The 72089-nt window shown below is 41.2% G+C and overlaps 1 protein-coding gene across 2 annotated transcripts; it reads left to right on the top strand.

Annotated features, from left to right (window-relative positions):
- The first annotated feature begins 30433 nt into the window (after positions 1–30433).
- On the top strand, positions 30434–67464 carry CCNYL1 (cyclin Y like 1). Of its 2 annotated transcripts, XM_080798502.1 has the most exons (10): positions 30434–30765; positions 41824–41898; positions 43584–43618; positions 48781–48881; positions 51967–52002; positions 54550–54601; positions 56232–56351; positions 59992–60158; positions 63849–64011; positions 65487–67464. In XM_080798502.1, exons 1-10 carry the CDS (start codon positions 30540–30542, stop codon positions 65601–65603), a joined length of 1092 nt encoding a protein of 363 aa, XP_080654628.1. In that variant the 5' UTR covers positions 30434–30539; the 3' UTR covers positions 65604–67464. The 2 variants fall into 2 exon arrangements, with proteins under 2 accessions (XP_080654628.1, XP_080654629.1); XM_080798503.1 differs by lacking the exons at positions 48781–48881; positions 54550–54601 and having other exon boundaries at positions 30523–30765; positions 65487–67460.
- Positions 67465–72089: the final 4625 nt, after the last annotated feature.

The following is a 72089-nucleotide window of genomic DNA, read 5'->3' as shown; positions in this document are numbered from 1 at the left end:
ACTGTTAAACACAGTCACAAAAACAGCACTGTAACTATAAACACAGAAAACATTTTTTATTGCTAGAAAAGCAAAGTTACAACTGGTAAAGATTCTTTGTAATGTTGTTTAAAACCTGAGAAATCTATAGTTTTGGTTGTTTTCCCAAGCTGAAAGGACTTCTTCCCCCACCCCCAGCCCTTAAATCTTGGATTTAACTTTTCTTGGTCGAAGGCCCAATGCACCAACAGTGGTGAGTCAGAAGGGATGCCTGAAATAGTTCACAAACAAGTTATCTGTGTTCGTGTCTTATCTTTCTTGGATGGCCAGGACTGTCTCTTATTCATCTATTTATTCCACAAAAGCCCAGCCAAGTTCCTATATTAAATGTTTGCTGAATTATATTAAAAAGGTTTCAACTCATCTGTCAAAACTGTGATACAACAAATAGCATTTTGTGATGTGTATGTTGATGTGAACTTAAGGTTTGTAGCTAGAATCATAAGGCCAGAAGTAACCCAGAAATTTCCTTATCCCTTTCCTCGACTGGAAGTATTGCCCAATGAATGCTATCAGCTGCTGATGAAAAATCTCTGGGGAAGATATTTTTCTCAAAATATGAAACACAAAGTAAAAACATTTCCTTATAGAAAGTGATCATCATTATCTAGAAAAAAACTGAATTACACATGAAATAGTGATATCCATCTTTCAGGGGTGAGACAGACTACTAGATGCAGGATCACTAAGCCCCCTCTCCAAAACTCTTTAAAAAATTAAAAAATAGGTTGGCCAGTAAATAATATCCTAGCAATGTGCAAAACTAAGGAAAGCCACACATTTTGAAGAATGTCATCCTGCCGTAGATTGAGGGGATTCTAGGAGTCTTGTCACTTCTCTCTTCTCCCCTACCCTCCACAGTCCTTGGTGGCCTCCAGAGCACTTCTTAGAGCTGCTACAAGTACCTCTGCCATAGCTTCTGTTGGTGTGGGTATCCAGTCCAGAGAGCGTAAGAGGTTGGGTAGGAAGGGTTGAGGCAAAATTGTTACCAAAGTTTGTCATTGACACCAACCAAAAGAGAAGAAAGGTATGCCCTAGGTATGTTTTGGCAAGGGGTGACTTGGTGTTGCTCCAAACTAAAGAAACAGAGGAGATTCTGAGAACCCTTCCTCTCTGGAGCTCCTAGACATTCTTCATCCGTTCGTTATCACCATGTATCTCCCGTCAACCACTCTCCAGTGCTGGATTGGAAAGTAGCCTAAGATATGATTCTTAAAAATAGATTGGTGGTTGCCAGGGGCTGGGGGTTAGGGGGATGGGGAGATGCTCATCAGAGAATACAAATTTCCAGTCATAAAATTAGTAAATTCTGGGGATCTAATGTGTGACATAGTGATTATAGTTAATACTGTATTGTGTACTTGAAAATTGATAAAGAGCAGATCTTAAATATTCTCCCTTAAATATTCTCATATACACACACACTGATGATAAGTATGGGAGGTGATGGATGTGTTAATTAACCTTTTTATGATGATCATTCTGAAATATATACCTATATCATATTATACCATTGTTCACCTTAAACTAATACCATGTTATATGTCAATTATATCTCAATAAACCTGGGGAAAAAAAGACATGGGTCTCAATGTGTTTATGGGTCGGCTGATGGAGATTCATTTAATCATTCAACATTTTTGCAGCACCTATGAGCCACAAATATATGACAGAAGACAGAGGGTTTGCCAAAGGAATTGTGCAGCTACTCCATGCAGTGGGATTTAGAAAATGATACTCATACGTTGGGTGGCCTGGGAAGGCGTTGACGAAGCATTCATGATTAGATGGGACTCATGGAATGGGTAGAACTTGGACTGGAAGAGAGAGAGGTAGTGATGGCTGGAAGTGAGAAGGCGTGAGTAGGAGATCCAAGAGAACTCAAGCTAGAAAGGGAGATCTGGGCCTGTTTGGGGAACACATGGAGGTTTGGAAATGTGGGAGGGAAGGTAAAGTGTGGGAGGCAGAATGATGTCCCCCCAAAAGATGTCCACGTTCTAGTCCCCGATTCTGTGAATATGAAACCTTAAATGGCAGATGGAGCTTCACATATGTGAGAAGGTTGAGGATCTTGAGATGGAGAGATTTTCCTGGATTATAAGGATGGACCCAATGCAATCACAAGAGTCCTTATATACAAGAGGGAGGCAAGAGGGTCAAAGAAGATGTGACCGTGAAAGCAGTGCTGGGAGGGGTGGGAGGCAAGGAAATGGATTATTTCCTAGAGCCTCCAAAAGGAACACAGCCCTGCCAACCTTGTCAGATCACTTTCCTTTCCAAATGTTCAAATCTGAATTTACTTTTCTTTAAGAAAATCTGTATAATGACTTTAAAAGGAGATGTCTCTTTGCTCTGTAGATCTCTTGTGCCATGTTAAACTCATCATTAAGACCAAATTTATACCCTGAAAGGGTGCATTTTTTGCTATGTGAATTATATCTCAACTTAAAAACAAATTCAGGGGCGCCTGGGTGGCTCAGTGGGTTAAAGCCTCTGCCTTCAGCTCAGGTCATGATCTCAGGGTCCAGGGATCAAGCCCCACATTGGGCTCTCTGCTCAGAGGGGAGCCTGCTTCCTCCTCCTCCTCTCTCTCTCTCTCTGCCTGCCTTTCTGCCTACTTGTAATCTCTGCCTGTCAAATAAATAAATAAAATATTTTTTAAAAATTCAGGCTCTTTAGTTAAGATCCCTGGAAGGAATTAAAGTAAATGTTAAATTTTACCCTAAAATCAAGACTAAAGTCACTGTTTAAACAAAGATTATGTTTTATACAGCATGTCAAATGAAAATTATGCCTACTCTGTGACAATTACCCTGGAAAATCCCTTGAATTGCCCAGGGTATAGTAATAGTCAGAATTAGTATATTCTTTACCATTGCTTAAATCCAGCACAGCCAGCCTTTCTTCCAGGAGTCTGTCACTGTTTCTATTGTCAAGCAACAGATGAAGTTGTTGGCTTGCATGTCAGGCCTAGGCTGTGTGAAAAATGCAATTTGAATGTGCATTCTTGACTTGTCAGAAATTACAGCAGTGCCTGGGTGGTTCAGTGGGTTAAGCCTCTGCCTTCGGCTCAGGTCATGATCTCAGGGTCCTGGGATCCAGCCCCAAGTCAGGCTCTCTGCTCGGCAGGGAGCCTGCTTCTCCCTCTCTCTCTGCCTGCCTCTCTGCCTACTTGTGATTTCTCTCTCTGTTGAATAAATGAATAAAATCTTAAAAAAAAGAAAAGAAAAGAAAGTAAAGCCATACATGATGCAATTTCATTGTATTGTTAAGTTCTATATACCTCAGATTCTTTCATCTAGTCACTGTCCTCACTTCTGTTCAGCTTATGATTAAATTCAACTGTCTAGCCCTAGCGAACCTTACCATTCTTTCTACACATCATGGGTGCCCCTGCAAAAAAACAGGAGCTGTAGTCCTTCCAAATAGGTACACATAGTCTTAACATGTTCATATTTTTCTCTTTTTTTATTTTTAAAATACCTTTTTTTAAAAAGATCTCATTTATTTGAGAGAGAGAACACATGTGTGAGTACGGGAGGGGAAGTAGAAGGGGGAGAGGATCTCAAGCAGACTCCACGCTGAGCCAGGAGCCCAATGTAGGGCTTGATCTCACAGCCCTGAGATCATGATCTGAGCCGAAACCAAGAGTCGAACACTTAACCAACTGAGCTACTCAGGCACCCCTCATGTATTATTTCTTTCTAACCCTTTTTTAAAAATTTAAAAAAAAATTTTTTTAAGATTTTATTCATTTATTTGACACAGAGAGAGATCACAAGTAGGCAGAGAGGCAGGCAGAGAGAGAGGAGGAAGGAGGCTCCCTGCTAAGCAGAGAGCCTGACTCAGGGCTCGATCCCAGGGCCCTGGGATCATGACCTGAGCCTGAGCCGAAGGCAGAAGCTTTAACCCACGGAGCGACCCAGGCGCCCCTAACCCTTTTTTTTTTTTTTTTTAAAGAGAGAGAGTTTGAGTGGGGGTTAGGGAGGGCAGAACAGGGGAGGTGTGGGGCAGAGAGAGGGCAAGAGAGAGAATCCTAAGCAGGCTCCATGCCCACTGCAGAGCCCAACACAGGGCTGGATCTCACAACCCTGAGATCATGACCTGAGCCAAAAATCAATCAGACACTTAACCAAATAAGCCACCCACATGCCCCTCTTTTTTTCTATTTTTTAAACACAGTTGAGATCAGCCTGTATAAATTGTCACACGTTTTCACTTTTCTGGTATTATAAATAATGCTGCAGTGGACGTATATGAACGTAATTGTTGACCTGTCCAACCGTACTTTTTCACTTTTGAAATTTTGCAATAACAATAGATTTAAACAGTTATAGGAAAGTTGGAAGTGCAGCTCAAAGAATTTTATTTTCCCTAATCATTTGAGAGTATGTTATCAGCCTGATACTACATCACCCCTAAATATTTGTTTCCCTGAGAACGCTCTCCTACATGACCCTAAAATAACAACCCAAACCTAGAAAGTCACACTAATATACCACTACCGCTTAATAACACTTAGTGCTCATTCAACACTGCCCAAAGCTGCCAGTGCTGCCGTGAGAGCAGAAGCATCCAATTCAGAATCAGGTCTTACCTTGGGTGATACCTGCATCTCTTTAGCGGCTACACACTGGAACATTGGCTCAGCCTTTTCTCAATCTCCTGGACTCGATAGTCTAGAAGACTACAGCCCGTTATTTTGTAGAATGACCCTCAGTTTGGGTTTGATTGATGTTTCCTCATGATTAAACTCAAGTTTACCTTGGATTTTTGGCAAGAAGAACCCAGGAGTGAGGCTGAGTTCTCGTTGGATCCCCCCAGGTGGTGCATGATTTAACTTTGTCTCGTTACTGTTGACGTCCACTAGGATCATTTCATTAAGTAGTTTCCACCAGGCTGCCTCACTGTAAAACTACTCTTTTCCCCTTTGTAGGTGGGAAATATTTTGTGGGATTGTCCTTTAAAAGTATACGAAGATCCCATTTCTTATTAAACTTTCCATTTGTTTATTCATCCTTGTACCTTGGTGTGGATTTGTAGATTCTTGTTGTATTCATTGGGTTATAATCCACTGATATTATCATTCATGCTCAAATGGTCCTTGATTTGGGGGCACCTGGGTGGCTCAGTGGGTTAAAGCCTCTGACTTTGGCTCGGGTCATGATCCCAGGGTTCTGGGATCAAGTTCCCGCATCGGGCTCTCTGCTCAGCAGGGAGCCTGCTTCCTCCTCCCTCTCTCTCTGCCTGCCTCTCTGCCTACTTGGGATCTCTGTCTGTCAAATAAATAAATAAAATCTTATAAAAAAAATTGTCCTTGATTTGGCAGTTGGGGAGCCCGTTCAGCTGGCTTTTGTGTCCTTTGGCATATCCCCTTTATTCTTTGAGTTTATCTTTTTGTTTTCTGGTATAGCAAAATATTGTAGGCGTTCCTTGTACCGTCCTTGTGCCAACCCTGGGATCAACTGTTTCTCCAAGGAAATCTGACCCCCTTTAGTGGGAAATGGTATTTAAATGCCAAGATCCGGGCACAAGATGTACTCTTTGTTATTGGCATATCACTGGCCAATAGACAGCACAAACACACAAACACACACATGCAGACATTTACATCTAGAATTATTTCTATCCTCATCTATAAAACCATCAGTTAACCCTGATCCACCTAATTCCAATTCAATGTCTTTTCATACTGTTCTCCTATAGGAAAAACCAGGCTTGCATGATCTTTAAAATATTTGCTTATTTGATCAGTTCCCTATATGTTACTGTCCTGGGTTGAATGGTAGGTACCCCCCCCCCAAAAAAAAAGATTTGTTCACATCCTAAGCCCTGGAGACTGTGGATATGACTTATTTGGAAAACGGGGCTCTGCAGATGAGATCATGTTGGATTATGAGTAAGCCCTAAATCCAATGACCACTGTCTTTATAAAAGACACGCACATGGGAAGACACACAGGGAGAAGAGGGGAAGGCTACCTAGAGACAGAGGCAGAGACTGGAGTACTGCAGCCGTAAGCCTAGAGATGCCGGTAATGGACCGAAGCTGGAAGAGGCAAGGAGGGATAATCCCCTAGAGGCTTCGGAGGTAGCCCCGCCCTGCAGACATCTCGTTTTCAGAATTCTGTCCTTCGCATTTGGGAGAGAATAGATTTCTCTCCTTTCAAGCTACCAGATATGTGGTCCTATGTTACAGCAGCCCTAGGAAACTCACAGTCCCTCTGCTGCCCCATCTCCCAGGCCACGGCTCTCCTTTCTTGGCTTCGGCTCCAAGCCCCCCATTTTGGGCCACTTCCCACCTCCCTCGTGGATGCCCTCTTCACCCCCCACTTGAACTAACACACCCCACTCCAGACCACCTTCTGTGTTGATGTCCTCCACACAATGTGGCCAGATAAAATACAGGATTGTCCAGTTAAATTTGAATTTCAGATAAACTACAAATAATTCATACAAGATTTGAGACACATTTATACTAACAAAATATGCATTGTTTATCTGAAATTCAAACTTAACTGGGTGTCATGTTTTGCTTTGCTAGCTTTCTTTTTCTTTCTTTTTTTTTCCCCCCCCTAAATCTGGTAACCCTATCTCCTCACCCTACTCAGGCCAGGACCTTCACCCCTGATCTCCCAGGCCACATCTCCCTGGGCAGGCTCTACACTCCAGGGCGGCTCTGACATTTGCACCAGGCTGCCCCCCTGGTGGGCTACCCGTTCTCTCTGCTCCGACTCTAATACCCCACACTGGACCACTGCAGCTCCCCCCGCAACCTCCTACCACCACAGACACATACCTTGTTTTGCTCCACTTCATGGCTTCGAGACTGAATTATTTAGGAAGAGAAGAGAAAGGAAGGAAGAGAAATAGAAGAAGAGTGATTATTCTTTTAAGTGTGGCTTCCATTCTCCCTAGAGTAGATTTTTACGTGAGGAAATGACCCATATTAGAGTTCTCCAGAGAAACAGAACCAATAGGGTACAATGTGTGTGTATGTGTGTGTGTGTCATAATATATATACATTGTATGTGCATGTATCATAGTGTATACATTGTAGGAATTGTAGGAATTACAGCAATTGGCTCATGTGACTATGGAGGTTAAGAAGTCCCACGATCTGACCTCTGCAAGCCGGAGAATCAGGAAAACCAGTGGTATAATTCAGTCTGTCTAAAGTGTGTGCGGTGGGTAGCGGTGGGCCTAGTGTAAGTCCTGCAGTCCAAAGGCCCAAGAACCAAGAGCTCTGATGTCCAAGGGAAGGTGGACATCCCAGCTCGAGAAGAGAAGGCCAAGAACTTGTCTTTCTTTCACCTTTTTCTGTTCCATTCAGTCCCTTAGCAGATTGGATGCTGCCCACCCACCCCAGTGAGGGTGAGTCTCCTTTACCCAGTCTACTGAATCAGATACTAATCTCTTCCAGAGACGCCCTTGTGGACAACACCCATAAATAATACTTTACCAGCTACCTGGGCATTCCTTAGCCCAGTCATGTCGACACATAAAATTAACTGTCACGTGGCCCGTGTGGGAAATCGATGGCCCTTTGTCAGCCATTAAGTAGAAAATGAATTGTGTTTTTGAGGATTACCTGAGGATAGTGAGATTTTGAAAAGTGCAAATGCTGGGAGAAATATCATTCGAAGGGACTTCGGTGTCTTCTCTTTTGACCTCCTCCCCATTTTTCCGCTTCTATCTTTGTTACTGCCTCTCATGTTTCAACCTTGTGTCTACTCGGGATTTTTATGAGTTTTCGGAATAAGGACCCACGAGCCCCAACTTAGAATTTCCCACCTATCCCCAAAAGTCATTGTCTCAGCTTCAACCAATCCTTTGATTGAAAGAGAATAAAGGGGGTGGGGGAATATTTAAAACCAGATCCAGTATATCCACTAAATATTGCAAAGAAACCAATAATCAATAATCCCTCTCAGAGTGATTTTCCTGCCAGGTTCAGTTGCTCTCCTCTGGGATCATCGGAGGAGCCCAGACCATCTCTCCAACATCCACACTAGCCATCCCTCGGCGCCATGACCTTGCAGATCTGCGTTTTTCGTGTGCTCTTGGCCCATGCTGCATCACCGTCCTGTGCCCGGGGCATGGGCCAAAGCTGGAGGCCTGGCCCCTCTCTTCTCTGCTCACTCTCTGTCACCGGCACAGCTCCGTTCCTCTTTGTACCATAGACTTGTTGCTCATGGCCCCTTCCCGCTCCACTCCCTGCTGTTTCCTGCTCGTCACCCATGGAACTGTGACCCTGGGCGGGTCCTTCTCTTCAGGCTGAAGCCATGTGAAGAGCCTTCCCCGGGCTCTAAATTATCTACTTAGCCCTTTTGACTCGTCCATATAACTTTTACAAAATTATAGGGCCAAAATCAAACCTCAAGCAGTGTTTGGGGCTGAAATAACAAGCAAATCAGAAACTCTAATTTAGGGAAGCAGCTCCATTTCCTACGTGCTCTCTAGTTATGTTTTTTAATTTACAGTCCAGCCAATCACCACCATAAATTAAAAGGCTGTGGTTCAAGCACCCATTTCTGATCCAATATATCACAAATGCAAGTCAGCCAGTCAAGGCTTAATATGCTCGTTTCCGTGTTTATAGCCATAGGAAGCAATAAATGACAAGGGCTATCGTGCAATAAAGCTGTTACCACACTGTGAGAAAACCCCCATCTATTAGTAGCTACACCGTAGCTACGCCAGCCTCATAAATTCAGATGCCTTTTCTGTGTCGAAATAGTTTTCCATCACAAGCGAGGTACCCAGTAATGTTTGTCTTTCCGAAGATTTGTCACAGTCATTTCTACCATTCCTGCATGAATCACGCTGGTTCATCTGTTATGACTTAGAACATTGTGGCCAATGGTCCACGGAAGCCAAAGTGACAAATGCACAGTTGGCTCATGTGAAAACCCCTGTGGACTCATTTCAGGAATAACAGGGGGAAGATTTATGGTGGTAGGGCAGTGATATCTGTGGGAATTTTAGCCGTGGTGGAGCTGGGACACGGAGCAATCAGGAGAAGGTTAGATCCACCGACTGAGCTAAGAGAAAGTCTGGAGAGAAGCACTGAGTGGAAATCATGGTTGCAAAGGAAAACTTGCTGCAGATGAAGGCTTCAGGTCAGGGCTGACTCGGATGCCCCAGGTTTGCCGGGGCAACACCTGGGGTCCTTCAGCACTGAGCAGCTTCTGCCGTGAAGTGTGTAGTAATGAGCCAATGAGGTGACAGGTGACAAAAATAGCTTACAAAAATCTTGGTAATGTTTTACCCAGCAAGAAACAAATTTCATGTCTTTTTTTTTTTTAATCATTACCCTTTCTTTAGGTGTCACATATTTGAGTAAAACTCATTTTATTGATGTAGATAAAAATCAGAGCCTCTTGATCAGTTATCCCTGGGTTGTGCTTGTCTATCCCCGGTATTCTCCCCACCCCCACCCTGAGTTTTCCTCCACCAATAAGGAGGACATAGGTGCAAATGCCCGCGATCTCAGGAGTGACAGTGACCACTGTCATGGAGCAGAAGCAGAAGGTGAGGGATGCCCTGTTGAGGTAGGTTTCACTTTCCTTCTGTCGGGCTCTTTGCCTCAGCTCAGGACTGGACTCACCGTGAGAGAGGAAGCCCAGTTCAGTTCCCTCTTATGGTAACTGGGCAGCCACAGCCACATACTTTATGAAATATGTTTCATCTGGGTGAAGCCACACATTGGAATTAATCATAAGAAAAATTGTGGGAAAGATGCAGAAGGTAAATTTAGTTTCCTGCTTGTTGTGATGAAGCATGGTATTTGCTTTTTAAGAATTAATTTGATACTGGTTTGGTGTTGAAGGTGTCTTTTGATGACGTGAAGAGGGTGGTGAATAGAGTTCAGAGAAGATTCTTAGCCTCGATACACATAAAGCATGACCTTCTTAGAGCATTTCTACCCAGCGAAGAATTTAAGGAAATGAAGATCATGCTATTATACATCAAAGAGCCTTTATTTTTTTAGTTAATTTATTTTAAGTAATCTCTCCATCCAACGTGGGCCTCGTACTCATGACCCTATGATTAAGAGTCGCACGCTCTACCAACTGAGCCAGCCAGGTGCCCTGAGCCTTGAGTTTATTTTAAAAGATGAAAAATTGGGAAAACTTAAATGGTCTAACTTGTTGTTAATGATTAGTCTCTTGTGACTCTCTTCAAAGCGGACAGCAACACAGCAGGTGTGCTAATAATGCAGTCTGAGGCACTCTTCTCTTGAACACTGCTTGAGGACTCAAAATTTAGCGGAGGCAGCTCTTCCCACTCCAAGCCACAGGATTCCCGAATAAAATGCAATAACCTTAAAAATGTATAGATAGTTTTTGAAAGGAAACGCCTAGGTGACCGAACAAAAGATGGAACGCAAAACGAGAGCAACAGGTGTGTGAGATGAGGACAAAGTCCCAGGGCCGCTGTACCCAGACATAGGTCCTAACAGCCATGGGCTGGCATTACGAAGACAGAGGCTGTGACCAAGGGCTCACACCAGGTAGGAAGCTGGAATCAAGGGAGAGCTGACCCCTCTGTGAAAAAAACGTTACCCACACAGTACCCAGGGCCCATAGGAAGTTTACGCCTCCGCCACTTTGTGTGTAAGACGTGGAAACCCCATGCAAAGATCTAAGATCTGAATTTATACTGTCCACATGGGATGAGACTCCCAACCCTAGAGGTTAGAATAAAAATGGGCCCTGAGGGGCGCCTGGGTGGCTCAGTGGGTTAAGCCTCTGCCTTCGGCTCAGGTCATGATCTCAGGCTCCTGGGATCGAGCCCCGCATCAGTCTCTCTGCTCAGTGGGGAGCCTGCTTCTCCCTCTCTCTCTGCCTGTCTCTCTGCCTACTTGTGATCTCTCTCTCTCTGTCAAATAAATAAATAAAATCTTTAAAAAAAAAAAAATGATGCCATCCCTGAAAGGGTTGGAGTCCCAGAGAGCCATGGCTGAAGCCAATGCAAACTCTCTCTTTGAGGGCACTTTTATAACTCAAGGCCCATGGAACATTTAAAGAAACAATGCACCTCGCTAAAAATATGCTCACAATGAAAAATTACAGACCGCATGAGGAAAGGATCCAACAGGAGGGACTCAGGAGATAGTAAGTGGGAGAATGAGCACCCCAAGAACTTGAGATAATAGAATGATACAATAAAACAATCCAGAGATTGTAAAATAAGAAAACAGAGGAAGAGTTGGCATGGTTGGTTGTTCGCAAAAGAAAGATGTTAGAATACGACAGCACACATATTCCCATAAGTCACCAATTCATAATGAAACTGAAACCAAAATATTTGAAGGTAAGCTCAAAATTTTTTGATCACTCTACTTGGGAATAGATTACCTACAGGGATTATGGAAACTCGATTATGTGATTCTCAGAAGATTATAGTTAAAACTCCCCAGTGGGCTTAGCTTATATCATAAATGTAGAGAGTTTTCACTGATTTTTGAGCTGCTGTATGAATAAATTTTGTCCATAGGAATGTCTTCTAGTTTTTAATTTTTTTGTAATTATCAAAATAATACATCTTCATTATTTGAGAAACATTGTGAAATATGAAAAAGCAGAAATAAAGAGTCTCACTACCCTGAAACACTGTTCACATTTTAGCATATTCCTTTCCAGTTTTGCTCCCATTCAGTGTACCCTTATGGAGCTCAACTTATACTGAAATAAAATTGTTATTCCTTTTATTTTGTAAATTCTACATTATGTCATAGGCATTTTTCCATGTTCTAAAACATGTTATTAGTGTAGTTTACATGGTTGCATAACATTTTCTTATGGATAGAGGTGCCTGGGTGGCTCAGTCAGTTAAGCATCCATCTCTTGGTTTCTGCTCGGGTCATGATCTCAGGGTTGTGAGATCGAGTCCTGTGTCAGGCTCTGTACTCAGCGTGGAGACTGCTTGAGATTCTCTCTCTGCCCCTCTCCCTGCTTGCTGTCTCTTTCTCTGTCAAATAAATAAGATATTTTTTAAAAATTTCCTCATGGATATGCCATTTGTTTCATAATTCTCTTATAATTATTTATTTACATTGCCTCCGTGTTTTCATTGTTCTAACTCTGCGATAAATATCAGTGCAGAGATTTGGCTTATAGGACTGACTATGTCCTGAGGCTATATCTATGTTCTTAAACCAAGGGACAATTTGGAGCACCTGGCTGGCTCAGTTGGAAGAGCACACAACACTTGATCTCAGGGTTGTAAGTTCAAGTCCCATGTTGGGTATAGAGATAATTTTTTCAAAAGGGGGAGGTACAAGCCTTGATGTTTTACAATTTACGTTTTCAAATGTGTTTTATTTCACTTCAATAAAATTCATTAAGTACCTGCTATGTGCCATATAACCTTTCTGTATACACCTATTGTTGTGTGTTTCTTTTTCTTTTGATTGTCAGAATCATCATATGCCCTGTAGAAAATCTGACATGCATTTATGAATGCTTGTGTGTTTCTGTGTGTATGTGTGTGTGTGTGTCCAAAAAGGCAAGAGTAGGAAAAAGGAAGCATGAGCAAATTCAGCTACCTTCTATGTTCAGCTTTTAGGATCCAAGATAGCAAAGAGAAAACTCTAGAAGAATTTTTGTGGGACACTTAAAAATTTTACAAAACAAATTTCCTGATTAGATGGAAAGGTGAGTGTTGCTTTAATCTATTTGAGCCTTAGAATAGGCCTGCATTGGGGCGCCGGGATGGCTCAGTGGGTTAAAGCCTCTGCCTTCAGTTCAGGTCATGATCCCAGGCTCCTGGGATCAAGTCCCACATCGGGCTCTCTGCTCAGCAGGGACCCTGCTTCCCTCTCTCTCTCTCTGCCTGCCTCTCTGCCTACTTGTGATCTCTGTCAAATAAATAAATAAATAGAATAGGCCTGCATTAAATCAGCAATGTGTGTCACATGACCCCCTTCCCAGACTTTCTTCCTATTATAATACTAGGATTTGATGACAACTTTTGTAGCTGCTTTCAAAAACTATGTTATCTTTACAAAATGTCTATTCAACCAAAACATAACACCTCTCAGGACCAAGTTTGCAAACTCCAGCACTTTATGACCTATCTCCAATAGGAGAAACAACACTAACCCTTGGCAAATGAACCAAATTTACTCCAGAGCAATAATCTCCCAGAAAGCCTTAATTAAATAATACTAATAAATGGAACCCATTTCAGATAAGCCAACAACTGATTCTGTCTTGGGCACATGAGTAGATATACTGTTTTGTTTGTCTGTCCAGGTTCTGCAATAGCAGAGAAAGAATTTAAATTCACAATGCTAAAATCTAGAAATAAGGGAAAGGGTTGTGGATAAAGCAGAGGAGAAACAAGGAAAGGAAATTTCTGTTGTTGTGTTCTTTGCTGCAGTGCTTGGTTCTTCCAGTACAGAGCTATGGGGGTGATGGGGTGGTGGGTATGGTTACGCACTTGCATATGGAATAATCCCAGGGGCCACCATTCACAGTGAGCCCCAGCTGAGGCCTCAAGAACTGTAAGTCAATTTGTGATTATGTAAATGTCTATACATATATGTAAACTACAATAAACTGAGATAACTTCAGAAAGAAGAAATGAGGGGCGCCTGGGTGGCTCAGTCAGTTAAGCATCTGCCTTTGGCTCAGGTCATGGTCCCAGGGTGCTGAGATCAAGCCCCACATCGGGCTCCCTACTCACTGGGGAGCCTGTTTCTCTCTCCTCCCTTCCCCTGCTTGTGTTCCCTCTCTCTGTGTCAAATAAATAAATAAAATCTTTAAGAAAAAAAAAAAAAGAAAGAAGAAACGACATGGATGATCGTGTGAAAAGACTCATTGCTGAAGAGAAAAGAAAAGGGATAGCGGTGTATATACGGTTCGGGAAGATGCAACATCTCTTTTTCAGGAGAGAGATCGTTGGCGCAGTGCACACATCTGGGCTGGCACCATTGCCAAATTTTTGAAAGGTTGTTTTCAAAAGCTGAGGCTAAGAATGTATATCAAGAAGTAATTTAAGAAAATAGAAGTGACTGCAGCTTAGCACTTAAGTAAGCCGCCAAACAATGTTCGATGGTCAGGAAGAGGAAACTCAGAATGAGTAACAGGACAGCTCCAGGCCGGTTTTCACTCTGCGGAAACGGTTTCTCTGCCGCTTCCTACGGCTGGCCTGTCACTTGGCCCTTTCCAACTACTGGCCTACACCAATGACTTAAAAACATATGGAGTTGTGACCCGTGAGGATGGATTCTGACCCTCTGTCGTCCAACCTGGGCAAGCCCGTAACAAGTCGGACTTGCCACCAGGCTGTTGGTTTCTGGAGACGGCAGCCCCGCATGCTCACCCTGGAAGGGGCAGGGTGACACGAGGAGAGGGTGTCGTCATCCAGTTCTCCGCTCCTGTGTGTCTAACGGACAGCATGCTATGTTTATGCAGTGTTTCTTCTACTTCAGGACCTGATTAATTGGGTTCCCACTAGGTGCTTACTTTTCCCTTGGAGTCACCATTCACCTTTAGAAACCATACCAACTTTTTCTGTGCAATACAGTGGAAAGAGAAGGAGCTTGGGAGTCAGGCCAGACCAGGCTTTGAACCCTGAAGCAAATGGCCCGTGCCTGACTTTTCTCATCTGAAAAATGGGAATACAATGAGCTCCTCCAGGAACAATAATGACCACATGAAGATCATTTGATACAGAGCCTGGCACCTAAAAGGCTCAAAGAAAATGTAATTCGTGTTGAGCAGCTGTTTAGTAAGGAAGAGGTAAAACTTGGAGCCTGAGTTAAGGGTTCGTCATGTGACTTCCAGCTTTGCGGCCTTTGGCAGGAAGCTTCAACTCTGTGCCTTAGTCATCTCATCCCTAAAATGGGAAGAATGAGAGCACCTGCTTTGTGGAGAGTCATGAGGAATGAATGAGTTAATATCTGTACAGCACCTGGCACATCATAAGTTCTCAATAAAAATCTCAGCCATTCACTAGAATAAGAATTAACAAATTACTTTTCCTAGCCCATGAGATTGTTGGGAGGCTTATATAAAATAACCCATGGGAGTGCTTAACTAGCAAACCTTTAGCTCATATTAAGTACTCGATTAGGGTTACTTACTACGTTGGTGATTATTACTACTACTATTATTGGTATCTCACCATATTGTATAGTTCTGCAATAGAAGGCAAACTTCTGCATTTCTAACAACAACGATGTGTTACAGAGTAATTAATTAGACTCTGTCATGAGTTGGTAAAAACAGCATTTTCACATGTGGAATTGAAAAGTCTTGCAATCATAGAACTAAAGAAAATACAAAATTTATTAGCCTTTATGGAAATGTCTCATTTTACTACTTTCCAAGTCCCTATAACACAGATTTTCTGAGTTTTCAATGTTTTGCCATCTGAGTTAAAGATATATTTTTTTTCCTTCAACGTAATTTGAGTCAGTCCCCTGGTATTTAGCTAAATTGAACTCCGGTATTTTGGAACAGTGTTTGTTGACACAAATATATTTGGCATCACTGGGGAACCTAAAACTACATACAGCCAGTGTCATGATCCCTCAAACTCAAGATGACAGCAATATCATGAAATACAATCGTTGCTAAAAGGTTTTATGCTGTTATTTCTCTCCTGAACACAGAGGCACATTCGTGTCTGGGATAGCAATGGCAGTTACAAAGATCAAACTATAATTTTATGAACATTCTTCACAGAGTACACGAGGTACTTTGCCATTTTGCTCCAGCAAAGAAGAATGAGAATCTGGTAATACACAGCAAAACCTGTGTAACTTTCCACTCACCTTACCTGATTTTGAGATGACCACGTACGGTGAAAATCAGCTGCCTTTGCTCTCACTTTACCTCCAGAGGCTTATCTGATTCTCCCTCCACCTGGAGGATGTGGATTCACACTTGAGGTTTTGTTTTGGTCTTGCTTAGATATTTCTAGTCTAGAAAATTCCCTGACAGCTCAGTGAAATGAAAAATCTAAGAATTCAGAAACTGGCTGGCCTGGGCAGAACATTTGCGACTCTGGATCTTCTGCAACAACACTATATTTTTCTAAGTAAAGAAGTAACATGAGGAGGCCCGTCTGGTGAATGACCAGACTTTGTCACCTTGCCTCGGTTTCAGGTTTTCATACGGCCTTTCAGAGGTCAAGAGAGGCTCAGGCCACTTCCATATTAAAGCAAACCAAACCGACACAAAACAAAAGGAAGAAGAAAAAGAAATGCCAAAATTTCTTTTGTGGTGTCTTTTAAATGTATCTAAGAAGTAAACAATTTCAACCCACATGTACCCACCCCACACACATTCAGTTCAATGCAGTTATGTTATTCCCAAGATGATTAATTATTAGAGCATTTATTAAAACTACTGTTTCATCATTCACGACAGATATGGCCCAGTAATGAGACACAGAGTTAAGTTGGGAGGAAATCATCTTCCTTCTTCAAATCCACCTATGCTTCTCTGTACATATAGGTATAACCTGGAGGCACTGAGGTCCTTTGTGACCGTGAGGACCCCAGCCAGTGACCTCCTGGTGTTCCCCTTCTTAAGCCTAGGGTGTTTGCACTTGGCACTATCCAGCTGCCTGTCTTTATAACATCAGCTGTCATCTATGGTCAGGTGAACAGATCAGCCCAAGAGTCTGGGCTGAACCGGGACCCTTACTAATGGCATCCATTTGTTGTTGTTGTTGTTGTTTTTTTTTCCAGTTCTGTGTGTTTATTGCACTGGAGAAAGAGAATCAGACTGATCTCTTAGTTTCATGAAGCAAGTAATAGTCAAAACGCAGCCTAGAACAGATTAAGTATAGGTTGATAGAGGCAGTTGGCCTTGGGAGGAAGACAGTACTGACCTTCAGCAGGAGGCAAATGTATGCACATCGTTGACGGAAGCTACTGATGAGGGCTCCTGCCAAGACAGAAAACCCTTCAGGAGCCTAAGAAGAGTCTGGAAGCTAACAAAAGCTTCCTTGGAGGGGTGCACAGGTCGAAGTTCGGTCCAACCCTGAGCTAGTTACTGCCCCTGTGGCCATTACGTCTGATTCGACAGAAGGCATGAGGCTTCAAATTGGGCAGAGTGGCCATGACTTCAGTCCCCTGACTGACCGACAGACATTATCTACTTCCCTGAAATTTCACTTGCAGATCTGGGATTAAGACTTCATTTCTCCATTCCCTAGAGGAAGCCAGGCCTGAGGGGATGGGAGGCAGAGAGGGGGAGAGAAGAGTTAAGATGGAATTCTCGCCGATGGCAGTTGGTACCGGTGAGCTAGGAAGGCTTAAGTTGGGGCTGAGGGAGCTCGAGGATTGGGAACCTGGGTGTAAGCTCCAGAAAGAGGGAAAAGAGATAAGCGAGAGGAAGGGTTAACACCTTAACAGGGCGAAAGAGAGGTCTCGGTGAATGACCCTGTGGAAAAGGACTCATGGAAAAAAGTCTGAGGCTGGTCTAAAATGATGGTTCATCCAGTTTATCAGAGGGCGGATGGGATGGCCCAGTGGGATGGTGGAGGAACAGCGAGGGCTTAGGACTCGGGGCCAGTGTCCCTGAAGCCCCTCCCCCTGCCTCTCCCTGCAAACCTTTACCAGGCCCTGCTACATAATTTCACTGATTGATAAGAGGGTTACACACTTTCTGATACATCTAGACTGGGCTCCTCACAGAGCCAAGGCCCTTCGTTAAAATATGTCAGGTCCAGGGGTTTTCCAGCGGTTTCCCATTTCCCAGAATACACTCTGAAGTCCCTTGTGAGGCCGGCAGGCTGCTTTAGGACCTAGTGGTACCTGCTTCCTCCTCTACCCTTATCTCCTTCCATTCTCCCCTCAGCGACCCTTCCAGAATACCCGGCTCCCTTGCTTTCCTCTAATGCGAAGCAAGCAAACTCCACTCTAGGGCCCTGGCACTCACCATTCCCTGGATCCTGCAGGACTTGAACGCTCCTGCTGCGCTCAGACCCTTCTCTGCCCCTGTTAGTCGGCTAGGCCTACCCTAACAAAGCCCCCCGACGGGTGACTTAAACAACAGGAACGAATTTGCTCACAGTTCCAGAGACTGGAAATCCAAGACAGTGAGACAGGTCTGGTTTTCTCTGAGGGGCATGTGAGAAAAATCTGTTCTAGTTCCCTCTCCTTGGTTTATGGATGACTGTCTTCTCTCTGTGTCTTCACGTGATCTTCCCTCGATGTATGTCTGTGTCCAAACTTCTTCAAAGGGCACCAGTTTTGGATTAGGGCTCACCCTAATGATCTAATTTTAACTTATTACCTCTCTAAGGACACTATCTCCAAATACAGTCATAAGGACACTATAGTCATAAGGACACTATCTCCAAATACACTCTACATACAGTGGAGGTCACGCTTCAACATATGAATGGGGTGGGGGAGGATACAGTTCAGTCCCAAACAGCTTTCAATCACAGAAGACTCCCTTACAACATCCAAAATAGTGTCCCTATTAACTGACACACATTCCTGTAAAAAGATTTTATTTATTTATTTGTCATAGAGAGAGCACAAGCAGGGGGAGCAGCAGGCAGAGGTAGAAGGCGGCTCCCTGTTGAGTAAGGATCTCGATGCAGGGCTTGATCCCAAGACTCTGGGATCAGGACCCGAGCCCTGAGCTGAAGGCAGACACTCAACCGACTGAGCCACCCAGGTGCCCCTAACTGACACACATTTATTCATTCATTTGTCAAAGGTCTTCCTCCATTTAAAGGTCAACCCTAGAGGGACAAATTCTTTATTTTGTTAACTGATGCATCTCTAGTGCCTGCCTAGTCGCTGCCTGGAGAGTAGTAGGCCCTCAATAAATATTCATGAACGGGTGAATGCATATTATGAATCTATTGCAAATTGCTCTGCAAAAAATCAACGACAGGAACAGATACTCACGGATACTGTTAAGAAAGTATGTTAAAAACAACTGCGTGTGTATCATCATTTTATTTTTAAATCGTATGCATATAATTTATCTTTATTAAAATAAAACTTGGAGATGCAACAAAATGCTAATGGTGGTTCTTGGTGTAGAATTTTGATTTATTTTGATTTCTCTCACTTCTGTGTATTTTCTTATTTCTCTTCAATGAATATATATTACTTTCGTACCAGGAAAAAAGTTGTTAAAATTAACAGGAGATATTTTTGTTGTGACTTTTAGCTGGCCTGATATTGAGAGAAAAAATACATCATTAATCATTTTTGTGGGGACACAGTGAATGGGCAGTCTCTCGGAGCACAGACTACCAGAGTAGACCTGGTATGGAATCAAGTCCTCACTTTCCACTTTCTGGATCTCTCTTCTTAGGCATGTCAGTCACATGCACTGACCCCCTATTTCTCATCTGTATAATGCGGTAACAGTGGTCCACAGAAGACCTCGGCTGTCTTTCATCCCTGACTAGAATTGGATTATTCTCGTCTCAGTGATTTGGAAATTTCAAGACACCAAGGATCAGAGAGACCAGTCCAAGGGTTTGGCTCTCCCACTTTTCCCTGCCCAGGGCAGACCAAGCAGTATCCAGATACCCCTCCTATTGTTTCTGGGCTTAAGACCTGGCCTGAGGGGAGGTAAGTGAGGCACTTGCCATAGGGTCCCTATGTAAGGGGGCACAAACACTCAGTAATTAAGATAAATAATAAATAAATAGCATGTTTTGAAAAATAAAATTATTTTAAAAATCTATATTGAACAAAATACCAACAATTTTAATAAAGATGGGATAAGTATTGCCAATTTCTCCTTTGCCTCAGGCTGCATTATGGCTCAGTGTGTTGCTGCTTCCAAACCACAGCCTGAAGGTAGGGAACCTGCAATTATTCAAATCATTATTAATTACTACTTAATTATAATTAATTATCCAAACGGCCCTAAGCCTCAGAATCGCCATTGTTCACTCTGATTGTTTGGCCTCTAGTCAAGCTCCTGTAGGGATACCCACAGGGAAAGGTGTATTTTTCTGACTGTTTCTTTCTTTCTTCTCTAAAGAGACCTAATCGCAACTGCCAACTAATCAGCCTTCTTACCTCACCATAGGCTCTGAGGGGCAAGCGTCTCCCTATTCTTTTATAGATACATAAAGTGCCAGCAAAGCATGATCTCTACCCCCAAAGAGAGCTAAGCAGAGTTTGCAGGTGCGGCAGGCTCCTCCCCTGATATTCCTGGGGAAGGGCACACCGACCTTGGCATAGTTTGCTTCAAAAATAGGCGGTAGGGGTGCCCGGGTGGCTCAGTGGGTTAAGCTTCTGCCTTCAGTTCAGATCATGATGTCAGGGTCCTGGGATCGAGCCCCGCATTGGGCTCTCTGCTCAGCGGGGAGCCTGCCACCTGCTCTCGATCTCTCTCTCTGCCTGCCTCTCTGCCTATTTGTGATCTCTGTTTGTCAAATAAATAAAATCTTTTTTTTTTTTTAAAGTAGGCAATAGCAGACAGCATGCCCCTTCCACCTACTTCCCAGGAAAAGGGAAAATCCTTACATAATGGGATCAGATGGGTCAGTGGTGCCAGGTGGAGAGTTGCCCTGAGGGACTTTCATTATCACCACATCTGGAGATTTTGGTGGCTATATTATTATATATGCATGTAAAGAACTTCCCAGTGCACGTTCGCAGGGAAATTACTAGTTAAATGTAGCAATGACAGTAACACTTAAAGTCTTCTTTTCACACGATGGTTTCATTTTACACTGGACACTTCATTTGCTGAAACCACAGATTCTAAGTTGCTCTACGGAAGTAATCACTAGAAAAATGTGATGTTTTCAGCATGTAGATTTTAGGAGATTTCTCTGACTGCTCCTGAATTTGGTTTAATGTGAATGTTATTTTCAAACATTCCATTCAAAACATCACAAAATGCACATAACCAATGGCAAATTTGTTTCTGAAAGCACCTGCAGAAATCCAAGTTCTTTCTAACATGGATTTCTAACAAGCGTGGGTGGCGGGGGCGGGGGGCGGTACCTCGAAGCCAGGTAGTGCAGAAGACTGAGATATGGCGACAGTAAATTTACCATGATCCATGGTAAGGTGATGATCTCCACCTACTTCATAAAGTGAAGGAGCTGGCTTTGGGGGTGGGGAGAAAAAATGTTGCTCACCATACCTCTCCCTTCCTTCTCCACATTTTAATTTTAATCGTGTTTACCGGAGAAGTGAAACCCACTGGGATTTATATGTGTCCAATAAGAAGTCTGAGCGCTCTGAGGCCATCACACCCCGAGGGATAAACAACCAGTCCCAGGTTTCCGGCCTCGGCAGGCCCGGCCCCTGATGGAGGAGTGAAGCAGCTGCCTAGATGTTCAGGCCTCAGAAGTCACGGCGTGCGGTAACCTGGAGGAGTCCGGCTGACAGCCAGAACTGCTGGTCCAGACCTACACCCCCAGGTGAGCCGTCCTCAGCCCGCTGCAGTGGCCAGACTGGCTCCCGCTGCGGCCTCGGCGGTGCTGGAGCGCACGAGCAGTTCTTACCGTGTCCTGCCTGCTTTCCTCACCTACACACACTCGAGAGCATTAGAAAATAGCTGTGGTTTGAAAAAAATGCTATCAGGCAGCAGAAGCTAGGAGCAGAGGCACAAAAGAGAATAGAGAATACCGAAAAATAAGGAATGGTTATAATCACTCCAGAATTGTGATTGTTGGTCCTCTCAGGTTCAACTTTTTCATTCATGTATCCATTCATTCAAGAAAAGTGTGTGAGGGGCGCCTGGGTGGCTCAGTGGGTTAAGCCGCTGCCTTCGGCTCAGGTCATGATCTCGGGGTCCTGGGATCGAGCCCCGCATCGGGCTCTCTGCTCAGCGGGGAGCCTGCTTCCCGCTCTCTCTCTCTGCCTGCCTCTCTGCCTACTTGTGATCTCTGTCTGTCAAATAGATAAATAAAATCTTTTAAAAAAGAAAAGAAAAGTGTGTGAGATGGCTGCAAACCAGGCATTGTACTTAGCCTGGGGTTACAAAACCTCAATAAAATAGCTCTGCCCTCGGGGGAGTGCCTAGTTTACTGTTGGGGGGGGGGGGGCGTCAAACAAGGAAGCAATTATTATAGAATGTGATACAAGGCTGCATCACAGTAGACATTTGCAGAAGCGAATGACTGCACCAAAGATGCAGAATTTTCCAGCCTTAAGGGAATCAGAGAAGCTTGGCAGCATCTGCTGGATACAAGCCTCAGGGCACGAGTAGAGGTTGACCGAATGGCCCAGCTGGGGCAGCTCCCACACTCCGAGAGGCAGACTGGGTGTGGGCACTGACTTCAGCGGTTACCACTCGTCAGTTTTTCTTTGCCTCTTCTCGGCCAAGCATTGACTATATAACCAGACTACTTTTTTTTTTTTTTTTTAGAAGAGTATTCTATGTTATCTGTATAGTAAGTACAACAGAGAAGACATAGCTCATGGGATGTGGGGCATCACTCAAAGGAGCACCTTAAGGAAGCCGCGCCTGCTCAACAGAGGGGCCAAGACCCTAGCTCCACCCCCCACCCCCCCTCCCCTGCCATCCAATCTAAGTTGTACGTTTTGTTGTTGTCATTGGTTTAAGTTCACTTTCTCTACATACGTGTCCCTTAAGACAAATTTTTTGGTCCCTGCATCTATCCAGTCTGCCATCCTAATCCCTTCTGATGGAAAATTCTAGAGGTAGTGCAGGGTGCACTCCATGCTGTGAGGATAAAAATCGATTTGTCTCCACAATAGGGCAATAGAGTCATCATGAGGAAAAGATTGTGCCCTAAAATCTGTGAGCTCTGTTTCTAGGGGACAAACTTGGTGAAGAAGACTTCTTTAAACTTTTCCCTGCTGTCAAGTTTAATGAGACTGCTCCTCCTACAGTGTTTCTAATATCAGCTTGACTTCAAGAGGCTGCTGTCAAAAAGGCTACCAGAAGACACTGAGGGGAACACACTAAATCATTACAAGAAAAAAGTTCTAACTTCGGTAAGCCAACTTGGCCAAAAATTCCATTTTAAGAGTAAAATGGGCACATCAAACACTGACAGGTCTTAAAAGCAACAAGATATCACACAAGTGAAACAAGTAGAAATAGTGAAGTTTGGTGGGGGGAGGGGTTAGCATCTGCAAGATTGGGAAAAAAACAACTGCAAGCATTATTTAGTTATACTCTACCTTGATTTTTTTTTATGAGTATATTTATGTATTTATTTATTTAAGAGAGAGAGAGAGAGGGAGAGAGCACGAGCAGGGTGAGGGGCAAAGGGAGAAACAGAATCATTTCTGAGCAGGGAGCCTGATGTGGGGTTTGATCCTGGGACTCTGCGATCATGACCTGAGCCGAAGGCAGACATTTAACTGACCGAACCATCACAGGTGCCCCTCTGCTTTGCCTTGTTCTAAAGTGGATTTGGCAGTGGGTTTATTTCCAGGGCAAGTGTGCTGGGCAGCTCTTTCCGGAAACTGATTAAGTGTAGATCACATGCCTTTATAACCTTTGGATCTGGGTTGAAAGCTGGCATCTGCTTTAGAAAACCAGGAGCCCGAACAGCTGTGGGCTAAGATTTTAGATTTCCTGTAGCACTTAGACAAAGGCAACGGGAAGCAAATAAGCCGTTAAACGGCAAAGAAGAGAAAAGGCTCCAGGAAAGGAAAAAAGAAAATCCAAGGCTCTTAAAACTGTAGGCCCTTCCTAGAACTTGTCCTAGAAAGTGCCCTGATGTTTGGAGTTGTAATCACAATGGACATTCGGGGCCAGAACTGACCTGTTCAATGAACATTAACTGCCCTGATGGTATGGCAAACTAATACCTTTTTAAATTTTTTTCAGAGCGTCATTTCAAATAAATTAACATTCTCATCTCAACTGACTTCAGTGGGCCGGAAGAAATCTTCATACAACGAGAAGAGAGAAAGTAGGAGAACAGTTCAGAAGGTGTGGAAAGAGACAGATGGAAAAGGTACTTGATAGTTTTCTTAAATACGAATGCCAGGACTATCAAATGCCCCACTTACTAAAAAGTACCAGTTATAATTTTCTAAAGTTGGGAATGAGAAAAGTCAAGTTCCATACCAAATCAGATATAGTAATAATTCTTAATGTTTTTATTCACATATGTCATTGAGAATATGGTGATAAGGTAGACTCTCTGCCCAGAAAAAGAAAATGTACATATTACTTACACACAAAATCCTGTTCTATAATACTCGTCATCATAGTCAAGACGGAATCCGATTAGTCACAACACACATATAATACATAGTCCTAATCACCTGACTGTCATAAAATCTTGTGTGCATCTAAGCTAGTTTTATTCTATAGTTTAAGCCTCTCTCCACTTTTTCTGTCCTCTTAAGAAAAGATCATTATAGAACTCTCTGTTTAAGTTTTCATATATGCTTGCAAAAGGTTATGAAATTTTATCATGATCCCTTTTGCTTTAAGCTGAAACTTCTCTAAACTTCCCTTGTAGATGATAGCATAGAGTGTTAGTTACCGTGCATATCCTGTTATCCCTTCTATAGTTACTCAGCTGTTTGATTACATTTTCTGGGCCTTTCTTGCAGCCATGTGTGGTCGTATGACCACGCTTTAAGTCAGTGATATGTAAGTTCTGGGCTATGCGCATCTTAAAAATCTCCATTCCTTTCCTCTGCTCTGATGTCTGGAATGAAGATTCTATAGTCTTTCTGGGCCTTGATTTTGAGGTGTGATGGACAACACTAGCTGTTGACTCACTTATTGAAAGATAAATTTCATGAGAACAGGGACTTGTTTATTTTGATCAGAACATCTTCAGCACTTAAAAAGTGGGTGGTATGTGGTAAAGGCTTAAGTATTGAACAGGTATTGAATGGATGAAAGATGAGTTTATTCCAGACCCATATAAAACACTAATCACAAAGTCCTCCCCAGGGCTCCTGGGTGGCTCAGTCACTTAAGCATTTGCCTTGGGATCAGGTCATGATCTCGGGGGTCTTTGGATTAAGTCCCACATGCAGCTCCCTTCTCAGCTGGGAGACTCCTTCTCTCTCTCCCTCTGCCACTCCCCCTGCTTGTGCTCTCTCACTTTCTCTCTCTCTCTCAAATTAATAAATTAATTAATTAATTAAAAAAACAACCCAGGGGATATTCAGGCATCAGTAGGCACATGCAAGTTCTCCATTTCTATCACAGAATCAAACTCTTGCTTAATTCAAATCACATTGCTACTCTTTGCTTCCCTTTGCTCTGTCATTGAAGGATAGAGTTGTGTTTTTTTTTCTCACCACAACACATACACTCCCCAATGTCCATCACCCAGCCGTCCATCCGTCTCACCCTCTTCCCGTCCACAAACTCTCAGTTTGTTTCCTGAGATTAAGAGTCTCTTGTGGTTTGTCTCCCTCTCTGGTTTCATCTTGTTTCATTTTTCCCTCCCTTCCCCTATGATCCTCTGTCTTGTTTCTTAAATTCCTCCTATCAGTGAGATCATATGATAATTGTAATAGAGTCTTTTCTTAATGCTCTCCAATGTCTTTTTCAAACAAAATATTTTAAAATATATTTTTATAACAATGCTTTCCAATGTTTTCTTTTTTTAAAGATTTTATTTTTATTTATTTGACAGAGAGAGACACACAGCGAGAGAGGGAACACAAGCTGGGGGAGTGGGAGAGGAAGAAGCAGGCTCCCCACTGAGTGAAGAGCTCGATGCAGGGCTCAATCCCAGGACCCTGAGATCACGACCTGAGCCGAAGACAGATGCTTAATGACTGAACCACCCACGTGCTCTGCTTTCCAGTGTTTTCTTAGCAAGTTTTAAGATTCTTTAATTTTCAAAGTCATGCATATCTATTTTGATGTGTGTCTATTTTTTTTAAGATTTTATTTATTTATTTGACACAGAGAAAGAGATATCACAAGTAGGCAGAGAGGCAGGCAGAGAGAGAGGGGAAACAGGCTCCCTGCCCAACAGAGAGCCCGATGCAGGGCTCGAGCCCAGGACCCTGAGATCATGACATGAGCCGAAGGCAGAGGCTCAACCCACTGAGCCACCCAGGCACCCTTGATGTGTGTCTATTGTTAAATGCAAGCACTATTTTATAACATAATCTTAGGCATTGTCTCAAGTCTATAGGAATCATCCAAAATAACATTTGAAGGGGTCTCTGGCTGGTGCAGTTGATTAAGCGGACAACTCTTGGTTTTGGCTGGAGTTGTGATTTCAGGATTATGGGATCGAGCATGCATTGTGCTCTACAATCAGCACAGAGTCTGCTTGGGATTCTCTTTACCTATCCCCGTCATGTGCTCATGCGCTGTCTCTAAAATGAATAAAATCTTTGGGGAGCCTGGGTGGTGGCTCAGTTGGTTAAGCACCTGCCTTCAGCTCAGGTCATGATCCTGGGGTCTGGGATCAAGTCCTACATTGGACTCCCTGCTCAGTGGGGAGTCTGCTTCTCCCCCTGCCCCTCCTCCTGCTCACGCTCTCTCTCGCTCTCTCTCCTTCTCCCTCTCTCTCAAATAAGTAAAATCTTAAAAAAAAAAATCTTTAAAAAACAAAAACAAAATGGCATCTCATGACTTTCCTAGAACTTCAGACAATATTATTATTATGATTTTAGATTTTTTTTTTATTTATTTGACAGAGAGAGAGAGAGAGAGATCACGAGTAGGCCGAGAGGCAGGTAGGGGGTGGGGGAAAGGTTCCCCACTGAGCAGAGAGCGATGTGGGGCTCGATCCCAGGACCCTGAGACCATGACCCAAGCCGAAGACAGAGGCTTAACCCACGAGCCACCCAGGTGCCCCTCAGACAATATTAATATTATCATGGAATGTAGTCACTGAGGGTTTAACAATATGTTGTTCATGGAAACCTAAACTTTACTGAATCTTTACAATTCTATTGTGGTTTCCCACATTTCAATTTATTGTCAATTTTTGTCCCCAAACTGTATTTTACATCTTTTAAACAATTAAATTATTAATTATCCCTGCTTCTCTGATATTTAGATTTTTCTGCTTTTTTCTTTTGAATATAGTTGACACATAAAAGTTACATTAGTTTCAGGTGTGCCTGCTTCTCTGATTTTTGAGGTTACCTTTTCTTTCTGCCATCCTAATAAAGGAGGACATTCCTCCCTTTGGTCCTTTTTTGGGTACCTTATGTGGTTAAAGTGTTTCTAAATGTTCACATTTTTTGCAATTACACGTCATTTTCTTCTTAATTTTGTTTTTACTTGCACCCCAGAGTTGTTGTAATTTCTTTTAACTCTTTGGGGGAAATAATCAGCCCCATCTACTTTTGCGACATACCTGCTTATACTAGAGCTCCTTGATTTGTGGTCAAGTGTCTCTTCAATTCACCCACCTTTGAGGGAAGATATTTACTTTTTGTAAATAAATATACTGAGCTTTTAGGAAGTGTGGACTTCTCTACACGTCATTCTCTCTTCCCCAGAGGAGATTTCCAAATAGAAGCTCATTAAAATAGAGAAACATAGAGGTCACCAGATGAGCTCTTCCTAAGCCTCTCCTTTATTAGAAATGTCTATGTGGGCACACAGGTCCTTCCCTCTTCCTCGCTTTCCTATCAGTCCAAAGCTAATCTATCCTAACGCTGGAGTACACTCACTTCTGCCTTCTCGGAGACCTTGCTCCTTTAATTCTCTCATCTTCTGTAACTTCAAACATTTTTTCTCCATTGACTCTTACCTTTAACAAATAAATAGACTCACTTTTTTTTTTTATCTTAGAAAAAAAAAAAATCCTTAATCATGCACCTCCCTCTAACTACTACTGCCTCTCTCAGTCAAATGTTTGGGAAGAGACGCCCTCAGTCCTGGTGTTCGCTGTCCCACCTCCGATTCGCTTCTTTACTCACTACCTGCCATCTGCCTCACACACATCCCCAGTCTCCCAGTTGCCATAGCCCATGGCATTTGTAGCTTTCCCATCCTTGACTCCGCAGGGAGTTGCTTATTGCCTGTCTACCTGCCAAGCACTGTTCTAGGTGTAGCCCTGTAATGAGGGGCAGATGTGGCCCCCACCCTCACGGGACTCACTTGATCCATCAGCCGTTCCTGATTAATACTCAGGTCCTTTGAATTCACCGCTCACCTTTTCAGGCTTTACTTAAATGCCTCTTAAATCTCTCTATTCTCCAGTCTTTCTTTCTTTCTTTTTTTTTTTTAATCTTTTTAATTACACACATCTTCCTATGACAATCATTTCTGTACCCATGGCTTAAATTTCTTTCTATATGTTCTAATGAAAACACAATTTTACATGTTTTTTTTTCATTTAACAGTTTTATTTTACATAAAATGCTCCATTCGCTAAAACCATAGTGTTCTATAAACAACCAAGTTGTTCTATGAAAGTAATCATTAAGAAATGTTATATTCTCAGCATGTCAGCTTTAGGAAATTTCCCCGATTACGTTTCTTTTTTTCTTTTTTTGGTTTAATATGTGTGTTATTTTTGAAAATATAAGTTGGGATATCACAAAACAGATTAGTCCAAAGAGGTATATATCCAACTTTCCACCAGGCAGCTCCTTTTGCATGTCCCACTTAACAGACAAATATTATCTTCCTCCTCAAACCTGTTCCTCTTCCTGTATTCTCTCTCTAGGAGAGAGTCACTGGTGTCTACCCAGTCCTCCAAGCCAGGACCCTAGTAGCCTTTTTTGCCTCCCCCTTCACTTTCTCCATATCTCGTCGTTAAGCCCTTCGATTCCATCTCCCTAAACATCTGAAGTCCTCTCCCTCCGCTTCAGTCACTGCCACTGCCTTCTGTCCTAGTTGAACAGAAAGTCTCTGAATTGGTCTTTTTGCTTCCTTCAGTCCTTATTTGTCTCACTACAAACCATCCGAAAGTGACTCCTCGACTTTATGTTACTCAATTGTCTCATGTTTGCAGGATAAAATCTATCCTCTGTCCCCCAGCATCTACTTTGGGGTCAGTTAGTTCTAGGTTTGAATCCCAGCCTCAAGCCCTTTCCAGCAGTCTGACCTCAGACAGTAGGATTCTCGAAGCCTTTGTTTTGTCATCTGTGTGAGCTCACTGAGGGCAGGAGGCTTTCTCCCATACAGTGCCTAGCATGTGGGAGAGAAGGTTAAATGAAGGGAAAACATTTTAAAATCTACATTAAAAAATTGTCCTTCCTTAAAAAAAAATTAAAAATCCTAATATATAACGTCACTTCCTCTCAAGTTTTACTTCTGTTTTTCTGGTAATCACGATAAGGTGCCTGTGGTGATCTGCACTATCTGGGATCAAATCCCGGCCCCACACCTGAGCAATCACGTGTCCTTAGGAATGTTATTTCGTCTCAATTTCTTCTTTAATATCTGTAAAAGGATTGTTTTTGAGGGTTAAATGAGTGCCTCACTTGGAACGGGGTTGGGCACACAGTTAAGTGCTTGCCAAACTATCATTATCATCTTCATCGAATCAGGACCGTGTCACCCCGTTTTGTGGTTCTCAATTTCGTAAGAGAAAATCGTGCTTAATGGACTGTTGGCCGAAGAAGATAAACCTGGAAACTCCTGCCTTGGAAGGGAGTAACAGAAGGGAGAAAAGCGAGTTGGTGAATCCCCTCATTTCTGGGCTGGGAGGGACCGATTCGGTCCCCATTTCACCGATAACGAAAGGGAGGGTAACGTGTCCTCGAGTCTCATGCAAGACAAACAGCCACAGCGCTTTACTGAGAGCGGGACCAGGGCTCCGGGAGCTGCTGTGGTTAAGTTGCCGGCGAAAACTGGAACTTGGAAGGCAAGAGAGGGGCGTTTAGTTACAAAAACGGTCAACAATTCGGGTGGAACTAAGTTCGGCCACCAATGCATCCAATGAGTCAGCTGTCAGTGGAACCGAGCTGCTGACGGCATCGGCTCTTTACCAACAAGACTTTCTATAAAGCCCGCCGACCCAGGACAGCTTGGAGTAACAAACGCCCGCTGCGCTCGCCGCAGAACCGGAAAACTCCCGGCTGCGCGAGATGAATGGAAACTAGAGTCGGAGGCGCGCCGCGCGGGGGGCGGAGCAGCCGCGGGGCAGGGGCGGGGCATTGTGAGTCACGTGCCTCCGCACCGAGGCGGGCGTGTGGAGGGAACTCTGGGCGTGATTGGTCCCTTTTAACCAGGTGACCACAGAATGCGTTCCGGTTGGCAGGTGCCAGCCAGGCAAGCGGACTTCAGTCGGGAGGTGGCGGCGGAAGGAGGAGGAGCCCCGGCCGCGCTCTCTCCCGGCAGTGGCTGCGCCTCTCAGCGCTTGTCGGGTCCCCACCCCTTTTAAATAAGCCGGGCTGGTCGCCGCCCTCACAGACTAGTTGGCTTGGGGGAGGCGGCGGCGGCGGCGCGGCGGCGGGGGTGCGGCCGGGGCCGGAGCCCTGCCCCGGGCCCGGCGGCTGGGCGGACCATCGGACAGCGGGCGAGGCCGCGCCTGCATGCGCGGCGCAGCCCCGGCGTAGCCCGGGGCTGCCGGTGCCGACCGCGCCATTGTTGGGGGAGGGGGTAGCTGCCGAGTGCGGCGGAGTCGGGGGCGAGTGAAGGCGGCGAGGAGTGGAGTCGCCCCATGGGGAACACGCTGACCTGTTGCGTGTCCCCCAATGCCAGCCCCAAGCTGGGCCGGCGCACGGGGCCGGCGGAGCCCGACTACGAGTCTGAGATCTACGAGGCTGCGGCCGGGGACGCGGTGGCAGTAGCGCCGGCGCCTGCTGCCGTGGAGCCCGCCGAGTTGGATTTCGGAGCGGGCGAGGGCCACCACCTGCAGCACATCAGCGACCGGGAGATGCCTGAAGGTAAGGAGGAGGCGGGCACCTCTCGTCCCTCTCGGGGGCCGACACTATCCGCTCTCGGGCGGTCCCCCGGGACGCAGCCGCCGCCTCGGGCTCCTTCCTGCCCGGAGCCGGCTTTCCCAGGGCTGGGCGCCGGGGATCAAGGCTGGCTCTGCCTGGCGTCCCCACCCCTTATTCTTTTCCCGTCGTGTCCGGCCAGTAGCTCTCCCTCTTCCCTGCCCCGAACGCTCAGTTCTTTCCCCATCCCCATTTCCCAGCCCGGCCTGAGACCCTCCAGTCGCAACTCCTTCCTTTTTGTCGGTCTACTTAACATCTCGGGGGACTTTATAAAGACTTTTTGGTATATTCTGTCCCCAGAATGTAAATACCCCATCCACCTCATCTCCCTATCCTTACCAAAGCGAAGAAACCAGGTAAGAGCCTGATGCTGTCCTTCCTCCCACCGGTTAAGGTACTTGATACGCGGGACAGTTCAGACGTATTGTTATGGATTTGTTATTTAAATTCACAGTACAGACTGGCCTGTGAGAGTCTGTGTGGTGTTCCTAAGTAGGTTGTTTTCAACAGCCTCGATGGAAGCTGCCTTCCTCTATAATTTGAAGACAGACGGAAAGAAAATGATGGGAGGAAGGGTCTTGAAATAACTGTGAACTGTGTGAAACGTTACTGCCAGGGCTACAAGAAATACTTTTTATACCGAACGGAGAATCCAGGCAGTTCTCATTACTTTTAATTCCCACTTTGACCCAAATATGTCTTCAGCCCTACCTCAGTGACTTAACAGACTTCACTTACTTGTTGCCCGTTCTAAAAACGAGAGGCGGGTGGTTAATGAGACTATTGGTCAAAAGTTTCCAAAGAGGAAAAAACAAACAAACCATAAATTTAGACCTTAATTTGTAATATAAAGGTTTGGTAATTAAGATGTGTGTCATCTTGGGGTGCCAGGATCGCTCAGTCGGTTAAGTGTCTACCTTCAGCTCAGGTCATGATTCCAGAGTCTTGGAATGGAGCCTCGCATCCGGCTCTCTGCTCAGCAGTGAGTCTGTTTCTCCCTCCTCATCTGCCCCTCCGCCTGCTTGTGTGCAGGCTCTCTCTCTCTCCTTCATTCAAATAAATAAATAAATAAACTATTTTTTTTTTTTTAAGAAAAGTGTCAGATCTTGCACAAGAATGTCTCCAAATCTCTCTTTCCTCCCCCCCCCCCCGCTCCTGTCTATAGAATCGTGTTCAACTTTAAGAATGTTGGGGTAAAAGTTCTGACTAAACGGTTGGGGGAGGGGGGAGGGAAAAGAGGAAATGTTTGATTTTTGCCTCTGGGATTTTGGAAAGGGATGACTAGGTAAAGATAATTCTGAGTAACTGCCTGGTTCTTTAATGAAGTCTTATATCCTTTGAAGTAGAAAACATTGTATCATAACGGTGTTAAAGCCCCATTAGCCCATTTGTTTCACTTGAGTGCTACAGTTTATTTCATTATTTCCTAGAGGTAATGTCTTTAGTTCTTTTTCTATGTAAACTTTAGGTGGGCTGTTAATTTGAGTTATAATAATTAAGCCTGTGGATTTACCCATATGATGGGTATGGCTTTGTAACTGGAAAGTACTGCTTTTTCAGAATATTGAAGTGTTGTAAAAGAATGAGCAAATTATGTGAGTTAATTGTACTTTTAAACACAAAGCATGTAAATACTTGTGAAAACTTCCGCTCTTCTTGGTGCTGTAAGGTAAGCCTCTGAGTGATTTGTCAAAGTAGTTAGTAGATGGGTATTGTTGGAAGAGAGACCAAATTTGGACCTTTTAATAATTCTTTGAAGATTTGTGACACATCTTCATGTCTGTCTGATTTGGTGCTTTCAGCTACAAATAAGGCCTGCGTGTATTCTCCCTGCATTGCCGATGGAGGAGGAGAGACTCGGAGATTGGTCATGACTGTGTAACACAGCAACTGAACAGAAGATACTGATATGGAAGGGATAGATTGCCAAATTCAGTTCTCGGGGTGCCTAAAAACCTCTTTAGAATGCATCTGTTACTATTTATCCATGCGACAGGCCTGTCTCAGCTTAGCTTGATGATTTCCATTGAGAGTTTCTTGTTCACAATTCAGAAGCAACTTTTACCTCTCCCTTCCATGTCTGTAATCATTACTGTAGATAAGACTAAAAGTAGAAGTCATGATATAGCCTAGATTAACCAGTTGGGTAAATGCGTTGATGCATTTAAAAGAGTTTGTTCTGGTGATCTCAAATTAAAGCCAAGAATGCCCTGGACAGAGGAACATTAAGAAAAGCTGATAAGGTAAGTTACCCAGTATTAAGCATAGGACTATAAGGAGTGTTAAACCAGAAGAGTTAAAAAAAAAAAAAAAAGAGTTCATGAATATACAATTTACCTTTTATATTTAACAGGATAGTTAAAATTCATTTTAGTTTGTCTTAATTTTCTTTGATGTTCAATAAAATGATAAGAGAAGCCTCAATTTCAGCATTTGTCTATTAGGTTTCCATAGAAACAGGGTCAGAACACCAAATATGAAGTGCTCGCACATTGAAAGTTTGCTTTTAATGTCTCTATTTCAGACAATTTTACAGGGGAACTAAAAAATACCTACTTAAATAGAGAACATTTTGGCTTTTCTACGATGAAGAATTTAATTGGTTCATTTCTTAGACAAAAACCTCCATAAATAATGTTGTGCCTTGTTTTTCTGAAACATTTCAACATTTATCATTGAAACATTGAAATTTAACATTGAAATATTTGCAAGCCATTTCAAAGAGATATTCCTAAGAACCTAGTATAGATTTCAGATAGACTCAAAAGAATTTTTCTACTATCTTACCTTTATCTAACAGTGTATCCACAATAAATGGTGGTAGTATCAATAACACAAAATAAGACAGTAAAGTCCTATTATCCAACCTTCTATTACTCATCACCTGTTCATACAGCCTTTTATGTTCCAACCTTACAGTCTTCGCTAATTTGCTGGCCAAAAGTTCTCTCTCTTCCCCCTTCCCCTGAACAGTGAGTGAGGAAGGAATTGGCAATCTGATGTGGAAAAACCTCTGAGCAACAGAGCTTTCCTCTTTCCAATAGCTATTTTAAACACTTTTGGTGGGGGGGTTTAATGACAATAGGCATTTGCTGTAAAATATTTAGAAAATACAAAAAAGGGGCACCTGGGTGGCTCAGTGGGTTCAAGCCTCTGCCTTCAGCTCAGGTCATGATCCCAGGGTCCTGGGATCGGGCTTCCTGCTCAGCAGGAAGCCTGCTTCCCCCTCTCTCTCTCAGCCTGCCTCTCTGTCTACATGTGATTTCTGTCAAATAAATAAAATCTTAAAAAAGAAAAGAAAATACAAAAAGCCATTCACTTATACTCAGAATATCCAGAACTTTTATTAATATTTTAGTGTTTCTTCTTCCTAAACCTTTCATATGTATATAAACAGAACATTTTGTTAATTTTACAAAAATGAGATAACTCTTCATGTGCTGCTTTATAGCTTTTTTTTTTTTTTAATTTATAATATTTGACAGACAGATCACAAGTAGGCAGAGAGGCAGGCAGAGAGAAAGGAGGATGCAGGCTCCCCAAGGAGCAGAGAACCTGATATGGGACTCGATCCCAGAACCCTGGGATCATGACCTGAGCCGAAGGCAGAGGCTTAACCCACTGAGCCACCCAGGCGCCCTGATATAGCTTTTTGTTTTAAAGAGAAATAATGACCTAAAGTTCCTGGAACTGTGCTTGATACCTAGAGAGCATTCAGGATGTATTTCCATGGAGCTGCACATAGCTCTACCACATGCCTTTTAATAACTATTTAGTGTACCATTGAATGGTTGGAGCACCACTCATTTACCTACCCTTTATGATTGGGCATCTCTTATAGTAAAACAGAACACAATCCCATTATCATGCTTTATTCTGGGGACACAGATAAAAACTGCTGCATTGTACCTCTCTTTGGAATTCAGATGGTATTCTTTGTCTTATGTCTTGGTCATTTTGTAGGTAAAGGACTTTAACATTAAAAGTCCTTATACCAAATTGAAGTTACTGTTGGTTTTTCACTGGATGTTAGAATTCCTCTTTGAGATTTTTGTTGTTCTTTGTAGACTGTCTTGTGTCTTTGATTCAGAATAACTACTACTCCAAGAGATCTGAAAGTCATGCTGGTCTTAAGATGACTTATCCAAAGAAGCATTAGAAAAAATCTTAGTTGGGAAAATTGGGAGAAGCTTAACTGGATTTGGGTACACACTGAAACAGAGATGTTTTTTAGGCACTGTTCCAGATGCAGGACAGACATAAACAGGGCAAAGCCTATAACCTTAACTTCTTAGATGCTAGAGGAACCTAGCATTGGTTAGCTAGAGGAACCTAGGGTTAGACAGCACATGAATATTAAAAGAACCTCAGATAGTGAAGTGGTGAAAGAAAGTGAAAGAAGGTCAAGGATTGGAGGAGGGCAGGTTTGCATGAAGTGGTTAAAGACTGCTGCTTTCAAGTGACAAGTATGCAGCCCTTAAAGTGAGAGGGAGCTGTAGGAGGGTGTGGGCGAAGATGCTTACGATCAGTTCCTCACATGAGAATATGCTGGTGCAGGCAAAGGACAGGAAGACACAGGGATGGAAGCAGCAGGGTGAGAGGGATGCCAACAGGAGTGTGGTAGATTCAGACCTTTAGAATACTGGGTCTTCACAAAAAATAGGGATCTTAGTTTAGTTGTAATGGGAAACTATTGGAGGATTATATAGAGAGGAATGACATTAATTCTTCAAAAAAAATAAAAACAGACTAGCCACTGTGTGAGAATGTGTAACATAGGCCTAGATGGAAGCAGGGAGACCAGGTAGAAGTCTGGTTCCAGTAGTTCAGGTGAGAGCCAAGAGGCGACTGAACTGAAAATACAGGCCTAAAATGCAGGGTGACTTACAGCAAAGATATGAAGGGCAAGGCACAGAGAAGGAAATGCAGATGACCCATAAACATGTCTTCATGCACAGGGGAAGTGCAAAATAAAGCTATACTATGGTTTCTCTCCTATTGGGAGAAAATCCACTGATACCACATTCTTTGGTGAGACTGTGAAGAAACAGTTACATTCGTACATTGCTGATGGAAATGCAAAATGGTCTCATCCCGTAAAGGGGAAATTGGCCCAATCCCACAACATTGCAGATAGACTTAATCCAGAAATCCTACCCCGAGGAATTTATTCTGAAGATATACCCCGCAAGTATGAAATCACATATTCACACAGTTTATGTTGCAATATTTTCAAGAGCAAAGTATTAGAAATAACTAATAATAATAAGTGTCCAGTAAGAAGCTGGTAAAATCAACTCCACATAGTGGAGAGCTACAGAGCTGTGAAGAAGAGCAATGTCCTCACTGCTGTGAAGCGATCTCTAGGTTACTTTACCTGGAAAAAGCAAGGAGAAGACACACAGTAATCTGCATGACAGAAGCAGAACTAGGTATTTCCTTAAAGAAACCAAAATCACTCTGAGAAATTCTTACTGCTTGTGTGACTTTTAGTCCTTTCCCTTTAGTGTTAGCCAAAGCATATATTTGCTTAAGGTGATATTTGGGTGTGAGTAATGAGTGGACATTTCATGCACTTTACAATGAAATGCTAAATGTTCAGTTTTTGCTTCTGAGTTCACTTGTGAAAGCTTCGTTTGGTCATTTATTGTGCTTTATATGTTATGTAGACGGCTCTTGCATTTCTTTCCACCCTCAAAAACAATGTTCTGTGTTACATAGTATAAAAATTAAATGTTTTACACATGAGAAGACGGGCTCTGAGGGGTATAAACTGAGTTGTCCAAGTTTTGAAAATGAGATGATAGATCAGGGATATAAATTACAGATATATGGGATACTGGGATAGAATTTATTGAATGATTTATCATGTGGGCTACTTTGGATACTACTATTTTCCCTTACCATTTGTGTGTGTGTGTATTAAAGTACTTAGGTTTTAGAATTAAAATGTTAACATCGCCTAGTGTGAAATGAAATAAAGGTAACTCACAGCCCAGAAATGTTCTCTGACGTTCAAGAAACTGAGCAAAAATACTCATTAGAAGTGTGTAAAGGAAGAAAGACATACTTCACTATGAAAAGGCAAGACTGAGAACCAAGGTAGATTCAGGTACAGAAGTGGTTTAGAAGCCAGAGTTAGGAAGCAGAAGAATTAGGAATTACCTGGAAGGTGTGGACTCAGGGATAAAATCATCAAGGTAATTGTGAGACTTGAGATATTTGTGTTAATGGGCCGTAAAATGAACACTGTATGATATAAGGACGATAGCATAGTTCAGTAAATGCAAGAACAGGTGCCCAGTAGTTGGCCCAGAAAAACTGCTGACATCTTCTATTTAATTGGAATATATTGAAATCAATATATTGAAACAAATCTCCTTGTGAAATACACTGCTCTGATACTTTCTTGGTCACTTTTTTCCCTAATATTTTGACAAGGAAAAATCATTTACTGACATTTATAGTTGCATAATTTTACACATTCGGCCTTTAATAATGAATTTCATTTATTCTAAGTTGCCTGTATTTTCACATTTTTAACATCTCTGTATCTTATAACTGGTAGAATCTTAGATTAGGGGAAAAGCAATATTGGATGTCAATAGTTTTATAGATTTCCTTTGTATTTACATTAAGATCCAAGTTTAATTTTTTTTTTTTGAAGTCCTACTTTCCTACATTAACCTGTCATGCTGTCAAGTTAAGTTGCAATTTAAATTGATTTTTTAAAAAACTGATGGGTCTTAAAATACAATTTGAATCATAGCTTCTAATCATGAACTCAGGAGTATTTCTCTTAGGTTAAAACATTCTTAGAGGTTTCCAAAAAAGTAATTTTGGGATAGAGTCACATACAGGATGTACAGTAATTTCATGCCATCTCTCTAAAAAACTAAACTCTCTAAAAAACCATGCCAACTCTCTAAAAAACATGTGTGCACACATGCATATGTGCATGTTGGTGGGAGGTGGTAACGCTTTGCTTAATGGTTGGCAGTCTTCCTTTTTCATAGAGCAAATAGGGTAGTACCGGCTATCACAGTTGTCTTAGGTTCTTGAGAAAACAGTAATGGACAGTGCAGAAATATTGTGCGTGTTCACATCTGAGTTTAATATCTAATGGCTTAAGTATCCATTCTATAAAATAGCAATGTAGTTTTTGTCATTAGCAAAAAGTGCAAGTTATATAGAAAATTGTCATAGGCTAGAGACAGAAGATTACTATTTTCTGAAAGGCTCATGCAAACTGACAACATTTTAGGGTCCTTGTGAGTATAATACATATAATACATACATGTGATAGGCATCTCACCAAAGTGGAAATAATACTGTTAACTATGGGGAAAATAGTTAAACTGTGTAATCAGAAGTGCAAATTAGAGACAGTGAACTTCTTCATTTATATCAGTAGAAATTTTTTCTTTCAGGTATCAGAAGTCAGGGTGGGAGTGAAAACTGGTGCAGTTGATAGCATTATACACTAGTATGCTCCCACCTTTTTAAGAAAGCAACTTAGTATTATACATTGAGTCATGACAACTATTTAACCTTATGGTCTAGTCATCCCATTTTGGAGATCTTTCCTAAGGAGATAAAAACAAAATTACTTTAAAAAAACTATGTATATGAAGATTTTCCTCATAAGAATAGAAGTTTGTAAACAACCTGAACCCTAAGAATAGGAGATTGACTAAAGTATGGGAATAACGCTTGGTAGGCCATTGTGTATCCATTAAATAGTAAATATATTCGAATGGGGTTGAGATTGCTTGTCAGGAAAAAAGGAGGACATAAATGGTACACTGATTGGAGCTATTTTTTTAAGTGTAAGTAACAAAGTAATGGTTGTGAGTTGATGAGTAATTTTTAAACAAAGTATTATTTTGGCTCTTGGAAATTTTTGTTCATGATAGGATGTTTGTTAAAGTAAGGAGCAAATGACTTTTATTTGTTTGCACCTATAATGTGATCATCAGTACTGCTGATTAACCTGGTCTCTTTCATTTACAAGTTAAAAGTCTAAAAATTAAAAAAATATATATTAACTTCTATAGCCAGAGTTCATGGAGTAAATTGGTTACCACTTGACCCAGGAATTAAATGGCCTGTCTCAGTTCTGCTCTCCTCTGTTGATACATCCTAGAAAGGCTTCCATCGTGCTCAACCCTCCCCTCCCGCCCGTGATGGCAAAGGAAGCCTGGGACAGCTCCAGACAGTAGCCAAGAATCTATAGCTCTGCCTGCCTTTTTTTTTTCTTTCTCTCCCGCTTTTTAGAAAAGTATTTATTTATTTATAGAAACAGCATGTGTTGGGGGAGGGGCAAAGGGATAGGGAGAGAGAATCTCAAGCAGACACTGTGCTGAACAGGGAGCCTGAAGCAGAGCTCAGTCTCATAACCCTGAGATCAAGACCTCAGCTGAAATCAAGAGTCAAATGCCAAACCAACTGAGCCACCCAGGCGCCCCAGCTCTGCCTCTCTCAGTGGTTCTTGGGAAGTCCCAGGGCAGCAGTAGCTGGCCCAGCCTAGATGGAGTAGGGGTGGTGCCAGTTTCCTTCTTGTCACTTGGGCTAATTTTGCACTTTTTCTGCATATTGATATTTCTTTTATCCAAGGCCTCTTGATTTTTAATATTTAGATCCTCAGTAGCATATCCTCGTTTGGGGAAGTGTGTGTGTGTGTGAGAGAGAGAGATAATTCCCCAGATTTCCCATTGAAAAGTGTTAATTAAACTTCTTTTGTGCCATAGGCACTGATATGTAATATGTTTACTTCTGCAAACATTTCTGCTTATTTTTTAGATTTCACATGTATATTTGCTTTCTTTTTGGTAAGAAGTTGGTCATGAACGCTTTCGAAAGCCTTAGGTTAGAGGCAGCTGTGAAAGTCTTTGTCACTTTGAGCACAGCTGAATTCATTGATTTTCCAAATAGCTAACATTGTCCTATTTTTCAAATATGTGGAAAAAAAGTTAATTTTTATGGTTCTTTTACATAAAAATGTTGAATAGAATAGTTTCTCCAAAAGCAGTCAAACAGACTTCAAATTCAGTGAAGGAATTTCCATGAAGAACAAGGCTATGTTTAGCTATGTAAATTTCTAGTGCTGGCAGTACCATTAAAATGGATGGTTCAGATTCCTGTTAAACCAAGAAGTCCGAAATGATGATTGTGAAAGATTCTATTGGAGGAAAAAAATTATTCTAGGTAGATAAGTTTGTGAAATGCTGAATTGGATAGTATTCACTATTTGACTGATTTTTTTTTTAAAGATTTCATTTGTCAGAGAGAGAGAGCGCGCACTGTCAGGCAGAGGCAGAGAGAGAAGCAAGCTCCCCGCTGAGCAAGGAGCCTGATGTGGGACAAGACTGATTAGTGGTTTTGTTGTTTTTTTTTTAAGATTTTATTTATTTATTTGACACAGAGAGAGATCACAAGTAGGCAGAGAGGCAGGCAGAGAGAGAGGAGGAAGCAGGCTCCCCACTGAGCAGGAAGCCCAATGCGGGATTCTGTCCCAGGACCCTGAGATCATGACCTGAGCCAAAGGCAGAGGCTTAACCCACTGAGCCACCCAGGTGTCCCAAGACTGATTAGTTTTTAATGGACATTTTGATTCTCTAGGAGCCAGGGAAGCCAGGGATAGTATTTTCTATTAGACTGCCAACACGCCTTTAAAAAAACAGAACAATTATTATGTGGTTTGGGGAATACTAAGACTTAACCATTACTCTCTCAGGATCTTGGTCTGGTTTCTTACACAATTGGCTAAGTACTTTGGGATGGACCTTGCTGAGGAGTGTCATATGGTGGTTGTTTTTTTTTTTCTTAAGAGAATTTTGAGTGGTTCTTAACAAAGGTTATTGCAGTATGAAAGTCATTTGTTGGATAGAAGTATCAGACTGTCTTGTCAAAAACAGTGAAGTAGCCCAAAAATATATTTCAGAGCTAACAGAGCTTAAAAAGAACAAAGATTATATGCAACCAGACAAAAACCTATTTCTGCATTTCCTATTTCTTGCTCAGACTGCTTTGCTTATCAGACTGTCACTAAACATCTTGAGGAAGTGGAGAGATCATTTTGTTTGGAATCTTAGACACACCAGAGGTGTTTCTTATTTTTTTTAATGACAATTTTATTATCCCATATAGTGGTGAACCCTCTTTTATGAAAATTCAAGTACCTGTTTTGTATTCTTGTGTAAATAGAGAATTTTCCCACGTTGGTGCAATGTGGACTACAGGCAGACATACCTTTACATAGGTATAGACAAAATTTTTTACAAGTAGCCCCATGATCTGGTCCAAAAAGTATTCTTATTGAAGCCCCGAATTAATCATGCAGCGTGGATGGAGGAAGCAGGAGTTGAGCTTTGGAAGTTGAGAGCAACTCAAGTCAGGAAGTGTACCTGTAGAATAGAACATTGAACTTTCATACAGTTTTTAAAAAATCTGCCATGATGGATAGTCCCCCACATAAACCACAGCTAACTTAATGAGTTCATTTGTTGAGTGGAGTTAGAATTAGCTATTTGATTGTCTAAAGAATATTTGCTTACCAAAAGCAACTTGTTTGGTTTTGGCATATTTGGTATATTGAGCTGGCATCTGACAGTAATAGCCATGATATAACTTGCTTTTTGAGACTGTTTCTGGAATATGCCAGTAATACCAGCTTAAAGGATGGTGACGGGATTTTTAATAGTTAAGTAGGAGGGGGAAGGTACAAATAAAATTCCATCCAAAAATTGCATAGATTATTTAGGTGCAGGTTAAAAAAAAGTTTAAGACACAGTTTGGTTTTATTCTACGTATGTGAAGAGATTCTACGATTTTGCGGTTTTCCAGTATAATTTTATATTGTTGCCTTTACTGAAATTGGCTTTTTGTCATTACTGAAAACTCTTCCCAACACTGCTAAGTGATTAAAATTGATGTGTAGCTATTTTTAAAATCATGTATTTTTCTACTCAAATTATCACACCTTTTTCTCTTCTTCCTATACAGAGTTAGCTTTGGAATCAAACCCTTCTGACCATCCAAGGGCAAGCACAATTTTCCTGAGCAAATCTCAAACGGATGGTAAGACAGTATTTTTCCCCCTCTGAGAAAAAGATTGTTTTTGTTTTGTGTATTATAGAAAGTCCCTAAAAGAGCTCATACATTGGTTTAAATGTTTCACTCTTTCATGTATTCATTTCTTATTATAATATCTGATGATATATTTTCCTTCCATTGTTACGGATTTAGCTAGCAGAACACGGAGACTCTGTACACATTTTGCCACCTCTTTTATCATATAGTCACTTGTGACCACATGATTTAGATATTGTCTAATTCTCCATACTGCCTTGTCCTTTTCCCCTGCCTCCAAAGAACAATGGTTTTAAAGATGAGTGATAGAATTTAGGCCACAGTTAAGTTTTCATTTAACAAATTAAAAAAAAAAGTTAATTTATGGGGATTAAATCTGTGATTCTGGCCCCATTTTACACCACCGTCAACCAAACAAGCCTATCTCACATCCACATTTATTCTACTCAGAATTTTTGAGCTATTCAAAATTTTCTCATCCTAATGTAGTGGTGTGTGCCAGGATACATGGGAACAAACATGCCCTGTGGGGTTCCCTAGAAGGTTAGAGACTAGTATAAATTGCCTGTGTCCTTGATGTATGATGAGAATCAGAACTGTAGAGTTTTAGCACTCCTGCTTGCATGCTTATTTTCCTTAGTGTAATGTTAAATCCTTTTTTATTCGAACTAAAAGCCATACATGACCAAGTTTTTCAGATGATTATGACAGCAGGAATATAAAAAGTGAGGGCTCCATAATATTTGAAGTATGCAGCATAATAAAAAATGGGGGGTTTTAACCTGCATTTTCATAGAGTATGTACATGGCCTGACTTAAGCAGATCACTTCTGGTTAAGATTGCTATATTTCTCTGTTTCTTCCACATGTAGAGACAGTGTGTGGAGACAGTAAAAGCAAAGCTTTCGCATGTCTCTCTCTCCCGAGTCATAAGGAACGTGTGCCTGTGATGTCACCCCACATTAAAGGAGGCAGTGTGGGAAACAAACAAACAAAAAAAAAGTGGGGTCCAAGACCCTCATTGGAGCTTTTATTCTTCGTCTAGTCTTTGTTAGAGCAAAGTGACTTTGTGTGCTGTAGATACATTCGGTTAGTTTAGCACACTCTTTAAAATATAAATTTAAGATAGATACTTTCCAGTTGTGCAATGGCAAGGTATTTTTATTTTATTTTTTAGCAAGGCATTCTAGTAGATCACCAATAAGTGCTTTAGGATACTTCCAGAATACTGATATATCTAGAAATTAGTGCCTGACCAGAAACTTATTCTTAGAGCTGTCAGATCCTGGTAATTAAAGTAAGTTGTATATAAATATAGAATTAGAAAATACTATGTAGTGGTTCAGATATTCAACAGGTAAACATTTTTATTAGTTAAATTTTCACCTGGCTTAGTTTGCTTTGTCCTTTTCTTTTGTACATGGGGAGCCTTTTGTTTGTACCTAACAAAGAAAATCTGTTAGGTCAAAAAGTAAAACTAAGTTTTTAGATTTTACTTTATAGGATTCATCTTGCTAGATGATTTAAATTATAAATTTTGTTGGAAATTATGTTTTTAAAATGGAATTTCACCTCATTTTGTGCATTGGTAATCTGTCAGATGAGTAGCAACTACTTTTACTTTTCTGTGGCATTTGTATCAGAATTGATCAGTTAATTTTTTTTATTCTTAGTGCGAGAAAAGAGGAAGAGCAACCATTTAAACCATGTAAGTAAACAGTTGAAAAGTTAAGTAAGAAATTAATAGTTTGAATTAAAAGTATGTCTGTCATTATTCCCCAAAAATATAATGGATTCCATACTGTTAGCCCCATAAGGACCTTTTTTTGTAGATTTTCCGAAATCTCTTCTATTTTCCTCGTTATCAAATGTATTCTAGAAAGTCTTTGGCTTAGTAGTGCCCATTTTTTAAGGATTCTGACATTTAACTTAAATTTCAATAACATGGTTATTGTATAAAGTTCTGCCTTCATTTTTTAATCTTATTTTTTAACCAAAGTAACAAAAATGTAACAACTAAGTTAATTTTTAGCGCTATCAACTTCCTATTGTGCCAGATGAAAGCTTAACTTCATCACTTCACCATGGCCTTTGTTCCCCTGCCTCTAGTCCCTCAACCTGTATCATGGTTTTCATCAGAATCAATGTGTATGTTGTTATGACTATGCAAATATTGTTCCCTGCTGAGCCATATAGTTCTCTGCCTGTGCCTTCTCCTGTATACACCTCATTCTTTGTCTTAAATATTTCTGAAACCTGAGCACTTCTGCACTTCTCCAGGATAATCCAGTCCCCATTTTCCTAGCCAACATGATCTCACATAGCCAAATGCTGTAAGTAGCTCCCTGGCGGGTCTTTCTGCTTTCACATTCTTCCTTTTTTGTGTGTGGAATTAATTTCCTGACAGTATTCACTTGCTGATTTTCTAATAGCTAGTTCCACCCCCCCCCCAAATGTTGTAACAGCTGTCACATGTCCATCAAAAATATTTTTCGTTTACTAAAACACATCTGTTCTGTTTTTTTCTTGGAGACTGGCTTTTGTTGTTCTAGTCCAGTAGAGTAGACTGGTTTTCACTAGGTTGGCTCTGTGTCTGTTTTCCTGGGATATCTCCTTGAAGTCATCTGGGATCTCACATAACTGCTGTCCTGTGTTGGATCCCCTATGTCCTAGATTCTCTGTTTCCCTTTGTCTTGTTACAGGCCCTTGTTTTACTAGAGCACATTTTTCTGGGAATAGGCATAAGTTTTTAGAGATCTAGCTTCTCTGAAACTCCTGCTGTTTGATAAAGTACTGAATTCTAGGTTGAAATTAACTTTTGCAGTTCTACAGACATTTCTTTATTGTCTTCTCATTTAAAGTGTCGCTCATAAATCTGTTGACATTGTATGATACATTGTCTATTACCAATTTTAGTCATTGTTCCCCCATCCCTTCATTCTCTGAAACCTAGTACCTTCTCTATCCCTGAGATTCTGAAATTTCATAATATGGTTTCATATGGACCTTTTCATTTTGTTGGGGCAAGTAAGTCTGCAGACCATCTCTCTTTCTAATGAGTGTCTTTGTGTGTGTGTGTGTGTGTTATTCTGATATTTCTGTTATTCAGATGTTGGACCTCTTAAACCAGTATTCCTGCACAGATCTCTAATTTTTTTCCCTTCTATTTTCCATTTTGTCTTTTTGTCCTACTTCCTGGGGACTTCTTTGACTTTATGCTCTAACCCTTCTCCTTCTATTGAATATTGAATTTTATCTATCTTATTTTTAATTTATAGTGTTCTCTTATAGTCTCTCATTATTTATAGCATCTGGTTCTTTCACGAGTGCGATTTCTCATCTTAGGGTTTTTAAGAATTTTTGAAGTTTTCATTTGCTTCTTAATTTTATCATTCCCCTCGATTTCTTTTCCTGTTCTGATCTCTCTTACTTGTCAGAGGCTTCTCTCAAATGTGGAGTGGTCCCTGCCTGTGTCTGTGATCTCACTGGAAGTACTATGAGTGAGCAGGACTTGTTCACGGATGGGCCTCACTGTGGGCGTCTGGGGGCTGAATCTCTGAATTCTGAGCCTGCCTTGGGTTCTGTAAGACAAACTGGCTTTCTTGTTGCCGTTCCAGTCTCTGTATTTTCTCTGTTCTGCCATGTCAGTTGCCACTCCTTTGGTCTTTTCACCTTTCAAACATTAAAAACCACCTGCTATTTATCCTGTGTTGTATGTATCCTCTGAAAGGAGAGGGAGAGGAAGTAGATTTGTGATCAGTCCACCATGTTTTTAACTCAAACTTAAAACGTGTTTTGAAAGTATATGTTTAAGTTTAAAGTTTTAATTCAGTATAATTAATGATATTAATTCAGGCAGTATTTTCCAGTTATCCCCATAATTAGCATATTACACTTTTCTCCTAATGCCTTAAGAATTCAGACCACACACCCTGTCATATTGTCGCATTAATGCACAACATAGATGAAGCAGTTTTCATTAATGCATAGTGTTGGACATTTTTAAGTTGTCTTGTGAAAAAGACAACTTGTGCTGTGAAAATGAGAGACACACAAGTGAACTTTAGCAGTAGGCACAATGGACAGGTCAGTGGCTGGGGCCTGAATTTCAACAGGTACTTGGCCTTTGATGGTAAGGCTTGGATTGTGATTTCCTAGACTTCTAAGTATGATTATTTTTTAGTCTTTGCCATTGAATCCTCAGTCTGTGAAATAACCTTTGTTGTGAAGATTGTAAAAGTCCACCCATTCCGTTAGTGCTCAATGAGTGAAAACAAACACTGCCTTTGTCTCTGTCTATTCTAGTAACCAACTGAAATATCTATGAACACTAAACTGCCAATACTGCTGTTTTTTGCTATTTGATTTTTTTTTTTTAAGTATTTGCTTTTTATGACCCTGTGTTTGTCAGTAATGTTTATTGAGGCTGTAAGCCAGTGATGGTAAGCCTTTAACCATAAAAGACAATTGTCTTTAAATCTCGGCTAATTTTAAGCTAATAAATAATTATAGCTTAGTATATCCAGGCATTGTTCAGAGGCTTAATTCTGCCACCCTCTAGTTGAATACTAGGTCTTACTGAATACTGAAAAGTAGGCCTGAACTGATGGGGAAGTGTGTTCGGTGTATCTTTGGTTGGATCTAGCCAGTGCACTGTAAGTTGCTGATTCACTAACCCCCCATATGGCTGTAAGACTACATCTAATTAAAATTTTTAAATGTTTCACACTAATATTTTCAAAGGCAAGCCAAAATATATTCATACTAGAAAAAAAATTAATGAGGAAAGTGGGAACAAATATAACCCAAAGCTTTACCAACTGATCTATATTTTGGTGCATTTTCTTTCTATTCTTTTTATGGCTCCTCAGTATAGGTTTTGGTCAGCATTGACTTTGATTATTATGTAATATACACCATAGTATACCCTACTAGTAGTGGCCTTAAAAGAGAACTTTCTTCCATTTAGAGTAAAAGTATTTAAATGAATTCATTTTCATTTTTCATGCTATATTTATTGAGATTCTTAAAATATGTATTAATTAAATAGCTTTAAAGAATGTAACAGTGTTACAATAGTTGAACACTTCTGGCTTGAATTTAGTGATACTTTTCAAAAACAGAAGGTCTAGAACTTTTTGTTAGTAAGAGGTAAATGACTTTGTAGAAAAACATCTGAAACAGGCAAAGTGGTGTTTTTATATACCATGTGGATATTTCTGATTATTGGCTACTGGCAGCTTCTAAATGCTCTGTATTTTAAAAAGTAAACTAGATTTTTTTTTTTCCCCTGCCCCATTTGTCGTGTATTTGAGGGGGACGCTGACAGGAGAGTGTGACAGCGTGGCAAATGCTACTTTATATTGATAAGAGGAAGGAAGGCTCATCTGAATTAGTAAAAAAAAAAAAAAAAGAAAGAAAGAAAGAAAAAGAAAAAACACAATAAACCAAGATTAAAATTGTTGGCATTCTTTGGTATCGAATGCTGCTATTACTTTTAACTACTTACAGTGACTGGGATTTGTTTATTGGTCTTACTTTAAGGAAGAGAATTGTCCTAACATGGTTTAGGCTATTTCAGTATTTGACTGTTGCTATATACTTGGGCTCAGGCTCTTCACAGATAAATGGATACTTCTAAAGTGTTTTAAAGATGGTTTATTCTATGGAGGGTCTCCAAAAGTTCATTGTCACCTCTCTGACACTACTGCAGATAAATCCTCACTAATTTGTAGTAATTAGTTATTTATTATTAGTAATTACCTTCCAGTTGTAACCGATTTTAAATAATTTGTCAAACAGTTAATTGAACTCCTACTAATTTGTCCCAAATTCTGTGTTCAGTAGCTGGAGGTAGGAGGAATGAGTCCTCCCTTCTCTGGAGAAGCTTACTTTTTTTAGGAGGGGAGGGGACACCCTCAAGCAGTTGGTAGCATGTGACAAGTGACAGATTAGATGTGTGAGCATACAGAAAAAGAAGTTTTGTGGTGTGACTGCTGGCATAGGTATCCTGGAGGCAGATAGGGTCAAGCTTTCTGGGACAAGGAGAAAGGAAAAGGCATTGTAGGCAGAGAAAGCAGCATGAGGGAGGCAGGAAATTGTTGTGATGAATATCAAGTAACTTACAGAATAGAATTAATAAAATTTTTAAATGAATGGAAAGTCCTCTGACATTCTCACTTAAGTAATATGATGGCAGTCTTATTTAAACATGAAGTTAAAGGGAAGTTCTCATAAGCTGTTTTATCTGTTTTTTTTTTGGATGTGAGAGAATATTAATGCAGTACTCTCTTGCTCTCCGGATAAGGAACCTGAGGCCCAGAGACACCTACAGCCCCCTTAGCTTATTAATGATAGAGCAACCCTGGCACAGACAGCCTCTGACTCAGGAACATTTGTTTCATCACACTGTCTCCTGAACTGATACATTTATTATTGGCTTTCATTTTCTGCAATAAAATGTTCTTGCATCAATATTATATAAAGCATTACATTTCATTGTAGTAAATGAATAGTAAAAATAGAAAGTCTCAGCTGCTTTTCATAGCTTAGGAAAAAAAAAACACTGAAATCTTATTCTAAGCTTCTTACGTTAATGTACAGGGAATTTATAATACGTGCTTGCCAGGTTTGATAATAGGTAATTTATCGAGGGCTGTAGTTTATAGCCCATTCCTTAAATCCCATCTGGGAAGTTAGAGCATCCACTGTGTTTCCCATAGAGCTGCACAGGATAGCACACTCAAGCAGTTCATGAAGTATAAGAAAAATCTTAATGCTTTATCGTTTGACATTTTAACCGAGGAAAAAAACACACTTTTATAGGTTTAACTTACTGTGACATTTTCTTCTATTTCCCTTCCCCTTCAGGTATCTCCAGGGCAGCTTACTAAAAAGTATAGCTCATGCTCAACAATATTTCTAGATGACAGCACAGTCAGCCAACCTAATCTTAGAACCACAATAAAATGGTGAGTACAACTAGGTTGCCAAGGGCTGAGTGACAGACCCCCCCCCCACCTCATGCTAAAAGCATCCTAGCCATACTTGATCTGATTTAAGTCATTTGATTGTCCTTTTCAGTAATCAGGTTAAGAAACTGGTGTCTATTTTATATTGTTTTCCAGGACCTCAGTCTGAATATCAGTTTCCATTTTAATCTTAGAGTGCATGGTAGAGGGAAAGCCAGTTAGCAAATAAAAAAATCCCAGGAAAGGTATACCTCTTACTTAATACATTTCCGTTGTTAAGACATTGTTAAACATAATGACGAGATGGAGAGGTGCTTTTTATTGGATGTTTCTAGAAAGACGTATTTCTTTATGAGTTATAGGCCTTAAACAATGTAAACTACTTTGGAAGCTACTTTTGAAAGAAGGAATAGTTTGTCCCCTACTGGCACCAGAGTGTATCTGCATTTAAATTTAATTGAATTTTTGTCAGATTTTCCCCATGATTCATTTTTTTTCTCCCTCTGCACTATTGCTGTAAGAAAATTAACTTCTCCTTCCTATCTCCCAAAGAGGGGGAAAATACCAAGTCAATCTTGAGCAAATTCTCAAGCTTAATTTCTTTATGGATGAAATTTTACTCAACTGAAAATTATAATTTAGTAAATATACTTAATTTTAACTTTATATATGTGTATCAATATAAAAATATATCTCTAGGACATTATATCAGACCATATATAAGAAAACCGCAGCAGAGAACAATGAAAGAGATGGTTTTGGAAACATAGCTGTGGTCAGGTTTATACTTCAACAAACGTGAACAGTGTTACGATGATGGAAACTATTCCTTAATTTCCAGGAGCACCTTATAATCCACAATTAGGGTTGCACTTTTAGAACACCCCAAGATGAACCTTTCAAGCTTATTTAAGGGGGAGGATAAGCCCAAAACTGGATATGCAGAGCTTCCTGACTTCATCGAAATTGGCCAAAGAACATTATTAACATCTCTTTGGGACATGAGTGTTGATTTTCCAGAACACAGTTTAGAACACTACTTCAAAATATTAATATTCTCCTCTTGAATTTTATTTTTCAGTCTTAAAAACAACTGGCTTATAAACTTAATTTTGTTTCTTATGTACCAGCTTTGTCAGCTAATTAAACTATCAGTAACTTCTACTTTAATTAAAAACAGCAAGTTTACAGTCATTATAATGTAACTTTTCTCTCACCCTTATAACAGCAGAGATCAAATTTGTATTTCAGCAAAAACTGAGCGCCAAAAGTCTAAAGTCCTGAGCTTTGGCACCTAACAAGTAATCACTAAATGTTTTTATTCAGCCAAGACACTAAATCCGTGTGTAAAAAACAAAACAAAACAAAACAAAACAAAACAAAAGTCTACTTTGGCTAGAGTCCCCAGCTTTTGAATTCAGAAGATTCTAATATTTTAGTACATAATTCAAAAGTGGTTTTAAAGATTAACCTTGCTCAGACAAGTAGGTTTCATGCTTGTTTTAACCTACTTGGCCTAATTTGTAGAAGTACAGTAAATTTAATTTGCTTTCATTAAGTTTTAAAAATAATTCAGTGCATTTATTGATGAAATAAATGTTTACTGAGAAAACTAATAGGGCAAATTGGTTTTTAGGAATGATTTTGAAAAATGTTTACATTGGGGTAATGCATTGTTCTCAGTGGAGGGAGCCATATTAGAATCACTTGTGCAACTTTTTTTCAAAAATCTGTTTCAAAATACATGCATTTCCCCCTCCCGTGCCACACTCTCACAAGACTTTTGATAGGCTGAGGAAGGATACGAGGCATAATTGTATGAATGAAAGCATCCCGAAGGATTCATTCATTCCCAGATTTTGTTGCACGTTGCAGTCACCTGGGGAACTTTAAAAGCCAATCTGATGCCCAAGTCATACCCAGTGTCAGTGAAATTAGACCATCTGGAGGTGGAAGCCAAGCAGTTTTTAAAAGCTCCTCAGGCAATCCTGTGTGCAGCCAAGCTTGGAGAGAACCACTGCCTGGTTAGAGTGTGGGAGAATGAGGACCACTTCTGACCATCTGGGACCTTGGGCAAGTCAGTTTTAAGCCTTGGTTCCTTGTGTGTAAGATGGGTTGTTTAATTAAATGCTAAGGCTTCATGGTCCTTTTCAGCATAGAACTTTGAATTCTGTGATTTTAAAATCAAATTGAAGATGAAACTATTTGAAGCACTATAGAAGTATCCATCTTTGATCCTAATAGCATTTTAGGCCTTTTTACAAGTGCTTGTATTCTATAGACCTAATTCTAAAATTCAGATTTGCCTTCCCTCAATTGTTTTGAGCTTCATTTTAGACATTTTGAGGGCAAAGGGAAGCATATAACTTAAGAGAACCCCTTTGTTGCCTGTACAAAACATCTGTGAATAACTTAGGAATATAGTAACTTAAAGAGTGTCTGAGGACTTATATCTGTTCATTAATATTTAATTTGGAAATACCTGTCATTAAATATTGTATTGTATAGTATTATGCTGCATTGTTACCACTGCTTATTTCGGGGTATCTAGACCTATATCATTGATTTTGTCAGTACTTATATTTGCTATTAAATTTTCTAATTATGATTTTAAATTATTTTATTTGGTATGGAACACTTTAATTATCTACTTTTAGGGAAACAATGAAAAGTGGGTGGGTTTGGTGGATAGTAAACTAAATCAATCAAAATGTACAGTATAACTTTTTTTTTAATACAAAATTATCTTACGGCTTAAATTTAAGCATGTGTACAAACAGAACTTGTATAGGAGTAGGAAAGATTCTGTGGGTAGAGGGTCAAATGACAGGGAAAATGTGTAATAATTTGTATATTATAATTATGGACCAAAATAGGTTTTCTAACAGTTGGTCCTCCTTTTTGCCAAAAGCCAAAGGACTAAAACGAGGGGGAAAGTGCCCATATGAACTGTTCTGAATTAGAGGATTTCAGGGCCCCTGGGCCCCTGGAAGGATCCTGTCTCCCTCCCAACCCCTTTTAAAAAAATGACTTCATGCCTAATGTGATAAAATCAATTGTTACAATTTTCTTTTTCCTTCCACAGTGTGACCTTAGCAATATATTACCACATAAAGAACAGGTGAGCTCTTTTAAAACCTGTCTTGTTATTCCAGCTTCTTAATTTGCAAGATATCAAGTTTAGTGTTAGGTAACGAGTATAAATATTATTAGAATGAACTTGTAGAGTGCTTTTATTACACTATTGAAGACCCAAGGAGTATTTGTTCCTGTGGGTTATATTAATATTTACTGTATTAGAAATAAAATTTGAGAATTTAAAAATTAAATACGCTGTGTGTCAAAACAGGATTTTTATGGCACTGTTGAAGTTTTGAGTGAGATCATTCTTTGTTGTGGAGGGTTGTCCTGTGCATGATAGGATGTTTAGCAGTCCGCCTGGCCTCTACTCACCAGATGCCGGTAGCACGTCTCTCTCCCTCCACATTGTATCCCCAGACATGGCCAGATGTCCCCTGGGGAACGAAGTCATCCCGGATTGGGAACCCCAGTGTTAACATAAATCATTTTTTTTTTTATTAAAAAGTAACTTCTCCACAACAAAAAAGTTGAGTGAAAAGTATGTCATCGATTTACAGTTTTACAAATCTCTTTACTATCTGGCTTAATAGAAGACAGCTCATTCTCATATCCTGTCTTCCGTGGTTTGTTTTGAAGAAACAATATCAAGACCCGGCCTTCTTCAGATACAGAGTTGGGAAAAGGTGCACTTTTAAAACCTTCAGATATTGTGGATATGCTATGATACTTTACTAAAAAGTCCCCAAGTGCCAGTTTCTTAGGTTATAATGGAAATATATATATAATGGAATTTTAAATCGTATCAGTGAACTTATACTCTGTTAATACCCATTGATCTATCTTGCACACTGAATGGATCTTTTACCTGTATGTAGTTTTAGAATATTATGCATTGGTCAGCTGGAAAGTACTAGTACACATTTCTTTATACAGTGTCAAAAACTCACTTCTGTTAGTATCACCACTTGTCTTATCAGAAAAGTCTTTAAGTATTGAGAAGCTATCAAGCTTACAGTAGATGAAGCTCATAGTAAAAGGTACAAGTTTTCCCAAAATCCTGATTTTTTTTTTTAGCTTGATAGCCTGAATTTTATCATTGGCAACAAATACTTTATTTTTCTTGATGTTTCAGGCTTACTTTGTTCATTTTCTTTTTTTTTTTAAGATTTTATTTATTTATTTGAGAGAGAGAGAGAGAGAGCAGGCGCATAGGAGCAGGGGCAGAAGGAGAGGGAGAAGGAGCTCCTCTGCCGAGCAGGGGGCCCAATGCAGGGCTCAAGCCCAGGACCCTGAGATCATGACTTGACTTAATTGACTGAGCCACTCAGTTGCCCCACTTTGTTCATGTTTTTTTTTTTTAATTTTATATTTAATTTTAAGTAAACTTTGTACCCAACATGGGTCTTGAACTCAAAGCCCTGAGATCAAGGGTCCCATGCTCTACTGATAGAGTCAGCCAGGCGCCTTTCACTTTGTTCATTTTTAAGTTGTACCTTAAAATGGGGCACCTGGGTGACTCGGTCATTAAGCGTCTGGCTCATCAGACTCCCTGCTCTGCGCGAAGCCTGCTTCTCCCTCCCCAACTCCTCCTGCTTAAGTTCTCTCTCTTGCTGTGTCAAATAAATAAATAAAATCTTTTAAAAAAAAAAAGTGCTCCGTGAAAAAAGTGGCTTGTTCAGTTCACAGCTAAGTCACAGGTTCTTTTCTTTCCTTAACTGTCTTGCAGCATGCGGAAGTGTTTCATAAATATTTTCTAATTTTTCAGAATATTACAAGGATCAAGGTTTAATAGCACTGTTAAATCTTACTGCTTTATCAAGGATGTTCTTAAGTGGAACAGAATTTTTTTTCAACTGCAAGCGGCAGGGAAGACTGGTACGGCTGGGTACCACTACCTTGTTTTATGTGCAAAAACAAGCAGTTTTATTCTCTCTTATTTTGTCTACAGTCACTGCAAATGTCAAAGGTGTATGAGCAAGTAAGGTCTTCAGTATTCCTATAAAAACAGTTTTGACTTCATGAGCGTCTGAAAAGGGGAGCCGCACACCTGGAGAACCACTGTCTAAATTGGCAAAGCGTATTACTGGGGTGACCTTTTATATGAAAAGACTGGTCTCTCTTAAAATTTAAGAAAAAATTACATTTTTAACTCAAACTATTTAAGAGCAACTAGAAGAAATTCATGATAATATATAATATAGAGCGCTACAGAGAGAGAAAAAACATGGATTTCATATTCACATTCATTAAATTCTAAAGACTTTTTGCCCACCACTACTGGTTTATAAAATGTTCTTATGTATTCCAGTGTGCGGTTAGAGGAGTGAAAATATATTTGGTTTACCAGCATTGCCTGTGAGGGAAAGTCAGTGTTCTGAAAGGCACCTCTGGCTTGGCTGGTCGCGGTAGATGAGATTTCACAGAGGTCAGAAAAGCCCCTGAAGGCCAGAATGCAAAAGAATTTGTAAAACTGTTTGCTTTTGTTGAAGGTTAAGCTTCTTCCACTCCCCTCTCTAATCCCAGCAGGCACTTTACAAAGATATTAATTCCTAAATTAATTTTTAAAATGCATGTTCTTATTTTATAGAGATGCAAATAGATCCTTGGATATTTTTGATGAGAGATCACATCCACTCACAGTAAGTGTCAGTTTTATTGAAGTTGTATTTTTCTCTCATGCAGTTGCATTTATTTCATGCTGATTTGATTTGAAATTAATTACCAGGAGAAAATTACTCCAGCTTAAAGTCAAAATCATCTTTAAAAAAAAAAAAGATTTATTTATTTGACAGATAGAGATCACAAGTAGGCAGAGAGGCAGGTGGGGGGGTGGGCGGGGGAAGCAGGCTTCCTGCTGAGCAGAGAACCTGATGCAGGGCTCCATCCCAGGACCCTGAGATCATGACATGAGCCGAAGGCAGAGGCTTAACCCACCGGACCATCCAGGCACCCTTGAAGTCAAAATCATCTTAAGTCTTCTTCCCTACCCCATGTTGTGTCTAATCATTTTACCAAAGGAATGCTGTATTAGGGATATACGAGAGCAAGAACTGAGCTGCAGCTTTGTAGAATTAGCAAAAGTGAGTAAATGTACCCAGATAACAGAAAATGTATCTTTTTAAAAGATAATTTTCAGTAACTGCAAACAGTATAACTATTTGCAAATAAGCCTAACAAATATGTTGTGATCTCTCTGAAGAAAATTAGAAAATGATTTAAATGTTAAATCCTTTAAAATAACAGGGAGCCTGGGTGGCTCAGTGGGTTAAGCCTCTGCCTTCAGCTCAGGTCATGATCACAGGGTTCTGGGATCAAGTCCTGCATTGGGCTGTCTGCTCAGTGGAGAGCCTGCTTCCCCCTCTCTCTCTGCCGGCCTCTCTGCCTACTTGTGATCCCTGTCAAATAAATAAAATTAAAAAAAAAAAAACCACAACTTTTTTTTAAAATTTTTTAAGATTTTATTTATTTGACAGAGAAAGCACACAAGCAGGGGGAGCTGTAGGCAGAGGGATAAGCAGGCTCCTCGCTGAGCAGGTGGCTCGACGTGGGACTCAATCCCAGGACCTTGGGATCATGACCTGAGTCAAAGGCAGATGCCCCAACCAACTGAGCTACTCATGCATCCCTAAAATAACAATTTTAACTTCCTTAGTTAATGACAGTTCACTCCCTCAGGTGCTCTCACCACATGTGGCTGGTGACTATTACATAGGTCACACTTAAGAGTCTTAACGGTTACAGGGAACAAACTGTTTTTCTTTCGTTTAAAGATGTATTTATCTGAGAGAGAGAGTGCACATGTGCACACGTGCAGATAGGCAAGCAGGGGGCGGGAGAGAGAGAATCTCCAGCAGAGTCCCTGCTGAGTGTAGAACCCCATGAAGGGCTCAGTCTCACCACCCTGAGATCATGACCTGACTGAAACCAAGAGTTGGACGCTTAACTGACTGAGCCACTTGGGCAGCCCAAAATTGTTTTTTCAAAGTTGATTGCAGAGAATTATAACGTGTGATCAACCAGACTCTTGAGCCTAAAAGTAGTTTCACATATAGATAGAAAGGAATATATATAAGTTTTCTTGCCTATATTTTTCTTTAATGAATGGTGGTGAGTATTGAATCACTATAGTATATTAAGATCCCATTGTTAATATCTAAACCACTATCATTTTGGGAACGTGGGCCCAAATGTAAAGACTGCTGTATTATGGGCATTTAAGTACTTTTCCTCTGTGGATACTTAAACTGCATTTTTTTTTCCTTCTTTCAGAGAGAAAAGGTTCCAGAAGAATACTTTAAGCATGACCCTGAACACAAATTTATTTACAGATTTGTTCGTACTCTTTTCAGTGCTGCACAGCTAACAGCCGAGTGTGCAATAGTAACTTTGGTAAGATAGTTCTTCTTTCTCACAGCCTCTTTCTTCAATTTCAGTCTTACGGCACAGGGTATGGTCCTGCTTTTCACATAAAAATAGGTTCCTGAAATGATCACCAGAAGTTTATTAAGAGAAACTTATTGACAGTAAAATACACACATTCAAACTTAATATCATTATTTTTCAAAACTTTGCTGTTGCTTTTCTCATCACAAAAGAACGGCTGTTAAAGGCAGCAGGAGAGATTTCTGGTTTCTCCTTCCATACCTCTCAGTACACAGATGTACACTCAGTGCACACATGTGCACACTCAGGTAGTGTGCTGGGGGACCACAGGCAGTAACAGAACCATCTGGTCCACAGGCAGAGACTCATTTGGTGTAGATCTAAGTTGAGTCCCAGATTATTTCGGTATTCCCCATACAGTTCTCATGTGTGTCTTGATTGAGAACTATTGCCCTAAATTCTCTGTTCCTCGGGTGATGGGTGTTCATCCATCCCTGGTGTCCTTTTGAGCCTGCCTGTGAAGTTGCCCAGGATTATAGCACAGGAAGTACTTCTAAGGACCTTTGTGTTATCCATACAGAATTCCTGTGGTAAGAGTTTATCATTTGAAAAATAAATTCTATTTAAGTGAGAGACAGCTGGGGTTATTTTCACTCCTCCGTACAGCAGACCTGTAGGGGAAAGTTAACTATCTGGAGGGAAAGTTAACTGTCTGGAGGGAAAGAATACTTAGGTCAGTGCCTGTATTCCTTTAGTATCCAGTTAAAATTTAGGAGAAGAGGCTTCTGTTTTTAAGTAGAGACCCCTCAGTGGGCACTCAGGCCATTTCTTTGTGCTACAGACCATTCAGAGTGGTTAATCCATGCTGGAGAGAGGCAGAGTGGTCCTCCCACATGGGGAGCAAGACGATGCCGGAAGGAGAGCATCTGGGTTGGAGATGGGGAGTTCTTTGTAGACAGGTCAAGTGTGACATACCCATGAGATGGCAGAGTGACACTGTCTAGTTATCAGTTGAATATATGAAACTGAGCATGAATCCGAGCTAGGCGTAGGGAATTAAGAGTAGTAGCTGTTCAAATGCAGAGAAAAGTAGAGAATAAAAAGTAGATAGAAGCTAGATCTGTGAGGACTACCAGCATTTAAGGGACACATCCTCAGAAGAGTGGCTAGAGTGGTAGGACCCAGGAGGGAATAAGAAGAGATGCCAAGATATGAGAGGTTCAAGGAGAGTGGGGTCAGAAGGCCAAATGCTGCCAACCAGTTGCCCATTGCATACCCACAGAATACCAAGTCTGTGTCACTAAGTGGTGGGGACGGAGGAGAAAACAGGTGGAATAAAGTTCTTGCCTTTATCTAGCTTATATTCTAGCGAGGAGGAAATACATTGTTTTTTTCATTTGCTTTTTCAAAAGAGTGTTACCTAAATATTTCAGGTAGTGGTAAATACCAGGAAGAGAAAGCAGCATAAAGGGATAAAGTGATCAGAGGCACTCACCATTGTAGATAGCATGATCAGGACGAGCCTCTTTAAAGAGGTCGCCCCTGAACCATGACCTGCCTGCAGAAGATGATGGACTCTGGCATTACAGGCAGAGGGGCCAAATGCAAGACTCTCAAGTTGGGAGCACGTTTTGTGTATTTAAGGAACAGTGAGGTGGCCATTGGTCAGAGGAAGAACGAGGGGAACAACGTGCGAGATGAGGTCACAGCAAGGCAATGCTGTATCTTCTGGGGCCTTGTGGCTAGCAGACCGGGAAGAAGGGAAACTGTCATGGTTTGATGGAAAGCTCTGGTAGGTCTTGAGCAGGAGTATGAAGTGCTCTTCATTGAAGGGCTGTCCTTGCTGCTTTGGGGACCGTAGACTGCAGCGGGAGTCAGCATGGAGGCGGAGAGGTAAGGAGGCAGTGACGGTGATACAGCCGAGAAGTGACAAATAGAAATCAGTCAAATCACCAGTGAAGGTAGAAGTAGCAAAAACTGCTGGCGGATTGGAACAGGATTAAGTCAGATGGAGGCCCCAGCAACAAGGCCAGTAGTATTGCCCTTTAGGTTACTAGGAAAGGCTTGGGGAGTGCAAAGTTGGGCTGAAGGCAAAGAGAACCTCACGAGTGACAGCTGCAGAGGGCAGACTCTCACAGGTGAGGAAGCTGATGGGAGGTGAGAAGCCAGCAGGAGGCATTTTGTGTGAGCCGGATGAGAGGAAGTAGGGTGGAAGGATGCAGCCTGCGGGCAGTGTAAATTCGTTCGTATTGGGGGAAATCTCTGGCAGAGAGGGAAGAAAATTCTTCAAAAAGAGGTAATTGTGTAAACAGTTTTGCACAAGTGGGATGGGATCATCCAAGAGTTACTTAAGTGAAAAAAAGAAAATCTCATTCCCACAGACACAGGAGAGCTAGTGGTATCAGTGAGGCGAGGCAAATTCCAAGTTTCCCAGTAAAGAGGGTAGATAGGAAGTTGAGAGATTGCCAGTGTTGTATAAGTGCCTCTAATTATTCCCATAAAGTAGAGTTGAACCTTGTAGGTTCAACTTGTTCATTCTTAGGACACCTGAGAGAGCTGCGTTTGGGGGAATGGGAGCAGAATTTCACTAAGGACATAAAATATTCAAGAGCCATTTGTTTTTAAAAACAGTTGAGTTTGGAAAATATTGGCAAATCTGAGCTGGCAATCAGACAGCCTTCAGACAACAAACACACTCTAAAATTGGATTTTTCTTGTCAAATGGCATATATACTCTTCTGCAGAGAACTCAACAAATTATCGCTTACCTCTGTAGTCTTTACTCGGCTGTTAACTCTGGCCAGGGCTGGTGGAGCAGATATTTGATACTGTAAGGGAGATCCGGGGGTCCCCTCACAGCGGGTTTAGAGGAGTCCCAGGGGTACAGAAACTGGGGCTCTGTTAGCACTTTAAAACCAACAGAATTGACTAAGCTGCAGGTAACAAACGAATTATCGTGAAATGATGATAATGGAGATGTGAAAATGAGGGGATAGGAGAAGGTGTATCCTTTGTATGAGTGTATGTTCCTTTAAAAGACACTTAACTATGAGGGGGGGGGACTACTTGACAGCACACCTGTTTGTACTTGCCATCCTGCTGCGCCACACAGCAGCCACTGGGGGGCTCTCTTGCCCACCAGTTTCTGTCCTCAGGCTTATGCCACAAAAGGACTACTTTGAAAAGGGGAAGGCAAAAATGTGCTCTGTATTATCCAGGGTTTTACATATTCAAGTATTACGTAAAATGACCATGTAATGACCAGCCAGCTGTGGTACCTTGCACAGGGTAGGCACTCAAGGGTTTATTGAACAACTCGAATCTGCAATCAGTTGTATTGAATCAGTTCCCTTTATGAATGGGAAGGTTAATAACCCAATGCCTGCCTTCAAGATGCCCTTTGCTGAGATGTCCATTCATTCCTGTGACAAAGGCTGGAAATTCACATGGGCAGAGTAGGCAACAGAAGTATCTGACCTACAACTGTGACCTGGCCTCTGGCTTTGGCTGGCGGGGCCAAGTCTTTGTAGACCTTTGTAGGAATAAAAGGCATGTCAAAAACAGATGAAATCTGTCATTCCTAACAGTTCTTATCACAACACTTTAAACTGAACTAAAATCAAAGACCAGTGCTCTACTTTTGCAGGTTTACTTAGAAAGGCTTTTAACTTATGCTGAGATCGACATTTGTCCCACTAACTGGAAAAGAATTGTTTTGGGAGCCATTCTTCTTGCCTCCAAGGTTTGGGACGATCAGGCTGTATGGAATGTGGACTACTGCCAGATCCTCAAGGACATTACAGTTGAGGACATGTGAGTTTATAAGGTTTTGGTGAACTTTCTAACCATTTTCCAGTGCCTCCATTGCTCCGGTAAAGTGTACATTTTAAGAAATATTTTTAAAGGTTACATTGTGCAAAGAACTGAAATAATAAAATTACAGACTTCCCATCTGGCTATGGTATAACAATTCATATTTCCCATCATTGATTGGTAGGTCTTGATGTGTTGTTGTTTTAATAATCTGCTTGGTAAATTGATGTATATATATTTCTTTTTTGTTGTTGTTAAATATTTATTTATTTGACAGAGAGATCACAAGCAGGCAAAGAGGCAGGCGGGGGAGGGGGGGGAGCAGGCTCCCTGCTGAGCAGAGAGCCCCATGATGCGGGACTCGATCCCAGGACCCTGAGATCATGACCTGAGCTGAAGGCAGGGGCTTAAGCCACTGAGCCACCCAGGCACCCCTGAAGTATATATTTCTGCTGGGTTTTGGCATACATTTTACCAGCTTACGCTCAACACAGTATTGTAAATATCTTCATGGCTTTCTTAAAGCTGTCTACAGTTCGAGTCGATTTTAAAGAGGCCTATGGCCGACCTTTAAAATAAATGTTTGGCCGCTGTTAAGGTCTTAGGTCCTCTAGACCATTGAGAGGTTATACCTTCAATCTGAGTCAGCTTTTGCTGGTCAATCTCTCCTCCTTTTCTGAAGTTCTGTTGTTACAGAAGCCGTGGTACAAAAGTAGCCACGCATATGAAGGTTTCAGATCCCAGTATTCCTGCTTCCTCCCATACTGGGAGTATCGCACTTGTTTAAAAATAGGTCCGAGGAGTTAGGAAGCGCCTGTTTCCCAGGCAGTCCCGAAAAGCAGCACCGGGACATCACCCAGTGCCCCTCGTGTTCGAGAGTCTCCCGAGGCACTCAGCAACCACAGCAGCGCTTTGTGGGGCCTTCCAGCCACCGCGAGGGCTCCTTGCTGGTGGCGTGAAACACCAGACTTAACAAGGCCTTTTGATCTGGCCACCCTGGCTTCCGGGAAGGGCCCTGAGGGTGGTAGGCAGGATGAGCCAGCGAGGTATTTCCAGGAGATTCTCAGAGTGCCCATCTGAGAGTGAAAATGTCTTTGTGGGTGGCATTTGGGAAAATGTGGAAGAACACGTCTTGATTATACAGAACAGCGTAGGAAGATTAAGATCATGGCAGGCAGTGGCACGTTTGTTTTTGTTACCTTTGCCCGTTACTCTAGGTAAGATTGTCATTCAGAATTACCGAAGTGCATATTTACAACTGAAGTGAGGATACTTGTGACTAGAAGAGCCCAGTGATTGTTGGTAGTTGTCCGAATGGCTTTTGATAATCGTGGTAATTGAGTGGGCATGGAGATGTTGCTTGCAGCCATGGTAGCAAATGGTGTAAGGCAAATAATGGATTTGAAATAAATAAAAGTACTTTTGGAAGTTGCAGAAACTAAAGTAACTTTGATCACCACTGTCATCAGTCTGCAAACTCTGGTGCCTTGAAGGAAGAAAAATTTGTAATCACAGACACTATAGTCAGCCCTACCATGGTGGCACCTGAAATTTTCTCAAAACCTTCAACGAAGCTAGCTGGGGCCAGAGCTAGCGAAAACCTCAGAACCTCAGAACATGCTGGGAAGTGTGTAAGCTCATAAGAATGAGTTTCCAGGAGCAGTGATGGCAGTGTCTGGCTATGGGAAGACCAGTTCCAAACAATACTTTTTTTTTTTTTTAAGATTTTATTCATTTATTTGACAGAGATCACAGGCAGGGAGAGAGGCAGGCAGAGAGAGGAAGGGAAGCAGGCTCCCGGCTGAGCAGAGAGCCCGATGTGGGGCTCGATCCCAGGATCCTGAGATCACGACCTGAGCCGAAGGCAGAGGCTTTAACTCACTGAGCCACCCAAGCAATACTTTTTGTGTATAAACAGAGAAGCACCAGGAGCTATGTTGATAGTAATAGGCTGCTTTTGTTTATGATCTTTGGAAATTGGAAAGCATTACAACAAAGTGTTTAATACACATTTGTTTTGTCCCCCTGCTGTTGACTTCGATTTGTAATAGTCTCATTTTGAGTCTAAATTGAATTGGTGTCTATCAGCTTTTTCTTCAAACTTTCCAACATCTATGCTTTAGAATATATTCCCCTTTTAAAGAATAAGTTAAACTGAGCAGCTGCTTGCTATTCAGAAGATCTGCTGTGCCTGTAAATGGTGTGCTATTCAGCCATTTGGCTATTTAAAAAACCCAGAAGATGCGTATTCTATAGGCATAGTGCTTCTCTCCAGTGATTAAACCTTTATTAATAGACATGTTAATCCTATGAAGTACTGTATTTCCACACAATTAAAATGTATTAGCAGAGAAAATATAAAAGGGATAGTGAAGTGCATTTATTCCTGTAGTAAATTAAGTCCTGATTAGCTGATTATCAAAACATTATCTGATTTACATTTCTATAGACTTACAGCCATATGAACAGGAAATTAAATTTGGAAGTAGGTTCAGTTGGGTTTAAAATTCAACAAATGAGAACTTCATCTCTGCTCATATTCTGAATGCTCTCCCTACCATACAGGAGAACATCATTTGTTGACCTATCCAACAGATAAAATACTAAAACTTTAAAATCAAGAAACCAAATACGTTATAAACTAAGTTGCTCGTGTTTGTTCGGTATTTAGCATTTTTATGGAATTCTCTAAAGGATGACTGTGAACGTGGCCAATTTTATATTTATTAAACATTGGGCAAGTGAGCCCGTATGGTCATGTGGAGCCAAGGACTGCTCCCTGCATTTTCCTTTCCTGTTTTATTGAACTCGCCCCCTGCGGGTGTGCTCGTTCTGTTCTGGCAAGAGGGTGGCGCCACATCTTGGGGTTGCATTCCCAACATGAGAGAAAGGCTATTTGAGTCCAGTGTTCTACCAGAGGTCACATCATAGTGAGTTTAGTCAAGCCAAGATATCTCTTTGATCGTTCTGCCTTCCAGAGTTTAAAAAAGTGCATCCTGTCCTAGCAGAGTGACAATTTCTTGCCGTAGTAAAATGAAGGTGAACAGAGACGTGCATTATGTATGCCCTTCAACATAGCCCTGTGCTCTGGGGCAGGGGGAGGGGATTCCTTTTTCCATGCAATGTAGCTTATTTATTTATTTATTTATTTGAGATGAATCCTTGTTGCTTCAAGAGTTTTTCCCCCTCAGAGATAATAGCAGTGACTCTCGATGGATCCATTTGTTGCCGTGGTGATGTGCCCACTCCTTTTGTTGGCGCGTCTCTACTTCAATAAGCCCCTTCCTGTTATCGGCCCGGTGAAAATGTCTGCAAGTTCTTCAGAGCTAATAAACAGCATACATCATTCCTTTCATCTGATCACTATAGCAGGGCCTTGTGAGCGAGCGTGGAGCATGAATCGTACAGCTGCACTAATGGAACTCTGAAGAATGAGCCCCTGAGTCAGCAGCAGGAGTGCCTAAGAGGGCCGTAACCTCTTCCCCCTTGTCCCAGGCTCCAAGTGCTGGGATGCAGAAAGGACCACAAATAGCTGCACCTTGTTTGAACGCTAGTGTACTAATCCACTGGGAGCCTCTGTTTGCTCCAAAACAGAATTTAGAGCCCTCCCCGTAGCTCGGGAGGATATTTTTGAAGATAGCCCAGTTGACTAAAATTGTCTTGTGTTGGTTTTGTTGTCTCCTCCCCCAGGAATGAGATGGAAAGGCATTTTTTGGAGCTACTTCAGTTTAATATTAATGTTCCCGCCAGTGTTTATGCCAAATACTACTTTGACCTTCGCTCCTTAGCAGATGACAACAACTTGAATTTTCTATTTGCTCCTCTTAGCAAAGAAAGAGCACAAAACCTAGAGGTAAGGCTGTGAAATCGTTAGTTGGGGTTTTCTGTCAGCCACTAAAACCAGCATCTGTGGCTAAAGCTCATTAAGCAGTGATTAGCAAAATGGAAAGATTGAAATTAACACATCGGAGAGTTTATTAACCCTTTGGTGGCATATTTCCTGTGTCTTTTATGATTTATGTAAGAATCCCACATTAGTTTTAAAAGGTAATGTAGATATTTCCTCTGTGACCACAATTCAGAATATTCTCAGTCAAATTTAACCTTTTTTTCAAATTTAACGTGTTAATGGTTTTCCATTTGAACTTTATCCTTCCATATAATCATACAATTATATATATATGTAATTTCTTATAATCGTATCCTTAATCATATCTATGTACATAATTTCTTATGATCGTATCCCCAATCATATCTACATACTCACCATTCTTTTTTTTTTTTAAGTTTTCTTTATTTATTTGGGGGAGAGACAGATACAGAGCAAGCATGAGGAAGGGGGTGGGCAGAAGGAGAGGGAGAAGCAGACTCCCCAGTGAGCAGGAAGTCTGACATGGGGGCTCCATCCCAGGACCCTGATCATGACCTGAGCCCAAAGGCAGATGCTTAATCGACTGAGCCACCCAGGTGCCCCTCTACTCACTGTCCTTAGCAGTTTTTTTACTCAGTTTGCAAATTCATGCCAGTGTTTTTTACAGATGCCACAGTTCAGTCCCATGAGTTCATTAGACAAAGCATCTGTGGCTCACCTGAGACTTAGACTGTATCTGTGTTTCAATTACTGCCGTAGAGAGCCTGTGGGTTTTTAATGAAAATGGTAAAGGATACGAGACAAAGGAATTATGGTTTATGACTTAGTGAGTTTACAGCAAAAGTATTCACAACTGAAATTTCAAGACACTTAAAATGGACACTTCTTGTAGCAGCTTGGTGTAGTTTGCAGTCAGGTATTTTCTACCACGGTTAATGTGCCAAGTGAAAGAGCACTTTTTGGTGCTTCGGTCATTAGACCTGTGACCTACAGTAAGGTCCAGACATGTCTGCCCTGTTAGAATCTGCTTAGAGGACATAACAACCAATGAAGACTAGAAGCTGAATGGCTGAGAAACACTGGTTTTTGCCCAGGTTGATGTTCACTATGTTGACAAACAGGTGGACAGGGAACAGGTGATATTGCTGTTAGGAGCCTATCAAAATACCTTTGACATCTTTGGAACCCAGTTTGTAAATAAGCACATTCTTCCTTGCCCAGTGATCTAATTATAGCCTTTTAAAGATATTACCTTAGTGAATTGTCGGAAAGTAGCATCCCCAGAATCTGGGAATGTAGACCCCCACAATCCAAAGGAGCAGTAACTGTGAACTATGTGAAGGAGTATGGCTGTGTGAATTATCAGTGAGGCTTTTTGGTTTTTGTGTTTTTTTCGCCCAAGGTTGGAACGCTTTTTTAAAATTTGTTCTTGTGTTCTCTTTGATTGACTTTCCCAGGCCATTTCCAGATTGTGTGAAGACAAATACAAAGACTTGTGTAGAGCTGCTATGAGAAGGTCTTTCAGCGCTGATAACTTCATTGGTATTCAGCGCTCCAATGCCATCCTCTCTTAAGGGAGAAGGGACGGGTTGTAACATCATGAACCCCTCAATCTACAGGGACTGGAGAAATACCACCTCTCCTGCTCAAAAACCAGCAAAGTTAGTATTTTCATCTAAAAGAAAGACCTCGAATTCAAGAAACTCATGGACCGCAGGATTATGGTCACAGGAAAGAATGGGACCTTGTTAATGCAACACACTCTTTTGTCCTTTTTAATGTAAACAGAGTTACAAAAACCACTCCAAAGCAAAAGCTCCAACCCACACACGGATATCTGCTTACTATGTAGGCTGATAGCTGTGAACTAAGTGAGGTTTTTTTTTAATAGCTTAAATTTTTAAACTTTAAAGACACTAACTATATAACTTTTATGTTTTTCCCATTTTTCTTGCCCCTTCCCCCCATATTGCTGCATATTTCTTTAGCATCAATGCAGTATTACCAACCATGAAAACATGGGACCCCTAACAACTCATAAAGCCACTTAGGAACAGACTGTAGCATTGTATTAGGTATTGAAGGGTTCTTCCTACTTTATCATTGAAGCTGCTAGTCATTATTGGCAATCAGTTTAAACCAAAAAGCTGCTGGATTAACACTTGTCACTCAAATTCTTTGCAAGCACTACTTATTAGCATATTAGTATGTGTAGGGTCATAAACAGAGAAAGTATGTTATCGATGATTATCTACTTCTATTGGGTCCACGCTGCATTTCTTGTGAACTATAATGGTGCTTCTCATTTTCTGATGATTTTCCTCTTTATTAAATACCTGTATTAAAAGATATTTTCACAATGCCAACCAACATGGTGGTCCAGTGGTAACAAGCAGGTAGTGAAAAGAAGGTGTCCTGAAAACCTTAGTGCAGCTTTAAGCTTTAACCTAGTGTGCTTGGGCCCTCTGGGGCACAGCTGAAGGATAAATGCTACACACTGATAAAACACCATTTAAAAGTTTAGTTGTTTCTTGTAAACGTACCTACTTTTGTAAATTTTAAATATGAAGCTTTTCATTTTAGTATTTTTGTTTCAGCCCCTCTTGAAGATGGCACACATTGGCTGAAACAAAAATGCTAAAATGAAAAGCTTCATATACTAAGCTTTTCATTTTAATTTTTTTGTTTCAGCCCCTCTTGAAGATGGCACATATTGGAGGGATGCCTTGTATCTTCATAGATGCGCCCTCCCCTTTTTAAAATCGTTCTTTGCAGGGCTGTGCTGCTTACCTGCTTTGGTCACCAGAATTTCTTTTTCCTACGTTTGTAAAGAGTATGAAGAGCAGTGATAATTCACACGTAACCAAAAGGAACTGGACCCTAATAGTAGTCAATCTGAAAGTAGATGATCTGGAACAGCTCCTCTAGCCTACCTGGTAACCTGGCTGGAGGGGCGTCTCATTTCGAGTCCTGCTGTTTAAGAGGAACCCTCACCTCAGGCTTCAAAGGGCAGGGAGTTAAGTAATCAATCTTTTATGAGGTTGGTAATGATGTCACTTGAACTTGAAATGTTAAAAAAAAAAAAGTGTTCTTAACTATGTGAAATCTTTCTCCTACCTTCTCAAATGTAATCCTAGGAATTTTGCCTGTAAACATAGCATTTCTGGGCCAGGAATACTTTGTCCATATAGCAAGTCTTCATTATTATATTGAGTGCTGCAGGTTCCATCATTTTTAAAGGACAGACACACAAATGATAAATAACAGTATATAAAATATTACAATCTACCACCTCAAAAAACATTGTTTATGGAGTTCGGAGCTTGGAGATTCAAGTATTGATTGCAGTTTTATTTTGAAAAGAATGCTACAACTTACGTGGTTTTTCTTCCTCATGTTTATATTAAAAGCTAATAAACTCTATTTTAATTAAAATACGGCTAGTGTGTTTGTAACCTTTCAGTTTACATAGCATTACATCTCTGCCTAACTTCAGTGCTTTTCCGTCTGCTCTAATGGTGAGTGGGGTCTTAAAGCAATTTCAAACTGACCATGATTTGATTTGACCCTTGCCTCTTAAAGTGTTGTCATGTATTTCTTTGGCTTCTGCTCTTTTCAACCTGAAGATCAGTTAGTACACTTAAAGTCACTGGCCACAGTACTCAGAGGCACTGCAGCTCATTATTATTATTATTATTATTATTATTATTTTATTTATTTGACAGAGATCACAAGTAGGGAGAGAGGCAGGCAGAGAGAGAGGAGGAAGCCGGGCCCCCGCCGAGCAGAGAGCCCGATGTGGGGCTCGATCCCAGGACCCTGGGATGACAACCTGAGCCGAAGGCAGAGGCTTTAACCCACTGAGCCACCCAGGCGCCCCTGCAAGCTCATTATTGTGCCAAGACTGGAAGGTTAAATTAGGTAGACTATACCAGAGAGAAGGAATTACAAGAATAGTGCATAAACAATGTGAGTTATATGAGGATTTAAGGCAGTTAGAACGTAGGAAAGACAATGGAAGAACTAGATTTGTGGTTGCTGTAAAGCGAAACAACCCACATATTTGGAGTTTGAAATACTCTTTTCAAAGTTACATTTCAGTGAGAAATATGGCAGATCTGCATAAGGTTGAAGACCCTAGCCACCCAGGTGAAGCGAGGCTCTGTAAACCCTGAGAGTCTTGCTGTATTTTCGTCCACCTTAATTCACTACCTAAGGTTCAATCTTCAGCTGATCACTTTGTTCTTGATAAACTGCTGATGAGGTTAAATGATCTGATTTCATTTAAAAGGGCAATCTGTCACAAATCACTGTAAGATTGTACCCTTTACCATGCCAACTACTAAGGAGAACTGCTGGCATGAGCGGTCAGAGGCGACATAAAGATCTTGGGTGGGAGGCTGGACAGGACTAGCTTCAAGAACGAGTTGCCAGGATAGGCAGAATCACAAAATGTTCTTTCCCTTTTGGCTTTAATTCTAGAAGACAGTACAGCCATCTTGGTAAATGGGAAATTAAGTCAACTTGGGGTAAAAGTAATACACATCCCTGAAAGCTCGTAGGTTCTCTGACAAATAATGGGCATAGAAACTGGTTACAAGTAGGGTAGTAACTGTGGCAGTTTTCTCAGGGCTTTATACCTAGGAAGAGTTTGTTCCCTAAATAAGACTATAAAAGAATACTTCAACTTGTTTATCTTCGGTTTTAGTTTTTTTCCTTATTGGAATACTAACTTCGGTGAAACTTTTAACTCTAATACATTGTGAACTGAGTTTTTAAGTATTTACAAGGAAAAGACAAAGGTCTGAAATGTATGTCTGAACCAAATGAAACTGCCATTTTTGTAGGTCAAAAATGGCTGCTCATAAGCAGTTTCACGTAGCTCTCCTAAGACATGCGTAAGGCCTAATGCTTCTGGTTAAAGAGAAACTTTCTCCTTGCTCTGTCAGATTCCATCACAAGCTTCTCCTTGACATTTACTCTTAACGTACCCCATGTATGGCCGTATATTACTGAAATCCAACACCACTGAATCTTGGTTTTATAAGAGTTCAATGTTCATTGCTTGGTTTATTTTTCCTATATGTATAAATACCCTATTCCCTGAATTCCCTTAAAAAATTCCCTTAAAAGAATGCTGAAGCCAGTATTTATGGGAGAACCATTCACTCTATATCCGTATTATACAATGTTTTTGGATAAGCTGAGCTGCAGCGTACAAGTTAGCCAAAATCTTTCATCACCAAGACGTCTCTCTACTCACATGTGAAATGACTACAACTGTTGCCTCACCCAGAAGCTGCATTCCTGAGTACAGAGCTACTTGAAAATGCACTTGAATCTGTAGATGACACGCGGCATCTATCACGGTAAGGATTCGACTACCTAAAGTCTTAACCGTTAGCCACTCACTGACCTGGTTGGCCGGAGAGAGCAAGAAAGCAAACGATCTAGGAGCCCTTCAGCAAAGCCAATTCCTGCAGATCACACGTGCGAGCAGCTTGGTTTCCGAGGCAATTTCACTACTTTTAAGAACATGTACTTAATTTGATACAAATTTTAAGAATACCAGTTTGTGGTTGGGGATCTCTAGGGTGCAGAAAGAATTAAGAATGAAATAATACAGAAATGAAGAGGAATCTAACAACAAATGAGAAAAGGTTAACATTCTTTTAAGAAGGAATAAATTAGGTTTTAATGATTATAACTGCTAGGAAAGGAACTAAATCTGAATGGATTAGAGAAATTCAGTGATTGCCTTAGAACCCAAGGTCCTCAAGAAGGTATCAATGGCATCCACTTCAAGACCTCAAATTATTCTGCTAGCTTTTTGTTTTGGGGTGGTTTTTTTAGAGGAGGGGAGAGAATCTTAAACAGGCTCCACACCCAGCCCAGGGCCCAAGGCAGGGCTTGATCTTGGCACCCTGAGATCATGACCTGAGCCAAAATCAAGAGTTGGATGTTTAACTGATGGAGCCACCCAGGTGCGCCCACCAGCAGCTTTTTCTTAAAACATCTATTCCTTCATCTTACCACTCTCAATTCTACAAACCTTCTAGCCCCTCATATGGGAGCCCCATTATCTCCTCACTTTGGAACAGTCTCAAAAGCAGATCTTCAGTGTGTCCCCCTCCCACCTCTGATTAGGGTCCTCCCTCAATAAGATCATCTCCCCTCTGCTAGTGTCCAGTGGCAATGCTTGATGTTGGTTACTACTATGACCCATTTCCAAAGCATTTCTAGGGGTTCCAGGAAATACAGGATTTATGTGGCTCCGGACTAACCCGGCCCTTGTAATCCAGTATAGTCACCTACTTGAGAGAGCTCCTGGTTTCCGCAAAGCAGCTGTTCCCTATATACTGTGCCCTTGTTCACTCCTCTGATCTGCCCACAACCCAAGGTGGATCTCCTCAGTAGCATCCCCACCTTCCAGCTCCAAGACTCATTTCATTCAGCATTAGGAACAGACGCCTCACTTCTTAAGGTTGCCCTCTTATCTCATGGAAAGGATTCCATGCCAACTTTTTAATACCAGCCTTCTGCATCTACCCTCCACCAACGTATCCCCTTCTGCTGCGAAAGTGCATCTTCCCAACATGAGGATGGGGCAATCTGACCTTGATTGGTCCTTTTACTTGTCCTATTATTTCTCGAGATACGGTCCCCAGACCACCTACCTCTCGTCCGCTGAAAGGGCCTATGAAAAATGAAGCTTCTCTAAATGCAATGTGGAATCCTGGATTGGATCCTAGAACAGACAAAGAGCATTAGTGGAAAATCTGGTGAGATCCAAATGAAGTCTGGAGTTAACAGTACTGTGCCAGTGTTGGTTTCTTTATTTTGACAGCGTACTACGACAATGTGTGAGCATTAGGGCCAAGTGGGAAAGGAGTATGTAAGAACTGGATTATCTTCGTAACTTTTCTGTAAACCTGAAATAATTCCAAAACAAAGTTTACTAAAAAGAGGGCGGGGAGGGGTCAGCAGCTTCTTGGGCCCTACTGAATTTCAATTCTTGAAGCTTAAGTCTATGAATCTCCATTTTTTAATAGGAACCCCAAAAGATTCTATCAATTCCCTTTCCATTCCATGACTGACTAGTGGCTTCAGCCTTGCCTTACCTTACCCTAATCTAATCCTTTAGATCCTCTTAACCCTAAGGTAAGTACTATTACGCCACTTTCACAGATGACAAAAGTGAATCCTCAGAGATTAATATGTCCAGGATCACATAGCCTGTAAATGGTGGAGCTGGACCTTAAATCCCAAGCCATCTAGCTGCCAAGCCTTTAAGCATAACCCTTCTACTGCCTCTCAATCCTGTTCTCATTAATGACCAATTAAAGACCTCTAGGTCACTAAAAGAATAATTCCGGTAATAATTCCGGTAACACTCCGGACCCACCTGTTTCTCCAACCTGCTAAGTTTCTATATCCCTTTGGCTCCAGCTTATGGCTTTGCCCTGACCCCCTTTCCCACCGCGGGAAAATAAGCCATGTGAAAGCCCCGGGAAGACATGCCAACCAGAGTCGTGTACACGAAAGGTACTGTTGCTCTTCTGTCAGGATCCAGCTCACCTAGAGTATTTTCGGTTCTGCTTCTCCCAACTGCCCCAGCTTCTATGGGAATCTGATAACCTTCATAGCACTCCCTCTGTCATTAAATTACATACTCTCATATCATTATTCACCTCTTATCGGATTTGTCTTATCTCCCCCAAACAAAATTTTAAGCTCCTAATTACCCAGTTCCTCCTATATACGTAGGCCCCTGAGGATTGCGGGAGACAAGAACAGGAGGCAGTGGTTCGTGGACTGGTAGCTAATCTGCATTTTGCCCAAGCAGCAGCCAGCAGAAAGGCCTCTGCCAATGGGATCTCAGGTTTACTGAGCATCTGTCCAGATTATCAGGGACATGCCAACTCCCAAATCAATTTCTATCCCCTTATCTGGGCTCCCTGACTTGTAGGTAGAGCTTAATACCAAGTTGGGGGTCTAACTGCTGAATGACTGTGAACAGTTTTGAGAGTCCCTGCCCCCCAACCAGAAACACAAAACAA

The sequence above is a fragment of the Martes martes genome, assembly GCF_963455335.1.
Source record: "Martes martes genome assembly, chromosome: 3".
NCBI lineage: Eukaryota > Metazoa > Chordata > Mammalia > Carnivora > Mustelidae > Martes > Martes martes.
Note: the sequence above shows the minus strand (reverse complement) of the source record. Positions and strands in the feature narration are given on the sequence as shown.

What these genes read in the sequence shown, in the direction of transcription:
- CCNYL1 (XM_080798502.1), top strand. Translation starts at nt 30,540, where the DNA reads ATGGGGAACACGCTGACCTGTTGCGTGTCCCCCAATGCCAGCCCCAAG. An exon ending in AGTGTGCAATAGTAACTTTG is followed by an intron (nt 56,352 to 59,991) that starts GTAAGATAGTTC and finishes CTACTTTTGCAG; the next exon opens with GTTTACTTAGAAAGGCTTTT. An exon ending in GACATTACAGTTGAGGACAT is followed by an intron (nt 60,159 to 63,848) that starts GTGAGTTTATAA and finishes CTCCTCCCCCAG; the next exon opens with GAATGAGATGGAAAGGCATT.